This window comes from Panthera onca (genome assembly GCF_046562875.1).
Source record: "Panthera onca isolate mPanOnc1 chromosome E1 unlocalized genomic scaffold, mPanOnc1 haplotype 2 h2.Chr16_ul_3, whole genome shotgun sequence".
Taxonomy (NCBI): Eukaryota; Metazoa; Chordata; class Mammalia; order Carnivora; family Felidae; genus Panthera; species Panthera onca.
Genome location: NW_027675817.1, coordinates 1123 through 73211, shown reverse-complemented (window position 1 = coordinate 73211; position 72089 = coordinate 1123). Strand labels below are relative to the sequence as shown.

The 72089-nt window shown below is 37.4% G+C and overlaps 1 protein-coding gene across 1 annotated transcript; it reads right to left on the bottom strand.

Moving 5' to 3' along the window:
- Nucleotides 1-44053: 44053 nt before the first annotated feature.
- Nucleotides 44054-68349, bottom strand: LOC144615443 (EF-hand calcium-binding domain-containing protein 13-like). Its single transcript, XM_081794768.1, has 9 exons — nt 68217-68349; nt 64253-64325; nt 57675-57818; nt 57273-57341; nt 53759-53874; nt 49692-49806; nt 48661-48804; nt 48128-48199; nt 44054-44574 (listed from the first exon to the last, which is right to left on the bottom strand). The coding sequence occupies exons 1-9, from the start codon at nt 68229-68231 to the stop codon at nt 44288-44290; spliced, it is 1035 nt and encodes a 344-aa protein (XP_081650894.1). The 5' UTR covers nt 68232-68349; the 3' UTR covers nt 44054-44287.
- Between the last annotated feature and the right edge of the window lie 3740 nt (nt 68350-72089).

Here is a 72089-nt window from a genome sequence, read left to right as displayed (position 1 = left end):
TACATAAAGGGAGACAGATATAAAGCCTCACTCCAAGGAACCACCAAACAGACCAAATAATGACAGTTCTTTGGCAATAAGGCTTTGAAAGAGCTCCAGTTCCCCTCTGCTCCCTCCAGTGGTTTCCAGGCTACTAGTTTTCACTGCAAATAGAAAATGTTATTTTTCAAGGCTATTATGGAGCTGTGAGACAGAGGATGGGAATAGGGCAAATTAAAATATCACAAAGCTCACTATTCTTACTGAGATTCAGTCTTTTTTCTCTTAAATCCTCCCCAGATTGCAGCAAACCTTTGGTTAATTTCCAGTTCTGAAAATGTTAATTTTGACAATTTTTGCCAGTTTGCTCATTGCTCTTATGGAGGAGAGAGTTTTTCGGTGGCTCCTATTCTGCCTTTTATCTGACATCGACAAGTGAGTTTCTGAAGCTAAAAATAACCTCTGGCAATTGTTGATAGTCCCACTTCATTATTTTTTCCAGATGTCCCAGGGAAACTTAAAAGCATAAAGAAAATAAGCAAATAAAAAACTAACTACAAGTTTTTCATTGGTACACAGTAGTACTTGAAAATTAAGGAATGATTTAATAAAAATATCTTTTGGGGAAAAAAAAACTCACCCTATCAGAAGGGTATAAAACCCATGGCAAAGACATAACTAAATAGTATATGAATCAAGTGAAAAAAAATATTTTTCCAGGTAAGAGGCAGTATTCAGTAAAATGTTTCTAGGTGATATTGCTTGACCTCAGTGGATTGTGCTCAGCTAAATATATTCTTTTTTGGTTTATTTAAAGTGGGGATTACTTTGTGATACATCACACTTCAATCCTTATATTTTATTTAATACATACAATACTGACCTTGAATCGTGAAGTCTGGTCCAAGGATATGATGATCCATACCTACATAGAAGTAGCAAAAATGTCATTCATATTGGCTGAAACCAAAGCCCTTGTTCCTGTGAAAACTACTAACCTGACTGAGGCCCCAGCAACATTCTCAGCCTCTACTAGAATACTAAGAATTGTGATACACTAGACATTACGTTCCTTGGGTCAAGGACTATGTCTGTATTTCGTGGTCACTGTATTTCTGGCACTGAGCAGAATACATGATATATAGTGCTCAGTAAGTGTTTGTTAAATAAACGAATAAGTATCAACTTTAGATTAATATATTGAGAGAAAAAATAATTCTTATTTCAGCTACATAAGTCCTATAAAAAATGTCAGCTGCAAAACCCAAATTTTCATGAAGGCATAATGATATCTAAATCATTCACCATCAACTGGTACATCTGAAGCATCTGAAGCAACTGGTACATCATTAAGTTCCTCAGCTGTAAGTCTGATTGCCATGTTTTCAAGAATAGAGTCAAGGTCATGGTCATCATCTTGCAACCCAACAAAAGAGAAAGATATGAGGACATTAAAATAAAAATCAAAATATAATATAAATTCCTAATGTATGGTGGTATCAATTTCATCATAAAAAAAGAGGCTAAGGACATTTAAATTTTTAAAGAGAAATACTAATGGACTAAAATTATCTATTCATTTATACCCAAAATATCCTACACTGAAGATAAGCTTACATAACACAATACATCAGAATAAGGCTGAGACACCACTCAGGTTAATTTTAGCAGCAAAACTGCAAACATAATAGTTTTTTTTATATAAACATTTATACAAGGAGATTCAGTTTGGTCACTGTATTTCAAGATATACTATCTTAAATTTTTATAGCTGGGCCTAAATTTTATTATTTCCACATCAAAAATCTAGGTAAACCTAAATATTTAGAACACCTTTTAAAAACAAGACAAAATTATTTAATCAGTATGAACATATGTGTGTATTAAAACTAATCGTGGAAATATATATGAGAATGGCAGGGGGCAATATTTAATAAGAAAAAAAGCAAAACACAAGAGTCTCAATCTGACATCTTTATTTGAATCTCACTCACCTTTTACATCTGCACAATTCAGCAAACTAGTCTTATATATTCTTCTACTAGCTGTAGCTGCAAGAAACACATAATTTAGGTCATAGAGAAAACATCTAGACATGCTAAAACAATATCAAATATCCAAGTTCAGAAATATACAGCATAAAATAATTTGCTCCTAAAATTTACCTAGTATCTTCTAGAAATAATAAAACAAAAAATGTAAACGAAATTCTTAATATGGTAAATCAATTCTTTAGCACCTGAGACAATTATTAATATTTACCAGGCCAAAGAAAAAACACTTCCTTATGTTGTATTTTTTCTGAGTCCACATTTTACCCCCTCTACTAGTAAGTATAGTTCTACATCTCTCCTCGTCCTCCTCTCCAACCCAAGGCATCTCAATGGAAGGAAAAATAACTATCAATATTCCTTAGTCCAAATGGCAAGACTGATGATTGATGAGCCTCTTGATTTAGACATATTTTTAAATGGTAATTTATGTGTTCCTAAATATTAAAAATAATTACCTTTAGAATTATGGATATTTTTAACTCTAACTTCTAAGTGATCTAGAATAAACATGGAGATTTGGATTATAAAAAAATTGTAGGCTATAATTCTAATTCCCTCAAGATTCTACCTGATACTTGCAATGGCTGAACAACTCCCTGGATGACTATATTAACTCTCTTGAAGACTATTCTGATATTTGAAATGCCCACCATTAATTGGAAGTAATTTCTTTAGCTCCGAATGCTCTGGTGAGGACTCTATCCCCGTATTTTGCAAGACATTTTCCAGGTCACTGAGGTCAACTTCTCCTCCTGCAGAACAAAAGAAGTAGAGAAAGATGACATTTTAAAAAATAGCATAATTTCCAATTATTAAAGAGAAATAAAGCATAATGATACCTGCTAAAAAATAAGCAGTCAGTTACAGACACAAAATGAACAGTGTTTCTTTAACACTGGTAAAAGAGATGCTCCCATAATAATGGTTATAAAGTAATATTTCACAATTGAATAAGGTTCATATAATTTAAAAATTATTAGAATAATAAAGATGATCGGTACAAATAACTTAACATAGGGTATGGAAATTAAGCTAGAAATCAATAGCAAAAGCTACTAGGAAACTCCCCTAACTTTGGAAACTAAAGAATGCCTCTCTAAATAAATCATGTGTCAAAAAAATAAACCATACTGGAAGTTAGAATATTTTGAATTGAGTAAAAATAATAATATTACATATTAAAACTTGTAGGATATGGTAAGGTCGTGCTGAGGGAAATTCACAGCCTTAAATGCATGTAATAGAAAAGATGAAAAGATCAATAACCCAAGGTTCTATCTTAAAAAGTTAGGAAAGAACAGCAAATTAAACCCCTCAAAAGGAGAAGAAAAGTTCTAAGGACAAAAGCAGAAACTACTGAAATGAAAAGCAAACTTTAAATAAAATCAATACAACCAAATGTTGGGTTTTGGAAAGACCAACAAAAGTGATACATACCTGCACTAAGACTGACAAAGGAAAAAAAGAGAGAAAGCACAAAGAATAAATATTTCTAATGACAAAAAGGACATTACTAAGAATAGCCAAGAAGAGTTTAAAGAAGTAAATAAAATTGGGAGGATTTATGCTTCAGATATCAAGACATATTAAATCTACATTAAAATAGTAGGTATACTGGTGCAAGGACCAGCAAATAGAACAAAGAACAAAAAGAATAAAAAGTCCAGATATAGCAACACATTTATTATCTTTCATTTATGAAAAAGCTAGCCTTACATTAAAGTAGGGAAAGGATCACCTTGTCAATAAATGGTGAATATCCATTTAGAAGAAAAAGGGACCCTTATCCCACATCATATAGAAAAATCAATTAAGTGGATTATAGATCTAAATGTGAAAGGAAAATAATAAAGCTCCCAGAAGTTAAATAGGAGACGTTTTCATGACCGCGGTGTATGGAAGGATTTCTTCAACAGGCTCCCAAACATTCTAACTATAAAAGAAAAAAGGTTGACTAATTCAACTACGTGTCAAAGAGAAACTTTTGTTCATCAGAAGATAAAATACAAGAGGAGACACCACACGGCACTGCCAATGCCCCTGCGGAGAAGCTGAGATCGCCACCGAATTTGAAATATTTAAAGTGGATACAAAATTGTTTCAGTAATGCAGACAATTAAGTGCGTTGCTGTGGGTGACGGTGCTGTTGGTAAAACGTGTCTCCTGATATCCTACACAACAAACACATTTCTGAATATGTACCGACTCTTGGTGACAACTATGCAGTCACCATTATGATCGATAGGGGGCCATACGCTCTTGGACTTTCTGATACTGCGGGGCAAGAGGACTATGACAGATTACAACTGCCAAGTTATTCTACAAACGTATTTCAACGTATTTACGAATACATTTCTACAAATGTATTCCAGTCTGTTATTCAGTGATCTCTGCCTCCTCACTCGAAAATGTGAAGGAAATGTGGGTGCCTGAGATAACTTACCACTGTCCCAAGACTTTCTTGCTTGTTGGGACCCAAATTGATCTTAAAGATGACTCCTCTACGATTGAGAAACCAAGAACAAAGAGAAGTCTATCCCTCCGGAGACTGCTGAAATGATGTGAAAAGCTGGCCCATGACCTGAAGGTGGTCAAATATGTGGCGGGTTCTGCACTCACAGAAAGGCCTAAAGAATGTATGTGACGAGGCAATATTGGCTGGCCTGGAGCCTCCAGAACCAAAGGAGAGCTGCTGCTATGAACAACTCTCCAGAGTCCTTTCTGCACTGCTGGTGTCAGCATTGTACTAAAAGCAATGTTAAACTAAAGATGAAAAATTAAAATTCATTTCTGCAATAATGACAAGTGCCTTGCACCTACAAACATGCACTTGTGTGAGACAAGGCCCATAGGTATGATTCCCTTCCCCTTCTCAATATTAGTTAATTCAGTAATTGTGTATTGTCAGAAAGTGATTAGTACTAGGTTTTTATCTTGTTGTTTCAAAAATATTTTTTTTGTTGTTTAAAAGCAAGGCATGCTTGTGATGACTCTGTAATCGACGAATTTGGGTTGTTAAAGCTACTCCCAGGCTCCATCCACTCTCGAGTTGCAAATATTTATGTACCCAACATGAAAGCAGCCAAATACATAAAGCAACTATTAATAGATATGTAAAGGAAGAAATTGATAGCAATGAACTAACAGTAAAGGACTTTAACATCCCACTTATACCAAATATATAAAGCAACTATTATTCTGGAGAATAATCTGGGAAATCCAGGTTTTTTCTTTTACCTTTATTGGGGGGGGGGGGAGGAGAGAGTATGTGGGGCATTTGTTTTTATTTAGTCATGTTTTTTAAATTCATTAGCCACTGGACAGCTCTTAGAGGGAAGAGGATGGACTGACTCCACATTCCATTTCCTAGATCAAGTTTAGAACACTTGTCCCCCACCTGGTACTCTTAGGAAGGAGTATAGTAAACGCCTCATTTAATAACATACTCATAGTTAAAAGTTGCCTTTTCTCTCCACCCATGAGTAGGTCCAGTACTTGATGAAATTCCTGAAAGTAGGGAGAACCTGTCTGGCCCCTCCTCTTTTCTAGGATGTACTCTATACGTGACTGTGACTTTCAGGGAAATTTGATTGCCATATGCTATTTTTTTGACATTACTTTCTAACTTCTTTCACTGATAAATGAAGAAAAGTGTTTTGGGGGGTATTTTGAAATACATCCAATGGATTGAGTGTGTAATTAAAAAACATTTTTCCCTATCAAAAAAAAAGAAGATAAAATATAAGTGAAAAGTTAAACTATACAGTAAGATATTTATAATTTATATAACCTGCAAGGGACTTGTATCTAGAGTACATTAAAAAAAACAAACAGGTAAAAGATAAATGAAAAATGCAATATGAATTTCTGGGAAAGATGGCAAAGTAGGAGGATCCTAAGCTCATTTGTCTCATGGATACCCCTCGATACACCCGTATCAGTGTAACCAACCCAGAAAACAACCTGAAGACGGTCAGAACAGACCCTCCACAGTTAATTGAAGAGAAGAGGCCACAATGAAAAGAATGGGAGGAATAATGGAGATGTGGTTAGAACCAGACCCCCAGGAAAACCAACCACAAATGTGAGGGATGCCACAAGCACGGAAAAGGGAGAGGAAGAGATCTCCTGCCAGGCACCCCAGACATGGGTGACCTGCACTGTAGAGACAAACCCCCGTAATATTTGTCTTTGAAAGACAGAGGGGCTTAACTTTTTTTTTTTTTTTTTTTTAACTTTTACAATCACTGGAGCTTAACACCTAGAATTTTAAAAATCACTTGGCTTGGCTCTGGGAGAGCTGGAGGGCAAGAGGAAACAGTCTCCATCCTTAAAGAGACAGCATAACAAACAGCCCTGCAGGGATACAGCATAGAAGTGGCAGTTTGAAAAGTGGCTGGGATATTGAGAAAGGAGATTTATTTACTAATCTCAGAACTTCTCCTGGAAGGGCAGGGATTTTTAGGAGACTTCTCCAAGAATAAAAGACCTGGCAGGCACCATTTCTCTCCCCTACCCCCACCCTAATCCAGATACCCAGACAGCTGCAGGAACCAGCTGGAACACTTGCCATGTAGCTTGCTAACACCGCTTCACCCACTCCTGCATTCTCCTGCAGGCTGCCCCCTCCAACCATCCCCACTGGGCAGGAGTCCATCCAAAGCAGCACTAGATGCCTCTCATCTTGTAAGCAGCAGGCAGCTCCAACACTGTCCAGGACCACTCCCAAGTGACTCTTGCCCTGGGAGAGGGAATATAATCACACACATCAGTTTGACTATATTCCCAGCTCTGGGATGGGTACAGACCTCTGACTGCCAGCTCTACCCACCAACGATGATCTCACAGCGGGCAGCAGAAAGTGAGCACCCTGAAGTTTGGTACAACCACAGTTCTGGCAAATGGGGTGAGGCCAGGCATCTGGTCTGACCCAACTCAAGCCCAAGGTGGCCCCAGACTGGCCCTTTAACATCACAGGGACCAAACCTTGTCCACAACAGGCAAAGAAGGCCATTGCAGATGACAACTGATGGCAAACATGACTCAACAATCACAGCCCTAGGGCATGCAACACCCAGAGAAGACACCTGAAATGCTAGTTTTTGGTGAACAGGGGACATTACACAACAGGACACTACAGGGCCTCTTCTTCATAAGACCACTTTTTTCAAGATCAGGGACATAGCTGACTTTCCCAATACACAGAAACAGACACAGGGAGTTAGACAAAATGAAACTGCGGCTTATGTCCCAAATGAAAGAACAGGTCAAAAGCACAGCAAAAGAGCTAAATGAAACAGAGATAAGCAATATACCCAATAGAGAATTCAAAGTAATGGTCATGAACATACTTACTGGATGTGAGAAAAGAGTAGAGGATCATAGTGAGAAATTCAACAAAGATATTAGAAAATATAAAAAAAGAACCAGAGATGAAGAACTCATTAACTAAAATTAAAAACACACTAGAGTGAATAAATAGTGGACTAGAGGAAGCAAAAGAACAGATCATTACTGAAAGAACAGTAATGGAAAGCAACTAAGCTGAAAAGGAAAGAGTAAAAGAACAATATAAAATGAGAAGAGAGAACTCAGTGACACCATCAAATGTAATAACATTAGCATTATAGGGATCCCAGAAGGAGAAGAGAGAGAAAAGCAGCCAGAAAAATTTGTTAGAAGAAATAATAGCTGAAAAATTCCCTAATGTGGAGAAGGAGACAAATCAAGATTCAGAAGACTCTGAGTCCCCAACAAAATAAACCCAAGGAAGTCTACACCAAGACACATAATAATTAAAATGGCAAAAAATAGTGGTAAAGAGAGAACTTTAAAAGCAGCAAGAGAAAAAAGTTATATGCAAGGGAAACTCCTTAAGTCTATCCGCTGATTTTTCAGAAGAAACTCTGCAGTCCAGAAGGGAGTGGTATGATATATTCAAAGTGCTGAAAGAAAAAAACCTGCAACCAAGAATACTCTATCCAGCAAGGCTATCGTTCAGAATAGAAGGAGAGATAGACAAACAAAAGTAAAAGGCATTCCTCACCATTAAACCAGTCTTACAAGAAATGTTAAGAGGAATTCTTTGGAAAGGAAAGGCCATAATCAGGAGCAAGCAAATTAGGAAAGGAAAAAAATTCACGGGGGCATACAAACATAACCAAAGTGGTAGATCAATCACTTATAAAACCAGTATGGAAGCTAAAGCATAAAAGCAGTAAAATCAATTATAGCTATAGAAATCAGTCAAGGAATTCACAAAATAAAAGGAAGTAAAATATGAAATCATACATATAAAATGTGTGTGTGTGTGGGGGGGGGTGAAATTTAGTGCTTTTAAAATGGGTTCAAACTTAAGCAACCAGTACCTAATATAGGCTGCTATACGCATAGGATATTATATATAAACCTGATGGCAACCACAAATAAAAAAACGTGTAATAGATATGCAAAAAACAAAAGAAAAAGATATTGAAGCATATCACTAAAGGCCATCAAACCACAACGGAAGAAAGCAAGAGAAGAAAGGAACAAAGAAGAACTACAAAAGCCACCAAAAGCTACTAGAACCGATAAATGAAATCAGCCAAGTTACAGGGTACAAAATCAATATACAGAAATCTGTTGCATTTCTACACGTTAATAATGAAGTAGCAGAAAGAGAAATTAAGAAAACAATCCCATTTTCAATTGCACTAAAAATAATAAAATATTTAGGAGTAAATTCAACCACAGAGGTGAAAGACCCACTCATTGAAAACTATAAAATATTGATGAAAACATTTGAAGATGACATAAACAAATGGAAAGATATTCCATGCTCATGAAGTAGAAGAACAAATATTGTTAAAATGTCCATAGTATGCAAAGCAATCTACAGATTTAATGAATTCTCTATCAAAATACCAGTAACAACTATAACAAAGAGTCCTAAAATTTATACGGAACCTCAGAAACCCCAAACAGCCAAAACAATCTTGAAAAAGAAGAACAAAGCAGGTGGTATCACAATTCCAGATTTCAAGTTATACTACAAAGCGGTACAAATCAAAACAATATAGTACTGGTATAAAAGTAGACATATAGATCAATAGAAAAGGGTAGAAAGCATGTAAAGCATATTTAGGCATATAATCCACAATTATATGGTCAATCAATCTTTGACAAAAGATTATACAATGGGAAAAAAAGACAATCTCTTCAACAAATGGTGCCGGGAAAACTGGACAGCTACATATAACAGAATGAAACTGGACCACTTTACACCCCACACCAAGGTATACTAAAACGGATTAAAGACCTAAATAGGAGACTTAATACTATAAAAATCTAGAAAAGAGCACAGGCAGTAATTTCTCTGACATCGGCTGTAGCAACATTTTTTCTAGATATGTCTCCTGAGGCAAGGGGAATAAAAGCAAAAATAAACTATTGGGATGCCATCAAAATAAAAACTTCTGCATAGCAAAGGAAATAATCAACAAAATTAGAAGACAACCTATTGAATGGGAGAAGGTATTTGCAAATGATGTATCTGATAAAGAGTTAGTATCAAAATGTATAAAGAACTTACACCAAGTCAACATCAACAAAACCCCAAATAAACCAATTAAAAAATGGGCAGAAGACACAAGCAGACATTTCTCCAAAGAAGACATACAGATGACCAACAGACATGTGAAAACAAGCTCAATATCACCTATCATCAGGGATACACAAATCAAAACTACAATGAGATATCACCTCACACCGGTCAGGATAGCTAAAATCAAAAACACAAGAAACAACAAGTGTTGGTGAGGATGTGGAAAAAAAGGAACTCTCGTGCACTGTTGGTGGGAATGCAAAGTGGTGCAGCCACTGTGGAAGACATTATGGAGAGTCCTCAAAAAAACTAAAAATAGACTATCCTATGATCCAGTAATCACATTACTGGGTATTTATCCAAAGAATACAAAAACACTAATTCAGAAGGATATGTGCACCTCTATGTTTATTGCAGCATTATTTACAATAACCATACTATAGAAGCAGCCCAAGTGTCCATCAGCTGATGAATGGATAAAGAAGATGTAGTGTGTGTGTGTGTGTGTGTGTGTGTGTGTGTGTATATGTATGTGTGTGTGTGTGTGTGTGTGTGTGTATATATATGTACACATACACACACACATACATATATATATATACACATACATACACATACATATGTGTATATATATATATATATATAATGGATATATGGTATATATATATACATATACATATATATATAATGGACTATATATATAATGGAATATATATATAATGGAATATATATGTAATGGAATATATATAATGGAATATATATATAATGGAATATATATGTAATGGAATATTATTCAGCCATAAAAAGAATGAAATCTTGCCATTTGCAACAACATGGATGGAGCTAGAGACTATAATGCTAAGTGAAATAAGTCAATCAGAGAAAGCCAAATATCAAAGGATTTCACTCATATGTGGAATTTAAGAAAAAAACAAACAAAGAGAAAAAAAAAGAGTGAGAGAAACTAAGGAACAGACTCTGAAGTACAGAGAACACACCGATGGTTACCAGGAGGCAGATGGGTGGGTGGGTTGGGGGATGAGTGAAGTAGGTAATGAGGATTGAAGAGTACACTTAGCTGATGAGGACTGAGTAATGTATAGAGCTGTTGAATAATGTATAGCTGTCACTAGAATGTACACCTGAAACTAATATAACACCTTATGATAAATATACTTGAATTTAAAAAACAAATAAAAAATGTTTTAAAAATTCAGTATGTAGAACACAGACATCCAAGCAAATAGGCAACAGACATGAAAGGAGCTTTATCGTAGAGGTATCCAAATAACCAGTAAACATGGATGCTCAACATCATTAATCATTAGGGAAATCCAAAAATAACAGTGGTATACCACAGCATGCTCACCAGAATGGCTACAACGGAGAAGAGAGATAATACCAAGTATTAGCAAGGATGTAAAGCAATGGTTGATGTGTCAAATGGTACAACTGCTTTAGAAAATGGATTGACAACATCTAATCAAGTACACACAATCCCATCTAACAACAAAGAAATTTCATTTCTAGGTGGATGGCCTAGAATTGTGCACATATGTTCACCAAAAGGCATATACAAGAATATTCATAGCAATATGTTCTTCATAACTGCTCCAAACTAGAAATGTCCTGTGACGGTAGACTGGATACATATCTTGTGGTATACTGATGCAGTGGAATATCGCACGGCAATTCAGGTACAACGAGCTAGTCAGAAATCATTTTACCTACTACCGCACATTCTCTAAAGATCTCCTTGACTGTAATTTGGTAGACTGTACAATATGCAGCAATGAAAACTAACAAACTGCCGCTACATGCAACAATGTGGACAAATCTCAGAGAATAAGATGTAATACAATGTTACGTGAAAGAAGTCAGACATCATGGAACACAGATCAGATGACTGCATTTATACAAATTCCAAAAGCGGGTGAAACTAATCTGTGGTCCTAGAATACAGGATGCAGTTACCTCCAGAGAGTCCAGAGGACATGACTGTGAAGTGGTACAGTGGATCTTCTGTATTACTGATAATGTATTTCTTCATCCAGGTGATAGATAAATATGTATGTCCACTTTGTAATAATTCTTAAGCTGGACACACTATACAATGTAGTAATTACGTGTTTCATACTTCAGTAAAATATTTATCACAGGAAAAAATATAATTTAGTGTAGACTTGGGATCTCATATTTATAGTAATTTCTCACTGACCTGTAATAACTTGTACTGAATCTATCAATGTTTTTAGATCAGTCTTCCCTTTAGCTAAAAAATAAGACATAATGGAGATACAAAGCAGGTTCTTTAAAAAATTATAAAATAAGAAACCAGAAATAAGCTGAATTTCATTATTCCACATCACCATTTGGGCTCACTTGAATTGCTTAATTCTTAGTTTTATGACATTGATTCTATGTTACTTTTTAAAATTTTTTTAATGTCTTAATTTATTTTTCTTTGAGACAGAGAGAGACAGAGTGTGAGCAGGGGAGGGGTAGAGAGAGAGAGGGAGACACAGAATCCGAAGCAGGCTCCAGGTTCTGAGCTGTCAGCACAGAGCCTGACGCAGGGCTTGAACTCACGGACTGTGAGATCATGACCTGAGCTGAAGTCGGACGCTTAACCGACTGAGCCACCCAGGTGCCCCAAGACATTGATTCTATTTTAGTAAGCTGGCCTTTGACCCTTGAACCATAAAGTCTGGCCCATGGAAAAATATGCTTTTACTCAGCTATTTTAGTCCTTATAAACAGGATAGAAAATACCATCCATGCAAGTTAATTCTCTAAAGGCCCTCGATTCTGGTAATGCTATGACTCTTAAGTATGAGTCTCTAGTGAAGAAAAGTCTATTTTCATCTCTGGTTTACTGCTAATATACTCTGATTCTCCCTGTTGCTCAGAATTGCTGCAAATGATTACAATGTACAATGTATTAGAAGTAAGTATTAGTGGCCCGACCAAAGGCAGTTTTTGTTTTCCTTAGGAATCATTCACTTTTTCGCTCATTTACTCTATCATCTCTCACTCAACATTTATAGGGTGCTTACTTATAGGCCAGACACTCTGCTAGGTACTAGATACAGAATACCCTTTTCTATTCTAAGGTCACATTAAAGTGACAAGACAGGCAAAGAAGCATACATTTACACAATGTGGCAATTATAATGAAAAATGTATGCAGTTATTGTGGAAACACAGAGAAGAGACATCTAATGGAGCCTGGGTATTTAAAGAACTTACTAGAAAAAGTGCCCTCAACTCTAATAAGCAATGGTGAGGAGTAGGTCAAACAAAGGGGAAGGGGAAACTCTCTGAATAGCGGGGAAAGTATAAGCAAAACAAAGATGCGACAAAAAGCATGATATACGTATGCTTGGAATAAAAGTTCAATGTTAGTGAGGGTAAAATACTAGATTGGACAGATAAGGCCAACCCAGATAATGAAAGAACTTGTTTGCCATAAAAAGGACTTGAGACATTCCCAAGTACCAAACTGAAAGCCATTAAAGGATTTTAAATTGGTGCAGAATGTCATCAGATTTGCATCTTATATGGATCACTCTAATGTCTAATATTTTGTGGAAGCCCTTGTAGTAGCTGAAGTCAGGAATGAAAGGACCTAAAATAGGGCAGTGGTAGCAGGGAGTGAGAGAAACTGATGGATTTACATATGGGATTTTTTCCAATGGTTTATTATGAAAATTTGTCAACATATAGCAAAGTTGAAGGAACTGTGCAATAAACACCCATATGCCCACCATCTGATTCTACTATTTAACATTTTACTATACTTGGCTTGTCACATATCCATCCATCTACCCATCTGTGTGCAGCAATTTTTAAATTTAGGTTTATATAAAGGTAAAACTTACAAAATTAGGTGGCAGATAATCCAGATCGTGGTTGACAGGAATTGGGGGAATCAAAAATGAATTCCATATATCTAGCTTAGGTGAATAGATGGATAGGGAGAGCACAAATGAGATTGAGAATACAGGACTAGGAGACTGGACAGGAAAATACTGAATTCAGTTCTAAATTCTAAATTCAGTTCAGTTGAGAAAAAGAAGCGTCCCACGGAATATCCAAGTAGAAATGTGTAGCAGGCATTTGGATACACCAGTTTGAAGCTGTATAGAAACACAGATTTACAGTCATAAGCATGTAGATGATAGGTTGAACAAAAGACAGTGATGAGATTACCCAGGTAGAGTATGCAAAATGAAAATCAAAAAATGAGAAGATCCAGGTTAGGAGGAAAAAAACACAGAAGCCAAAGGAGAATAATTTCAAGAAGGTGAGAATTATCACCGATACAAAAGACAGTAGAAAGCTCCAATAAAAAGTCAATAATGTCTAATGCAACTAGCAAATGGCAGGTTACTGGTGCCCAGAGAGAACTTTCAGTAGTATTATGGGGCTGTGTCAGAAGAGAGGAATGATGGGGAATGTGAGAAGGGTACACAGTGGGCTTGCATTTATTTCCTTTTCCGTCGTTTAACTGTGCTTCCTCAACATTCCCAGATGTGAAAGATGGTCTTGGAATCAGTCTAGTCAAGTGCTTTGTATTCTATATACATTCAGAAAATGGAAGACAGGATTAGTTCTTGTTCTAGAACTACATTTTTCCCTAAGATTTTACATCACAAAATTAATCTGGTTTCAGAATAACTCTTACATAGACCCTCGAGACCAAATTTTCCTGAAAGACTTTTTATATCTAAAATGAGTCACCATAAAGTGGAAGTTTTCTTTTCATCTCTCCAGAATCTTCTTTGGTGAGTTCAAAGCCCATGTTCCCTAGTATCTTGTCCAGGTCTCTGACAGCTACTGTCTCTCCTTAGGGAAAGAGAAAAAAATATGAAAATGCCTACTAATGCTGAAATGTTCCATATATTTTACCCATTCATTATAGACTTGGCAGAAATATGCAAGATCCATGGAACATGTTTCAGTTTAAGGCAGAGCTTCAATATGGTTAGAATTAAGCTCACTTCTCTTAAACCTTTTTGGAAAAATAACCATATACCCCATAAACTTCTAAAGGAACAGAATTACTTTCCAGTGTATAATTTTTATGATAGAAACAGGCAGGGGGCGCCTGGGTGGCTCCGTCAGTTGTGTCCGACTTCAGCTCAGGTCATGATCCCACAGTTCCTGGGTTCAAGCCCCACATCTAGTTCTGTGCTGACGGCTCAGAGCCTGGAGCCTGCTTCAGATTCTGTCTGTCTGTATGTCTCTCTCTCTCTCTCTCTCTCTCTCTCTCTCTCTCTCTCTCTGTCCCTCCCCCACTCATGCTCTGTCTCTGTCTCTCAAAAGAAACTAAATGTTAAAAATTTTTAAGAAAAATAAATAGGCAGTTCCAGTGAAATGAGAAAATCACCATGGTTGGAGTAAGAACACAAGGGTTGAATATTGTTCTCTACTATATATTATCTACTGGAACTTAGGTAAATAACCTAACTTTGAGTCCTAGTTTTCTGTTGTATGAAACAAAGATGAGACTATCTCTCAGAGCTTCTGTGAAGATAAAATAACACTTATGAAAAGATCTAGAACTCTGTCAGGTATGTAGCAGACGTTTGATACGTTTTGTTTTAATTTTTTTTTTTTACATATATTTATTTTTTAGAGACAGAGCGAGACAGAGCAAAGTGGGGGAGGGGCAGAGAGCGAAGGAGACACAGAATCTGAAGCAGGCAAGCATTCAGCACAGAGCCCAACGTGGGGCTCGAACCCACGAACAGGGAGATCATGACCTGAGCTGAAGTCGGTCACCTAACCAACTGAGCCACCCAGGCGCCCCACGTGATACATTTTAATAACTACATCTAAGCCAAAGTAGCATTGGCTTCCTTTTTTTTTTTTTTTTTTTTTTTTAGCTCTAACTAGATCATTGCCTGTGCTAACCAAAATCACAGAATAATTACATTCTTATTCTGCGTTTCACAATTAACCTGCAATAATAAATTCTGTCTCTTGGAAAATTTGTTAAAATTCATATCAATAAGATCAATATAAAAGCCCCAAAGAAAACAACCTACCAAGATAAAATAATTTCAATTATATTGAATCCATATGTTGGAGAGTATCAGGATTCTTTATCACATGATTAGGAAATAAGACAATAAGTGATACATTGCGAGTGGTTTGTTGATTCATCATCAGTCTCACCTTGGAAAGGTAAGATTTCATAATGATACAGCTTCTTGTTAGCTAAAGACAAGGCAAAATTCAAATCACAGAGAAAGAGAAATGGAATTCATGAAACTGCTTAAGTTTCATAAAGAAGCACTTTTCTGATTTGGCTTATACATCTCGAATACCTATCTCCATAATAATATAAAAGCTAGGTCAAAATCTTTTCCCCTTGAAGCAGCTGTGAGTGACATCCTGCCATGTTGAAACATGTGGTACAGGTATGACATCGTAAATTGTACTCATGTATTTTTCTTTTTCATATTCCTTTTCTTCCATAAAACTTTTCTATTCAGCCATAGAATTTATATAACTCAGAGGAAAGAGGGTTTTTTTTTTTTTAATTTTCAAAAGCTACTTTTTATAAAGCAAACCTGAAAATCTAACATTTCATTTTACTGTGAACCAGAGGGTTGAAAGGGAAAAAAAAAATGACACAAGGAAGCTCCCTTTCCTCCTTCTTCCCATAGCCTGTTTGGTAAGAAGAGGAGGGGAAAAGTCCGTTAACTACCTGAAGGGAGTGGGTGAGGGGAGGAGAAACAGGTGATGGAGGAGAAACAGTTTCACATCTGAAACTGGTATCACACTGTATGTTAACTAACTGGAATTTAAACAAAAACTTAAAAAATAGAGTTAACCTAGTTTCTTCCGGTTTAAAATAAAAAGTTCCTTTTTGGTTGACCTAGTTTATTTTGGGAAATTCTCAGTTTTTCAAACCTTTCCGCACTTCCGCTCTGAGAGGCCTCCTCGTAGTATCAGGGAAAGCTTGGGGGTCCTGCTGCCCGTGAAGGAGGGCGGCCAGACCTTGGGTTGCCCTCTGGATTCTCGATAGCCTCTTCAACAAAATCCACATTTCATGAGTCCTGACATCTCCTGCTGAAGCTGATGGCCTGAGAAACTTGTGGTCTGTGTCGTTGTGGTCTGTGTCATTGTTGTTTTGTTTTTTAGCAAAGTCAAGGTTCTTTGGTCCTTCCTTCACTAACTTGGTTGGCTAAGCCCTAGCATTCACTGGTGATGAGGTCCTCTGTGTCTCAGTCAAGTATTCTGTTAGTCCCCAGACCATACTGTCTACTCCATAGCCTCTGGAGGGATCACCTCTCCCTTTGACTTGGTGTCCCATGGCAGACCCACTGACCCCCATCTCTGAGAAACCTTCTACATTGCTTACTGGGAGTACGTGGGAAAACTGGATATCCTTCATACCACACAAAGCCAAAGGGGGCAAAGCGGTGGCCTGTTTCCAGCCCTCCCTCTGCCTAAGAACACCATACCGCAATATCTATTCTGGTGAAAATGGCATCCTGTCTGGACACTCAGTGAGGTGGTGACATCCCAGAGTTCCAAATAGGAAGCACGACAAAAGGTCTCCTTGGTTTTTTCTATACCCTCACTCCCATCCCATCAACACATCTAGAGTTTTTCTTCTATCTTACCTCCTATCAGGGTTTGATTAGAAAGAAGGGTTGAGGGTAGAGATGATGGGGGTGTGCAGCAGGCAGCAAGAACACTTGAACCTTCTTTTGAGAGAGAGAGAGAGAGAGAGAGAGAGAGAGAGAGAGATCTTTATCTCTATTTCTCCCCCCAGTTGCACTTTCTTAAACCATAGATTCATAAATACAGAGAACAAACTGTTGGTTGTCAGAGGAAAGGGGAGTGGGGGGGATACATGAAATAGGTGAACAGAGTCACAAAGATGAAAAGTACAGCATAGGGAATATAGTCAGTAATATCATAATAACGTTGCATGATGACAGATGGTAATGACATTTACCATGGTGAGCAGTTAGTTAAGTAGATAATTATTGAACCACTACATTGCACACCTGAAACTAGTATAACGTTGTATGTCAACTATACTTCAATACTTTAAAAAATATTGCTGAGAATACTCTTGCAAAAATATGTTTTAAAAGCATTACTATCTCAGGTGCGCCTGGGTGGCTCAGTTGGTTAAGTGTCTGACTTCAGCTAAGGTCATGATCTCATGGTTCGTGGGTGTGAGCCCTGCATCTGGCTCTGTGCTAACAGCTCAGAGCTTGGAGCCTGCTTCTGATTCTGTGTCTCCCCATCTCTCTGCCCCTCCCCCCCTCGCAAATCAATAAAACATTAAAAAAAGTTTAAAGCATCGCTCTCTCAGTTTTATATCAACTTCTTACCTGTAACAGCTTCAGCTTTATTCATTAGTTTATTAGGTTCAAGTCTTCCATCAGCTGTAAAATGAGGTACAAATTACAGAGATCATAATGAGGTTCAAACACATGAAATTCTTAACTGTGAAACAGCATAAGAAATCAACAATTTCCCATGATTTTTACTACAACTGTATTTCTCTCCCCCCCACCCCCGCCCATGCCTTCATATTCTTTTCTGTGCTCCACCCCACCAGGTACATAACCCCACACACCAGTATTTCCATTCAGAATGCTTTTATTACCTGCCCTGGTCTATAAAGTCCATGTTAGGACTACTTCACCTCTATTCCCACTTCTCTGCAAACTAGGGGGTCTAGGACATGAGCAGTCATCTTCCCTGTATAATTCTATTTTTACAGACTGATTCATTTAGTCCTGTTTCCTTCACATCCAGTTCCCTGTCGATATCAGTTAGGCCCTTCCTCTTTCATGCTCCCCTTGCCTGTGGAGCCCTGTCTGGTCCTAGCTGTGGTTCCCATTGCTCGCTCATCACCCTCCTTGGCCAATCTTATGACTGTCCCAGGTATGATCATATCACCAAAAGGGGGGAGGCAAGATAAGGGCTTTTTATCACATTTTGATTTTTTTTAACATTTATTCATTTTTGAGAGACAGAGAGACAGAGCGTGAGAGGGGGAGGGGCAGAGAGAGAGGGAGACACAGAATCTGAAGCAGGCTCCAGGCTCTGAGCTGTCAGCACAGAGCCTGAAGCGGGGCTCAAACTCACCGACCGCCAGGTCATGAACTGAGCTGAAGTCAGACACTAAACCGGCTGAGCCACGCAGGTGCCCCTCACATTTTGTAATCATATAAAAATAGTAGATAAATTGCTTAATGGGTAGGTTGTTCCACAACTTTCAACATTTTGATATTTTTTAATCAGATTTGCAAGTTAAAGGATTTGTCAGTGTTTCCTTAAATAACAGTAATGCACGTTACCCTATGCATAAAATGTTCTTAGATTTATAAAGTTGAAACTCCTGCCTTTTAATATTGTAAAAAACACAAACAAACTTGTATCTTGTAAATTTTTTCCTGCATTGAGCTATTTAATAGCAGTGTAATACAGCTGTATTTATTCTATAGTAATCCTTTTCTTCAGAAGCTGATTCTTCATCATGTCTTGATTCTGTTTTCAAAGTGCAGAATAGCATTTTAAAAGGAGAAAGGAGGAAAAATTGAAAAAAAAAAGTTTAAAGAACAGAATGTTGTGTGCCAGGCCTTTCTTGGTGGATTGGACTGGGTATACATGGTAACGGTGGCAGTTTAGGGTGCTACCCCGCTCCCAAAGTTCGAGCCCTTCGTCGGGCTCGGTGCTGACAGCTCAGAGCCTGGAGCCTGCTTTGGATTCTGTGTCTCCCTCTCTTTCTGCTCCTTCCCTGTTCATGCTCTGTCTCTCTGTCTCTCAAAAATAGAAAACATTAACATTTTTTTTAAATAATAAAAAGAATATTGTGGGATCTTAATGATGCTTTTTGAATCAGTGATACAGAGGAAAGGTTGCCAAAGTATTCCTAGAAACGTAAGTTTGGATCTAAAGTACTAACAAAACAAATACATTTCCATCTTTCTTCCACACCTCCCAAATGGAACTTTTGGAAACCATAAAATTTATTCTCAAGGAAGAGAGCCTAAAGCATAACACTTAAGGTAATTTTTTATTATTTTTTATCATTTTCTATGGTTCTTTCTATAAGAATTTTATATCTAAGAAGTTTACATTAATAAAAAGACTTCTCACAACATAGAACCATGTGAACGATGTCTATGTAAATGTCACCTTCAACTGACAGGTGCTTCAGAATCTTACAAAATTCTTTACCTGACATCTCCATCTTCATGTTTCCTAGAAAAGTGTCTAAGTTGCTGTCATCAACCTTACTTCCTAGGAGAAAAATAGAAGCGGTAAAAGCTACGAGAATGGGAAATGCTAATAATTTTCAGTTTCAGAAAAATACTTCCTATTATCTTCACATCGCTATATTCCATTTCAGTGTGAAAAGAAGAGTCTTTTGACATGTATTCAGATGCACACTTTCAGTTCTTCTACCAGAAATAGAAACATGTTCTTTTGATCATTTTAAAGAGAATATGGCTATAAGCACAGGAACATTTAACCCAGTACAGCCCATATGATATTAGACAAGAAGTGTTACTGGCTGATGTTGAGGGAACAGTTAGGAGCCACTATGTAAACTGTGGTAGGGGCACCTGGGTGGCTCAGTCGGTTGAGGGTCCGACTTCGGCTCAGGCCATGATCTCACAGTCTGTAAGTTCGAGCCCTGTGTCGGGCTCTGTGCTGACAGCTCAGAGCCTGGAGCACGCTTCGGATTCTGTGTCTCCCTGTCTCTCTGACCCTCCCCCGTTCATGCTCTGTCTCTCTCTGTCTCAAAAAAATAAATAAACATTAAAAAAATGTGGTAAATAAGGAGTCATGTAGCCATAGAATGGGGAATCAATTTTCAGCTTGTACTCAGAGGAAAAAGTGATTTCTCTTCCAAAATGATACATTCGGTATTCTCTGCCAGCCAATTCATCAGGAAGATATAACAATCATAAATGCAGATGAGCAAAATTAGAGAGTCTAAAAAGTATATAACAGAACTGACAAAATTTCATGGAGAAATAGAAAATATAACAATCATAATTAGAAATGTGAGCATCAAAAACACATGAGAAAAAGGTAGTAAATAACAAACAAGGCCAACATGGTTAATAGTGCTTAAATATTAAGTTTAGATCTGAAACTTTTTGGAAGCTAAGGCATAAAGGGGAACTCGGGTTATTACCTACACAAAGAAGCACACTGGTCTTTGGAAGAGAGATTTTTTTTTTTCTGATATTAAATTTCAAGGAGTGCCTGGGTGTCTCAGTCAGTTAAGCATCCAGCTCTTGATTTCAGCTCAGCTCAGGATCTCATGGTAAATTGTGGGATGGAGAGCCACATCAGGCTTCACGATGGAGCCTACTTAAGATTCTTTCTCCCTCTCCCTCAGCCCCTCCCCTGCTGGTGAGCACACCTGCCCTGTCTCTCTCTAAAAAATCAATCAATCATCTAAATTTCAAGACACTTTTCATCACTAAATAATCTAATGGGCAACATCTTCTGAAGATATAGTGACACTCTTGATATGGCCATTTTTTTTTTAATTTTTTTTTTTCAACGTTTTTTATTTATTTTTGGGACAGAGTGAGACAGAGCATGAACGGGGGAGGGGCAGAGAGAGAGGGAGACACAGAATCGGAAACAGGCTCCAGGCTCCGAGCCATCAGCCCAGAGCCTGACGTGGGGCTCGAACTCACGGACCGCGAGATCGTGACCTGGCTGAAGTCGGACGCTCAACCGACTGCGCCACCCAGGCGCCCCTTGATATGGCCATTTTTAACACCAGTTCCCAAAAGCAGTTGATATATACTATTAGGAAGTTGTCTCAAAAAAGGCATTTCTAGGGACGCCAGAGTGGCTCAATCAATTAAGCATCCGACTCTTGATCTCAGCTCAGGTCTGGATCCCAGGCATCTCTACAAAACATCTCTTCATAAATATTTTTTTGCTTATCAAAGCTACATATATGTGCTTATCCAAAAGTAGGTGGACATGGTCAAAGAAGTAAACCTTGAATTTCTGCAACCATAGAGGGCACTTAAAAATGGACGATATGAAGTGGTTTGAATGTGTGTATAATTTTGGCTTGGTGTCAGAGATATTCTTCTCACTTACACGTGCAAAATGTAAATCATTCCTTCCTTTTCAGCACCATCGTGGCAAGAAAGGGCAGCTTATCAGAGAATTCAGAGGCCTAAGGTTACAGAAATACTATGCAAACCCAAAGAAGAAAAGGGTCCTTAACATTATAATTGACAAACATTGTGCTAAAATTAAACTTTGAATTAGTGTATAAAGAGAAACTAGGGGCAAAAACATGGAGCCCATACAAAGAAATAACCAAAGAAAACAACGTTGAAATAACAAAAGATGGGGCGCCTGGGTGGCTCAGTCGGTTAAGCGGCTGACTTCAGCTCAGGTCATGATCTCGCGGTCTGTGAGCTCGAGCCCCGCATCGGGCTCTGTGCTGACCGCTCAGAGCCTGGAGCCTGTTTCAGATTCTGTGTCTCCCTCTCTCTCTGATCCTCCCCCGTTCATGCTCTGTCTCTCTCTGTCTCAAAAATAAATAAACGTTAAAAAAAAAAAAAAGAAATAACAAAAGAAAAAAAACAAACCTGAAGAAAAATTTTCCTAACAGTAACAAAGATTTTCACTCATTTCTTAAAGAAGAATTATTGTAAATCAATATCAGGAACCCACTATTTATCATTTTAATATGTCTCACACAATTACACTTGAGTTAAAGTAGAGTAACTTGCAAACAGTGTAATTCTAAGTGCTGGTTTAGTCATTTTAATTAATGTGATTTTTTTCTTCACAAGGTCCTCAGTGGAAAGATAACTGCAGTTAAGACTCTGGTCTCAGACTAGGCAGAAGAGGTAACTAGAGCTCTCTAAAGGGCATGTTCTCATGTGCTACATACACATTTGACATGTGTGGAGTAAACATACTAGACAATTATGCCAGTGGTAAATCAGTTTAAGACCATCTCAAAATCTAGCTAGGGTTTTCCCAAGAGATCTATAACCTACATATCATTAGCTATCTCCATTCAACTGAAAATTCTTACTTTCAGGTAGAAATGAAAATCCTGAATTGACTAAATTGCCAATGAACCCTTCTAAATTCACTTTCCCATCTTCTGAAAGAAAAAATGCATGTCAGAGAACAAGGAATATGAACAGAGATTGGCAACTGTAATTGCTATACTGAAAAACGTTTGATATTTTGTAGATTCCATCAAAAAGACAGACTCATGCGTATCATTCAGACACATACCCTCCTACCGTGTAGATCCTCCTCTGTATGATGCTACTTAAAATAAGTAGAACCCAAGTGGGTAGTTGGTAGAAAAGAGCTCGGATAATCCATGAAGTGGATAAACCCTTTAAGGATTCTTGAAAAGTTCAAACACATGCATGTCAGCTAAGATAAAGGATACCTAGAAATGTTAAATGCTCACCCGTGATAGCCACATTCTTCAGGGATCTTTGAATCGCATCTTGGGATAATGGAACTCCTATATTTTTCATCATGGAGTCTAGATCATCAGGAGTGACCTCATTTTTCCTAATGGCGGCCAAAGTTTTCAAGGGGCCTTCTTTTTCTATATTCAAAAAAATATGCAATATACGAAGTTAAAAAATATGTAATATTCAGTGGGTCCTGAGTGACAATAATTACTACTAGTAGTACTACTACTGCTACTTCTACCACTTATTAAGTATTCAGCTTAGTGCTTGCTAAGCACTATGCTAAAGTGCTTTATACACACCATCCCATTTTATCATTTAAAAAAAATTTTAGAATGTTTATTTACTTTTGAGAGAGACAGAGACAGAGTGAGAGTGGGGGAGGGGCTGAGAAAGAAGGAGACGCAGAATCTAAAGCAGGCCCCAGGCCCTGAGCTGTCAGCACAGAGCCCTAGGCGGGGCTTGAACCCACAGACCGCGAGATCATGACCTGAGCTGAAGTCGGATGCTTAACTGACTGAGCCACCCAGGCACCCCTCCACCATCCCATTTTAATACAAAGATTCTGTGAGGTTGTTACCAATATTTCCCTTATTTAACAGATAAGGAAACCTAGCCTTAGAGAGGCTAGTCTGTCTAAGCATACACAGTTATTAAATGTAAAGCCAAGTGTGAAGTGCAGGCTATCTGATTTCATAGAACGTTTAGGCGCTAGGCTAAACAGGGCATTGTAAATATTTAATTTGTGATTGAGGAATGATTACATATAAAGGAATCTCAGGACATCCGCTTATACTCATCTCTGGCATATCAGAGGCTGGGAATTCCATTAAAGCTAGGATAACTAAGCATAAAAGTAATTCTAGCAATTCTCTTGCCAAAAATTAGATAACCAGCCATAGTTTGATGTGACTATTCTTAATTTTTTTCATTCAATGGATACTTGGATATATCCAACACATACATACAAAAAGTCCCCCAAATAATGGAAGGATCAGCACTGCTATCAATACCAAAAAAAAGGTAACATTCATTTCTGAAAGTATCATGGTTCAATTGTTCAAGTAAGAAAACAAATTTTAAATGTATTATGATAAACACTATCATATCATAAACATTAATCCTGTAAGAGATTTGCTGATAAACAACATACCTAGGAGAGTTTTATAGATCCCATTCAGAAAACCAGAGATTAAGGACAAAATATTTTGTCAGTTGAAAAAACATACCATTTTGGTTACATCCTAAACACCTACAATCTAGGGAATAATTTCATTTTTGTAGCTACCTAAATTAGGCCTTCTGAATTTTGTTCAGTTTCAATCTCGGGAATTAAAATTTAGAGGAAATTAAGCCATTTCAATTAATCTCAAGAACAAAGGCTCCAAGGAGACCCAGAAGTTCCACAGATATCACAGATATCTCACAGTTGGAGATGTCAATTAAATGAACACATTAAAACCAGATTACATTCAATGCCTCATGGCTAAGGCAGTGGAATAATGAGAAGAATACCTCTTACAAAATATGGAGGAAGCTTGTATGTTTCAACATATTCCTACATGTTTCAATAGTTAATCTTCTCATGATAAAATCCCATTTTTATGAACATATAATAGGATAAAAAAAGAAAAGGTAACATTGATTTTTTTTTTTTTTTTTTTTTAGTATAGCTGACACACAATGTTACATTAGTTCCAGGTATACAACTTAGTAATTTGACAAGTTTATACGTTACGCTCTGTTCACCACAAGGGTAACCACCATCTGTCCCATTACATCACTATTACAATATCATTGACTGTATTCTTTATGCTGTGCCTTTTATTCCTGTGACTTATTCATTTCATAACTGGAGGCCTGTATCTCCCTCTCACCTTCACCCTTTTTGTCCAACCCTCAAGACCCTCCCTTCTGGCAACCACGAAGTTGTTTCTGTATTTATAGGTCTGATTCTGCTATTTGCTTATTTATTTATTTGTTGTTTGTTTGGCTTTATTTATTTATTTATTTATTTATTTATTTATTTATAATTCTTCTTTGTATTTTTAAGTGAACTCTACACCCAATTTGGGTCTTTTTTTTTTTTTTTTAACATTTATTTATTTTTGAGACAGAGAGAGAGCATGAACAGGGGAGGGTCAGAGAAAGAGGGAGACACAGAATCTGAAACAGGCTCCAGGCTCTGAGCTGTCAGCACAGAGCCCGACGCGGGGCTCGAACCCACGGACCGTGAGATCATGACCTGAGCCGAAGTCGGACGCTTAACCGACTGAGCCACCCAGGCGCCCCCCCAATTTGGGTCTTGAACTTAAAAGCTTGAGATCAAGAGTCACATGCTCCACCAACTAAGCCAGCTAGGTGCCCCTGTTTGGCTTTTTTTAGATTCCACTTATAATTTGAATCATATGGCATTCATCTTTCTCTGTCTGATTTATTCCACTTAGCATAATACCCTCTAGGTCCATCTATGTTGTCTCCAATGGCATGATCTCATCCTTTTTATGGTTTCCTTATTCATTCAGCTATTAACACTTAGTTAATCCCTTTTGAGTGATGGAAAAATACTATAAGTTCATAAAATTTAAGTCAAGAAAAGGTCAGGACTAGGATCCCTTACTGATTCATCATCCAGAGTACATTTGTTATATACATGATGTGCTTCAGCATTAGAAAACTGCACAAATGCATATAATCAAAACTAAAGGATTCCACTCAAAATTTTTATTGTTAAAAAATTCTCACTTACTTTGAACTTTTGTAAAATATGGCATTTTCATTAACTGAGTCAGGAAATCTTTTAAGTTCACTTTCCCCTCATCTGAAAATGAAACATCAAGAAATGAATGGTCTTTAACCCAAAGATACAAAGGGATGAGCTCAAAAGATATGCATGCTTACCAAATCTTCAGAACCAAGTTAGTCCTGTTTTCTAACTCTGATTCTGCTAAACACACCTCAGACTATAAAAAGGAACATGATTATGATAACTCTTGCAGTCTTTTTTGTTGTAGAGCCAATGAGTGTTTTATGAATTTTACATATATTTTAACCACTTGGGACCAGTGTTTTTTGGTATGTGACATTCTCTGAATTTTTCAGCATTACAAGTCCTACTACCACTATCTATGTTACGAAGGAAGAAGATATTCCCTACAAGTACCATAAACCAAACCCCAACCGAAATACCTAATGGAGACTATATATATACTTATAAGCAAAGATATATTAGTAAAGGAAGTGTGCATCTTTTGTTTTTTATTGGCCATGTATTTGGAACTGAAGAAGAAGAAAAGTACCCCTTTGCTTTGCATGTAAGTTAAACCTCCCACTGGCAGGATTCCAAAAACACCACTGTAGCCCTTTGAGGACTGTGGGGAAACCAAACTGGTAAGTGTGTGTCACCACACTAAGGCTTGGCCCTGCATTTCAGGGGCTTGAGAGAGCTGCACAGCTCCTGTCCAATAAAAACGTATGATTCAAACCTCAGGAGGCAAAGCAATGGGATGAAGACAGGATCCCTAGGATAATTCAACATCCCTAGGATATCCAACATCCCTAGGATAATTCAATATGAGAATAATCCAAAGCAAATTCTCACCCAAGCCTAATAGGGAAAATCTAATGTTGTTGAACTCACTGCATTTGATTCCTAATCAATCAGCTCTGTGGGTTTATGAGTGAAAGTAAACACAAGTGTGATATGTAATAAATGACTCAGAAAAGAAATACTTACTATCAAGAGAAATGGATGTAAGCATCTCCTGCAATTCTTCCTCTGGCAAATAAATCCCCAAGCCTTTCAGTATAGGTTTTATATCATCAACAACAACTTTTTCATTGGTGACTTTGTTTAAGGCCTTTGCAAGTTCATTAACCTCTATCAAGAGAAAATACTTTCAGTTTAGATGCAAATTCTAAACAATTAGCTTAAACTATGATTCAAAAAACTAATATAGATACCTAGCATTTTTTTAAGCATTCACCTTAAATATTCTCTTGAGGTACATACACATCTAACTCTCATTTTATACCTACAAAATAGATCACTTATAGGGCAAACTCGTAGTAGAAATTAAGCCTTGCTATCTGTCTCCTTCTGTCCATCTATCTTTGCCTCTCAAGTTTCTTACATCCTTTCGGTATGTGTCCAGGGATCTCTCTGCTGCCCCTAGTCACTGCCACCTCAAATCTACCTCTTTCCCGTTCCTTTATTAAACTTAATTTGTCTTATACTGATTCTCTTGTACTTAGATCTGAGAACCTTGGTATACACAAGTAACAGCTAATTAATCTGCTGATAGAATTGTTATTGTTTTTAATATATGAAATTTATTGTCAAATTGGTTTCCATACAACACCCAGTGCTCATCCCAAAAGATGCCCTCTTCAATACCCATCACCCACCCTCCCCTCCCTCCCACCCCCCATCAACCTAGAATTGTTATTTTTTAAATAATTTTTTAAATAATTTATTTAAAAAATTTTAATATTTTTTAATAATTTTTTAATAATTTAACAATAATAATTGTTAACAGAAGAGAGAGCTTTGCTTCCCCCTCCATGTCAGTTTCCTTCTTATTTAATAACAATACTTTAATAGTGGCCTAAGATAGGTAATACAAGAGAATGTCTTAATGATAGTAATTTCTGATGCTGTGAAAGATCCTACAGAGCTTTTTTTTTAGAGGTTAACTATCCTTCCTATCACTTTAAGTAGTTATGTATTCTGTCTAGGAAAAACCCGTATTTATTCTCTAATAGTATATAATCAATCTGAATTTAGCACTTTGGAATATGGATTTATAACTTCTGACTGTGATGACTGTACTTCCTAGGTACAAAATTTGCTGACACTGCCTTTGTATTCAGGTAAAACTTTTCTGCCTAGAAATAGACACCTAAAAATATGATAGCTATAAGGTAGTTAGTAATTCCATTATGTATTTGGGGAAAGACAAACTCAGCCATATTATAATTTGCAATGTTATAAAGTAGGTATTTTATCATTCAGATTTTGTGCATTCCCAAATCTATCCCACATCTTTCTACTTTATTCCTCATAGACATCTAAGTCATTCTCACATGTTTTGTTTGGGCAGGCTAGTCTCCTCATCTAGAATATACATCTAAATTCTCTCCCCAGTCCAGCAACCAGTTCAAGCTCTATCTGCTCCTTTAGGCTTCCCCAGATTATCATAGTTCGTTCTGATATACCATTATATATAATAATGGCATAATATCAGTATATATAAGATGTATTCTTCTCATTATACTTAAATTCTTGTAGCTCTTATGGCTGGTGCCACATGATCTAGTATACAATCTTCTAAATGTCTTTTTTTCTCTAATCTCACCATAATCTCCCTTGTGAGCACAAGACCCTTGTGCTATAATACTTCTACGATCTCTACTATGCATACCAAATAGACTCACTAATTGTTACTTGATTATTGACTATTTAATGTATTTTCTCCTCTGCTCCCTTAATGTTTCCATTCCTCTATCCTATTGTCATGCCTACCTACTATTCTACTTCCCTCCATTCTGTATTACTGAGCTTCTCAAATGAGTAATTTAGTATTTCTTGCCCCTATTTCATCACCCAATCCCTATTTTAAGCTCCCATAGCTCTCTTGGAACAATACTACTTTACATTTGACACTTTTTATAACTTATGGGGTACTTCTATATTAGTTCTTTTGACAGCCACAAAAAAATCTTATGAAATATATAGGACATGTACTATTATCTATAGTTCAGCACATATACCTGTATTTTATATTTAGATGAAGTGATTTGTCCAAGATCATGAGGAAGAAAACATTAGACTACAGGTCAAACATTCTGATGCAGAGCACAATGCTTCTGCTATTACAAAGAACAGCAAATAACCTCTCAATCCCCTTCTTTGTCAGATCTAATAATCTTAGCCTTCACTGTCCTCTGTACAATTTGGGTAGCTGACTACCTGCTCTCACGTCTTAATTAGCTTCCTTCCTTCCAATTACAGAATTAGTACACGCCGTGCCACGTGCTTAATGATTTACATTTTAACGGTGTTTGGTCTTAATACTCTTTAATATCAAGTTTCGTTTCATTTAGCAATGTATTTTCAACATTTTCCCTTGTCAGCATATTATTCTAGGAGTATTATTTTTAAATGACCACATAGTATTCCACTGCATCCTATCTTCCTAAACCAAAATTCAGTGGAATCTTAATAATGAACCCTCTTAGAATTTTCTTTCAGAAGAATTGGCCCAATTTACACAAATACGTAGGTAGTGAAAAAAAAAAAAAAAAAAAGCCATTCATTTCACCACATCCTTTCCAACTCCTATTTCTCCTTATTCTCTTCTTATTCTTCTGGAAGAACTTTAAGATCATGCTGTCAATCATTTCCTCCAACACCTTCCCACAAAAACATCTCTTCAGGAATTATATTACATTTATCAATTAAAGAGAAGTGACTTATGTATGATATGCGACATCTATCCATAAAATGGTAAAATCTTTCACATTTTACCTACCACAATCTTTCTCATTTTACCTTAAGGGGATTAGCATTAACTCAAAGATTGATAAAACAATCAAAGTAATGAAATTGACTAAACAGATTAAGAATCTAGGCTAGAAGGTCTTGGTCATTGCTTTTTCTTCTCTATATCATCTCTGAGATTTATTTCTCCTGATTGTTATCCAGCTGTTACCTCCATGAGGCAATTACATGGCCAAATTGCATCTCCAGCTTTTCTCATGTGCCTATTTCTCTGGATAGTCTCTGAGGTACCATCATTGCTACTAACTTGAAATAAATATACTTTCAACTAGATTCATTCCTTCATTAACCTAAGTTGGAACCCATGGTTCTGTTTTCATTTGTTTCTCTCTAAACCCAGACACCACAGTTTTTTCCCCTTTTAGCATATCTCTTTCATTCATTTTTCCTTACTAGTCCATACTGAGGACCCTATTCAGGTCCTCACCTCCCCAGGCCTGTATTATTTCCAAATTTTTCTAAATACCATTAAATACTTTCCCTCTCTCAATCCAATCTCCACACTGCAATGGGAGTGACTAAATTGATCATATCACTCTGTTGTTTAAAATCATTTCATTGGGGGCATCTGGGTGGCTCAGTCAGTTAAGCCTCTGACTTCGGTTCAGGTTATAATCTCGTGGTCCGCGAGTTCGAGCCCCACATTGGCCTCTGTACTGACAGCTCAGAGCCTGGAGCCTGTTCAGATTGTGCCTTCCTCTCTCTCTGCCCCTCCCCTTCTCACTCTCTCTCTCTCAAAAATAAACATTAAAAAAAAATAAAATAAAAACACTTCATTGGTTTCCATTATATTTTGAATTTGATTCAAATTCCTTACATTTTTTTTTCAATATATGAAATTTATTGTCAAATTGGTTTGCATACAACACCCAGTGCTCATCCCAAAAGGTGCCCTCCTCAATACCCATCACCCACCCTCCCCTCCCTCCCACCCCCCATCAACCCTCAGTTTGTTCTCAGTTTTTAACAGTCTCTTATGCTTTCACTAGACTTCAGCCAGAAAGGCCTTTCAGTTTCTTAAACATATGTGTTATTTCCTACCCTAGAACCATTCACAGCTTCTTCCTCTTGTCTGAAAGACGCTTCTGCCAACTCTTCCAGCAGCTGATTCCTTCTAATCCTGTAGGTTTCAGCCTAAATGTCACATGTCAGAACATGCTTCCCTGGCCATCCTATTTAAATTAAGTCCCTGCACCTTAACGCTCTACCTCCTCCTTGTACATTTTCTCCTTAACATTTAGCACAATTTGTAGTTATTTATTTGCTCATCTGTCTTTCTTCAGTGAATTCTCTGGGGTCAGAGACCAGTATTTACCTATCTTGGTTACCGGCATAGTGTCACTCATTTGCTGACTGAATGGATTAAATAAACGATCTTCCTGCTTCTAGTGGCTCCTTAGTCCAATCCACTGTTAAATCAATTTTTAGACACAGCTTAGTACCTGACACTCTCTTGCCCAAAGACTATAGTGAGACCTGTTTTGAGCAAAACATTTAATATCTCCTCCAATGTAGACCTACCAACTATCTCTCATTCCTTATCTTTCAAATCCTACTTACGCCTCTGATCTTTTCTTCCCTTTTAAATCTCTAGGTGTCAATGTTTTCTGGTTTTCCCTCTACCTATCAAGCAAGATGCTACCCTTCCTTCACAGTTCCTCCATTTTTTTCATAGGAATCTAATCTTCACCTAAACTCTTAAAATAATATGCATCACTAATTTGCCCTTACAGAATACTAGTTATATTTTTATGTAAATGACCTATCTTTTCATCTAGATTTTAAGATTTCTCACGGCCTACTTTATGCATATTTTTGTGTTCAATATATGTGTGCTGATCATGATAATATTAATCTGTAAGTTATAGCATTAAATGAATTTTGAAACCGAACCATTAACCTATAATACAGTAAAAAAAAATAGCTGCACATGGAGTCCAACACTTGCTGTGGGGTCTTAGGTAAGGTACAATTTCCTCGAACTTTACTTTTCTCTTTCTTTATTGTAAGATTTCTACTTAACAGGATAGTCATAAAGAATAGTTAAAAAATAAATTATGTGAGGGGCGTCTGGGTGGCTCAGTCGGTTAAGCGTCCAACCTCGGCTGAGGTTATGATCTCACGACGATTTGTGAATTTGTGATTTCAAGCTCTGCATCAGGCTCTGTGCTGATAGCTCAGAGCCTGGAGACTGCTTCGGATTCTGTGTCCCTCTCTCTGTCCCTCCTCTGCTCATAGTCTCTGTCCCTCTCAATATAAATATATATTTTTAAAAAAAGAATAATTATTAAAAAATAAATTATGTGAAAGTGCTTGGTAAAACATCAAACACTATGCAAAAATATTATTTGCCAACCATTAATGATATTATTTGAAACCAAAGAAAATAAAGTATACCTTTAGAGACTATGAAATAAAACTATGTACTTTTGACCCTAAGATACTTTTAATACTGAAAATAAGAGTTAAAGAAGAGTTTTGGTAAGTTCATAAAACATTAGGCAATTAACTCTTTTTTTTTTCAATATATGATTTTTTGTCGAATTGGTTTCCATACAACACCCAGTGCTCATCCCAAAAGGTGCCCTCCTCAATACCCATCACCCACCCTCCTCTCCCTCCCACCCCGCATCAACCCTCAGTTTGTTCTCAGTTTTTAAGAGTCTCTTATGCTTTGGCTCTCTCCCACTCTAACCTCTTTTTTTTTTTTTTTTTCCTTCCCCTCCCCCATGGGTTTCTGTTACGTTTCTCAGGATCCACGTAAGAATGAAAACATATGGTATCTGTCTTTCTCTGTATGGCTTATTTCACTTAGCATCACACTCTCCAGTTCCATCCACGTTGCTACAAAGGGCCATATTTCGTTCTTTCTCATTGTCACGTAGTATTCCATTGTGTATATAAACCACAATTTCTTTCTCCATTCATCAGTTGATGGACATTTAGGCTCTTTCCATAATTTGGCTATTGTTGAGAGTGCTGCTACAAACATTGGGGTACAAGTGCCCCTATGCATCAGTACTCCCGTATCCCTTGGGTAAATTCCTAGCAGTGCTAATGCTGGGTCATAGGGTAGGTCTATTTTTAATTTTCTGAGGAACCTCCACACTGCTTTCCAGAGTGGCTGCACCAATTTGCATTCCCACCAACAGTGCAAGAGGGTTCCCGTTTCTCCACATCCTCTCCAGCATCTATAGTCTCCTGATTTGTTCATTTTGGCCACTCTGACTGGCATGAAGTTATATCTGAGTGTGGTTTTGATTTGTATTCCCTGATAAGGAGCGACGTTGAGCATCTTTTCATGTGCTTGTTGGCCATCTGGATGTCTTCTTTAGAGAAGTGTCTATTCATGTTTTCTGCCCATTTCTTCACTGGGTTACTTGTTTTTCGGATGTGGAGTTTGGTGAGCTCTTTATAGATTTTGGATACTAGCCCTTTGTCCGATATGTCATTTGCAAATATCTTTTCCCATTCCGTTGGTTGCCTTTTAGTTTTGTTGGTTGTTTCCTTTGCTGTGCAGAAGCTTTTTATCTTCATAAGGTCCCAGTAGTTCATTTTTGCTTTTAATTCCCTTGCCGTTGGGGATGTGTCGAGTAAGAGATTGCTACGGCTGAGGTCAGAGAGGTCTTTTTCTGCTTTCTCCTCTAGGGTTTTGATGGTTTCCTGTCTCACATTCAGGTCCTTTATCCATTTTGAGTTTATTTTTGTGAATGGTGTGAGAAAGTGGTCTTGTTTCATTCTTCTACATGTTTCCGTCCAGTTCTCCCAGCACCATTTGTTAAAGAGACTGTCTTTTTTCCATTGGATGTTCTTTCCTGCTTTGTCAAAGATCAGTTGGCCATACGTTTGTGGGTCTAGCTTCTGGGGTTTCTATTCTATTCCATTGGTCTATGTGTCTGTCTTTGCGCCAATACCATGCTGTCTTGATGATTACAGCTTTGTAGTAGAGGTTAAAGTCTGGGATTGTGATGCCTCCTGCTTTGGTCTTCTTCAAAATTACTTTGGCTATTCAGGGCCTTTTGTGGTTCCATATGAATGTTAGAACTGCTTGTTCTAGTTTCGAGAAGAATGCTGGTGCAATTTTGATTGGGATTGCATTGGATGTGTAGATAGCTTTGGGTAGTATTGACATTTTGACAATATTTATTCTTCCAATCCATGAGCAGGGAATGTCTTTCCATTTCTTTATATCTTCTTCAATTACCTGCATAAGCTTTCTATAGTTTTCAGCATACAGATCTTTTACATCTTTGGTTAGATTTATTCCTAGGTATGATGCATAGGGGCACTTGTACCCCAATGTTGATAGCAGCACTCTCAACAATAGCCAAATTATGGAAAGAGCCTAAATGTCCATCAACTGATGAATGGAGAAAGAAATTGTGGTTTATATACACAATGGAATACTACGTGACAATGAGGAAAAATGAAATATGGCCTTTTGTAGCAACGTGGATGGAACTGGAGAGTGTGATGCTAAGTGAAATAAGCCATACAGAGAAAGACAGATACCATATGGTTTCACTCTTATGTGGATCCTGAGAAACGTAACAGAAACCCATGGGGGAGGGGAAGGAAAAAAAAAAGAGTGGGAGAGAGCCAAAGCATAAGAGACTGTTAAAAACTGAGAACAAACTGAGGGTTGATGGGGGGTGGGAGGGAGGGCAGGGTGGGTGATGGGTATTGAGGAGGGCACCTTTTGGGATGAGCACTGGGTGTTGTATGGAAACCAATTTGACAGTAAATTTCATATATTAAAAAAATAAATTAAAAAAAAAAAAAAGATTTATTCCTAGGTATTTTATGCTTCTTGGTGCAATTCAATTAACTCATTTTTAAAGTGAGTTAGATATTTTCAAAATTATACTCAAAAGTTAGATAATTCACACAGGGCATCCATCATGTGACGCTGCAAAATGTTTCTTGGTACCACAATCGAAAAGACAAAGATTCAAGTTGGAAGGATCACTGATCCCAATAAGTTAAATATATGAAGTTCCAAAGGGTGTCTGGGTGGCACAGTCAGTTGAGCGTCTGACTTTGGTTCAGGTCATGATCTCACGGTTCGTGAGTTCAAGCCCCATGTCGGGCTCTGTGCTGCCAGCTCAGAGCCTGGAGCCTGCTTCGGATTCTGGGTCTCCCTCTCTCTCTCTGCCCCTCCCCTGCTCACACTCTGCCTCTCTCTCTTTCCAAAATAAATAAACAAAAAATTTTTTTAAAAATAAATTAAAAGAATAAATTTCCATCAGAATGAGAATTCACATGTTCTCTATGCAACTATAAAAGGGAATGAGAAAGGCCTTTATATTCTGATAGGAACAAATATCCAAAATATATTACTGTATTAAAAAATCAAGGATACAGAACAATGTACATATCATGCTCTCACGTAAAAAGTGAGGGAGGGATATATATATATCATATATATATATATTCATACATATATATACATACATATATTCATATTTTCTTGAATGATCTAAGTACTTCCTGCCTCAAAAATAAATAAAACATTAACAAAAAATTAAAAAAAAAAAAGAAACTAGTTACTTATTAGTTAGTTACTGGGGAAAAGGAATAGGAACTGAATAGACCAGGCAAGAAGATTTTCATTGTGTATCTTTTTTTTTTTTTTTTTAACGTTTATTTATTTTTGAGACAGAGAGAGACAGAGCATGAACGGGGGAGGGTCACAGAGAGAGGGAGACACAGAATCTGAAACAGGCTCCAGGCTCTGAGCTGTCAGCACAGAGCCCAACGCGGGGCTCGAACTCACGGACCGCGAGATCGTGACCTGAGCCAAAGTCGGACGCTTAACCGACCGGGCCACCCAGGCGCCCCGCATTGTGTATCTTTAAATACTTTTTTACTTATTTTTACTTAAAAAAATTTTTTTAATGTTTTATTTTTATTTTTGAGACGGAGAGAGACAGAGCATGAGCAGGGGAGGGGCAGAGAGAGAGGGAGACACAGAATCCAAAGCAGGCTCCAGGCTCTGAGCTGTCAGCACAGAGCCTGATGCTGGGCTTGAACCCATGAATTGTGAGATCATGACCTGAGCCAAAGTCGGACGCTTAACCGACTGAGCCACCCAGGCACCCCAATACTTTTTTATTTATGATCTGTGTGAATGTATTACCTAATCAAAACCCTTAAATTTATTAAAATATTTTTAGGGTCATGTATTTTTGGCAACCTTGTTAGAAGATATATTATTTGCTTCAATTACAAACTTGCAATGTTTCAAACTAGACTTACATGAACACAGGAAGCTCACCTTCATCTGAATACCCAAAATACTGAGCGTATACCATTCATTTAATCTTGTAGCATATTAGTTATATGTTGATGTAAGTAGTCCATCACTTTTCAACAACTAGCTAAAAGTTTCCTATATTCTAACTGTGTTCAAAACTTCCTAATTATTCTCACCTCTAAAATCTCGAAAACGCTTAATGCTCTTCAGTGCTAAAAGGGCAGTCTTTAGAGAAGTATCTCCCTTTTCTGTGAAGACAAAAACAGAAGAAAAATTAGTAGATTCAAGAAACATAAAGTACTTCCACAGTGAGCTAAATCGGTTCTCTTGCTGCCCCTTAAAGCATCTTATGGTTTTCTAGCTACGTAAACTTTTGTCCTGAATGCAATCTACAGTCTGCCTATTTAAATCCTATTCATATGTCAAAACCAGCTCCTAAGTCTAGATTTCTAAAAAGCCTTCTGTTGAACCTAGATGATACCCTCTAACCACTACTCTTTCCTTTTTCTTTCCTTCCCAAACTATTTTCTGGAAAGAAATGTTCTTATTCATCATAATCATATTGTCATTCACACATCAAACTGGTCTTATCTAGCTTCCACCCTCTCAAAACTGCTTTTACCAAGTTCACCCATTAACTATTTACTGCCAAATCAATGAATACTTTTTTTTTGGTCTTATTTAATACTTTCCTCTTTCATTCCCAAATTAATGAATACTTCTTAATTTGTTGGTCTTATCTAATACTTTCCTCCTTCAAACTCTTTTTTCTCTTTGTTTTGTTGCTATAGCTTTCTTTTGGTTTCTCTCCTACCGTTCGTTCTAGTTACTTCCTGTTACGTCCTTTATAAACTATTCTTTCTCCACCGTTACTTAAATGTTAGCATTTCAATGTCCTTGGCCCTCTTCTTGTTGCACTCTATAAACCATTCCTGAATTCTCTTGTAACTACAAACTGTATGTTGCTGACTCTCAAGTTTCTATTTCTAGGCTAGACCATTGTCTACTGCACATCTTCAACTCCGTGTCCACTCCATGCCCTCAAACACAATATTTCCTTTTTGTGTGATATATTGAATGTGGTTCAATGAATCCAATGTGCGATATATTGAATGTGATTCAATGAATTCAGTGAATTCAAATGAACTGATGATTTTATTTCCATGCAAATAACAACTCTTTGGGACAGATCAGATACATTTTTTTACTTCCATATTGCCAAATTTTAATTTGATCAGTTCTATATTTATCCCCCTGTGGCAGCTGGAGCACTGACAGTAGACGGAAACTTTCCTCATTCCAGTCTATCAAGGAAAATCTGCAGTTAAAAACTTTGATCAGCAGGCATTCAGAGAATGGTAGGTGGCAAATAAAGATCCTAGTGGATTATTCTAATTACATTTTGTTTTACCTTCATAACTTAAGAAGCTGTAAGAAAAGAGAGAGGACAACTTTCTGTGTGTGTGTGTTTTTAATATAATTTATTGTCAAGTTAGCTAACATTCAATGTATACAGTGTACTCTTGGCTTCAGGAGTAGAATCCATGATTCATTGCTTACATACAACAATATACAGTGCTCATCCCAATAAGTGCCCTCCTCAATGCCCATCACCCACTTTCCCCTGATCCCCACCCCCCCATAAATCCTTAGTTTGTTCTGTGTATTTAAGAGTCTCTTATGGTTTGCCTCCCTCTCTGTTTGAAACTATTTTTTCCCTTTCCCTTCCCCTATGATCTCTTGTTAAGTTTCTCAAATTCCACATGAGTGTACACATAGATCTCTCTTTCCTTGACTGACTTATTTCACTTAGCATAATACCCTCCAGTTCCATCCATGTTGTTGCAAATGGCCAGATTTCATTCGTTTTCATTGCCGAGTAGTATTCCACTGTATATATAAACTACATCTTCTTTATCCATTCATCAGTTGATGGACATTTGGGCTATTTCCATAATTTGGTTATTGTTGATAGTGCTGCTATAAACATTGTGGTACATTTGCCCCTATGAATCAGCACTCCTGTATCCTTTGGATAAATTCCTAGTAGTGCTATTGCTGGGTCGTAGGGTATTCTGCTTTTAATTTTTTGAGGAACCTCCACACTGTTTTCCAGAGAGGCTGCACCAGTTTTCATTCCCACCAACAAGTGCAAGAGAGTTCCCATTTCTCCACATCCTCACCCACATCTGTTGTTTCCTGAGTTGTTAATTTTAGCCACTCTGACCTGTGTGAGGTGGTATCTCAGTGTGGTTTTGATTTATATTTCCCTGATAATGAGTGATGTTGAGCATCTTTTCATGTGTCTGTTGGCCATCTGGATGTCTTCTTTGGAAAAGTGTCTGTTTGTGTCTTCTGCCTGTTTCTTCACAGGATTATTTGTTTTTCATGTGTTGAGTTTGGTAACATCTTTATAGATTTTGGATACTAGCCCTTTATCCAGTATGTCATTTGCAAATATCTTCTCCCATTCCATCAGTTGCCTTTCAGTTTTGTTGACTGTTTCCTTTGCTGTACAGAAGCTTTTTATTTTGATGAGGTCCCAATAGTTCATTTTTGCTTTTATTTCCCTCGCTTTTGGAACTCTCATCACTGTTATTTAACAGAGTGTTGGAAGTCCTAGCTTAAGCAATCAGACAACAAAATGAAATAAAAGGCACCCACATTGGCTAAGAAGAAGTCAAACTTTCACTTTTTGCAGATGACATGATACTCTACGTGGAAAACCCGAAAAACTCCACCAAAAAGCTGCTAGAACTGATACATGAATTCAGTAAAGTCACAGGATATAAAATCAATGTACAGAAATTGGTTGCATTTCTATACACCAATAATGAAACAATAGAAAGAGAAAACAAGAAATCAACCCCATTTACAATTGCACCAAGAACCATAAAATACCTAGTAATAAACCTAACCAAAGATGTAAAAGATCTATATGCTGAAAACTATAGAAAACTTGCGAAAGAACTTGAAGAAGACACAAAGAAGCGGAAAAACATTCCACGCTCATGGATTGGAAAAACAAATATTGTTAAAATGTCGATACTACCCAAAGCAATCTACACATTCAAGGCAATCCCAATCAAAATTGCACCAGCATTCTTCTCAGCGCTAGAGCAAACAATGTTTTAATTTGTAGGGAACCACACAAGACCCTGAATAGCCAAAGTAATGTTGAACAGGAAAACCAAAGCAGGAGGCATCACAATCCCAGACTTCAGGCTCTACTACAAAGCTGTAAACATCAAGACAGTATGGTACTGGCACAAAAACAGACACATAGACCAATGGAATAGAATACAGAACCTAGAATTCGGCCCCCAAGTGTATGGCCAACGAATCTTTGACGAAGCAGGAAAGAGTATCCAATGGAAAAAAGACAGTCTCTTTAGCAAATGGTGCTGGGAGAACTGGACAGTAACATGCGGAAGAATGAAACTGGACCACTCTCTCACACCATACACGAAAATAAACCCAAAGCGGGTGAAAGACCTAAATGTGAGCCAGGAAACCATCAAAACCATAGAGGAGAAAACAGGCAACAACCTGTTTAACCTCAGCCGCAGCAACTTCTTACTCGACATGGCTCTGAACTTTCTGTGCTTTTGACAGTTGTATTAACATCCTTCTTTAATGAACACTGTACGAAGTTTTCACAGACTCTAAGTATGAGTCTAGTTTGAAGTGTCTAGTGTCAATTGGCACAATGGATGCAGAGAAAAAAGAACTAGGATAATTGGATGCGCTAGATATATAAAAGTATTGACTAATGTTATTACAAATTATTTTTATGATATTCTCTTACTTATTTTCACCACTTTCTTTCCTGGTGTATTACTTTATATTGAAGACAGAAGAGGTAAACACAAAATTTAAATAAAAGAATGAAAAATTAAGATGAGGCAAAATTAGGTCTAAAGCAAGCAATAACTGGATTAATTTGCATCTTCTTTTTAAAACAAAATCATTTTATTATAAATCAACCCTCCCATCTCAGTTTAAACTGTTATTTTGGGTTTTATAACATATATCTGAAAGGAATTAGTTTTCACATATTAATTGGTTAAAAGAATGAGCATTTCCGAGAAGTCAGTTTTAATGTAAACCAATGACTATTTGTCTAACAATTTCTTACTTTTTAAACAATTGAAAACAAGAAACTTGAAGATTCATCTAGGGGGCAAACTTTAAAAATGACCACCTACCCAGTGGTAGTGTAGTTCCTATTAATTTTTTTATGTTTTTATTTTATTTCTGAGAGAGAGAGAGAGAGAGAGAGAGAGAGAGAGAGAGAGGAAGGGGCAGAGAGATAGGGAGACACAGAATTCAAAGCAGGCTCCAGGCTCTGAGCTGTCAGCACAGAGCCCGACACGGGGCTCGAACTCACAAATGGTGAGATCATGGTCTGAGCTGAAGTCTGATGCTGAGCCTCCCAGGCACCCCTCCTGTTAAATTTTTTTTTTTTTTTCAACGTTTATTTATTTTTGGGACAGAGAGAGACAAAGCATGAACGGGGGAAGGGGCAGAGAGAGAGGGAGACACAGAATCGGAAACAGGCTCCAGGCTCCGAGCCATCAGCCCAGAGCCCAACGCGGGGCTCGAACTCACGGACCGCGAGATCGTGACCTGGCTGAAGTCGGACGCTTAACCAACTGCGCCACCCAGGCGCCCCCCTCCTGTTAAATTTTTTAAAGCAATATGTACATATTGTATATTCAGAAATATGCAAGTACTTATATTTTTCCCGTTAGCTGGAAGAACCTGCAAAATAAATGAGATACTGTGATGTAGGTCAAAGTAAGAAGTGGAAACCCAAACAAAAACATATGTTTCTCATTTGATCTTTCTACCTACCTCACATTGTATTATGGCTGTAAATATTTAACCTGTTCTCCCCACAGAATACTTTTAATTTGCTTACAGTTTAAGTATTCATTTTTCATCAGTAACCAAATGCTCAAAATGTATCCTCTCCTCATAATTCTCATGGAAATTTCTCCAAAATAATATCACTTTTCTCAAACAGTTATAAAGCAAAATTGTCTCAATGATGCTAAACATGGCATGTTATTGAAATGTAAAAGGCTTCCACATCTAACTGAATGAATTAAGAAAAGCTTCAAGGAGGTTACATTTTTACTGACTTGGCGGCATATTTGAAGGTTGACAGAAAGACTCATACGGAAAATGTATATAAGTGAGTATGATGCGTTCTGGAAACTATAAGTAGTTTTTTAATTTTGGATTTAGTTTAAATTATTCTATTTGTGTCTAGTAAGTGTCTTGAAACCTTACAAAAATGTGTCAGAAAGTTTGTGGGCAAAGGTTAATCTTAACAGGTCCAGTAACGGGAACTAGATTTAAAAAGGCCTTGTGCATTTTGTGAAGGAATTTAGATTTATCTATTCTCATTTCAATCTCTTCCCTCCATCATGCCCTTCATCAAACACAATATATCCTAAGCTGAATTCATCTTTGCACTAAAGCCTCCTCCTATATTCCCCAGCTTATTAAAATGCATCACTTGGGTGCCTGGATGACTCGGTTAAGTGACCGACTCTTGATCTTGGCTCAGGTCATGATCTAGTGGTTCGTAAGTTTGAGCCCCACATCAGCTCTGCGCTGAGAGGATGGAGCCTGCTTGGGATTCTCTCTTTCCTTCTCTTTCTGCCCCTAGCCAGCTCACACTCTTTCTCTCAAAAATAAATCAATACACTTAAAAAAAAAAAAAAAAAAAAAGACATCACCATGAAATGTCTCCCAAACCAGAAGTCTGTTAATCATTCTCAATTCCTCTCTCTTTTCCTTCCCTAACTTAACCAAACAATGAAGAATTTCTGCCTCCTAGAACTCATATCTGTTCCCTTCTTCCCATCCCTGGAGCCAATGCCTTACATCAACACTCATTACTTTTAACCCGAATTCTTGCATGCCTTCTAAAATGTGTCCTTGCTTCCAATCTTGCCCCCCTCTGCTCTTTCTTAACACTGCTATCATAATGCCCATTACAAAGTGCAAAATTAGTCAGGTCACTTTTCAAATTTGACTTCTTCAATGACTCCCTAGAGTCTTCAAGATAAAATTCAAACTCTGTTGCTCAGAGAACAACAAAGATAAAAACAAAGCCCTTCTGGATCTGCTCTTGACTATATGGCCACTTCATTTCTTTCTTTTCCCACTCCTTCCACCACTATGCACCATCAAGTTGATAGTCAAACATCAACCTGAACTGTAAAGCTTGTTAAACACACACACACACACGCACGCACGCACGCACGCACGCACACATACACCTTGGCCATGATTCAGATATTCTGGGTTTTTAACAAATTCCTAGGTAGTTCTGATGTAAATCAGTCTGAGATCCAATGCTGTAAGTCCTACTGGACTACTTAGAGTTCCTTGGCTTCTCCATGAGCTTTGTTCTTCTGTACTTTGTACATACTGAACATTCCTTCCTAACTCCTTTCAGCCCCTTTCCCTGCACCTGCAATTCTTGGCTAGTTCCTACTCATATTTCAAAACTCAACTCCAACAGCATCTCCTCCAAACAGCCTCTCTGACTACCTTATCCAACCCTGTGTGGGTTAGGTACCTATTGTATACGTTCCCGTAACACTCTGTTTACCTCTGTCGTGGTATTTAACAATTGGAATTCGCGTTGTTTGTCATCTTGACAGACTGTAAGCTCTTTTATCTTTATATACTTAGTGTCTAGCAAGCAACAGTGCTTAATAAACTTTCATTGAATGAATGAAATAGCTCACCTCTGAACTCTCATACAACTCACTATCATCACTTGTGGAGGAAAAAACTCAGTCCTCCTCCTGTGTTTCTTCTTTACTCTCACTCTATGGCCACGCTTACAGCACTCTGACACTAGATATGTGGGGGGTTTTCTCCCACCAAGCAATTCTCTGCAACACCAACTGAGTGTCATACAATTTAACGCAATTCTGACACTATCTACCTGGAGATGGCATCAGGTCTCACAGGTTAAGGGTTCAGTCCCATGAGACTGCTCCCCCTCCACTGCAGATGCCAATCACAAGTAGTAGGTCCCCAGGTTACCTACAACTTCTGTCCAACTTGGCTACAAATTGGAGGTTCCCATGACTTTCTCTCCCTTGGACTCAATTATTTCCTAAAATAGTTCACAGAACTCAGGGAAATACTTAACATTCATCAGTTTATTAAAGGATATGATAAAATATACAAATGAACAGCCAGATGAAGAGATACATAGGGTCTGGGAGGTCTGGGAGCATCCCAAGCACGGCAGCTCTGTCCCTGTGGAGTTGGGTCAGTTATCTTTCTGGTATGTAGATGTGTTCACCAACGTGGAAACTCCCCAAACCCCATACTATTAGGATTTTATGGAGACCTCCTCACATAGGCATAATCAATGATTCACTCCATTTCCAGACCCTCTCCGTTTTCTGAAGAATGCGGGTGGGGGATAGAGCTGAAAATTCCAAAGTTCCAATCATGGCTTATCCTTATGGTGACAAGTCCCCACCTAGAAACCAGAAGCCTTCCCAGAATCACCTATTAGAACAACAGATGCCCCTAGAGTTCTCATCACTTAGGGATTTGCCAGTGTTTTAGGAGCTCCGTGCCAGGAATGGGGTTGAAGGGCAAATATATATTTCTTATTATAAATCACAACACATCACATCACTATGTCCCTGGCTATTACTCAAGTACTGCCATATACCATTGTAAATTCACTAAACTTTTATCTCTTATATTGTTATATACCCTTTTGTTGTTTACAGCTTGCCTCACCAACTAGACTGAAAGCTTCCTATGAATATTTTATATTTACTCGATTATCTGACACATTACATGACCCCTTACATATCAAAGACACTCAGGATCAGGTCTGTCCCATAGTCATACAGGCCAGGCACTGCCTAACGCTGAAGGGTGCTGTTTACAAGCACCCATAAGTTGTGCTGTACAGCGGCTCCAGTCAATATGATTAATGAAACAATGCTTAAACCCATTTAATAATGGAATAAAGAAACTACTTTTAGGAACTGAATTTAAATGAATAAAAGAACCACATAATAATTGGCAAAATTTGAAAATTATACCTTGTTTTCTCTGAAACCTCTTAGGATTCAATCAGTCTCCTCCCACAAATGTCTCCTGCAGAGGGGAGAAAGTCCTCCCTCAGTCTCTTCCTGGCTCAGAGCAGTTTCCCTTCAGCACAGCTTTCACAGAGAATGACCTTGCCTTCCCTGAAGATGCTAAAAACATACACACAGATACACTCTGATGGAATCAACACAGGATACTTCATGGGTCATAAAAAATCTTATTAATCTTATTCAAAGATTTTTCTGTCAAGATAAATCTATGATCTCAGTAGACACGCTCTCTTAGAGTACTTTTTCCATTAGGATAATAAAGAAAAAAATTATTGGGGAGTGATGAATGGAGGATAGGGAAGGGGAATGGAAAATTTGCTATCACTTTATTTGGAAAGTCAACGTAGTTATATATACCATCAACATCAAGCGTTTTCACTAACATCTGGTGTTCTTCAGGCTTTACAGAAACACTGAGGTCATCAAAAGCATCTTTCAAGTCACCAATCTGAATTCTGTTGCAGTTCATCAAGTTGACAGTTTGGAGGGCAGTACATAAACCTGAAAACACAGGGGGATTCTATAGGTCATATATTTCAATTAATATTATCATTATGATTCCAAAATTAATAAGCCAAACATCCCTTTATTCCAAGCATATTTCCCTGAGATGTTCAGTTATTTTTGTCTCAAACTAAAAAAACTAAGATGACTCAGTTTTGTTTTTGTTTTTTAACTTAACTGCCTTACCAATGAGTTACACAAATCATCATACACTCAAGGTATCAGCTTCTCAAAAGTTAAAATAGGCCATTGCATCTTTTAGGGAAATGTTTCATTGTATATGCATGAGACAGAATTTGGGGCTTACTTCTGTCTATATGAAATAGCCCAAATTTCAGAGTATAAAAATATTAGTCCTGAATTTTCTTCTGCTTATTTTGCTACTGCTTTCATTTTTTGCATATTCTTCATAACTTTCACTCTATTATTAGAAGTCCGCCAAGGAGTGTGGGAGTATTAAGGTGCCCCATTCCCAGCTCTTATCTAAAACCTCTAGGGATTTTCCCTTCTAAATGGGGTCCTTAGGATTAGAGCCAAGCCTCTGTCTGCCTTTTCAATGACTCCCACAAATCATGGTACACTCAAGGTCACTGTTTGGATTATAATCTCTAGTTTATCTAAGAGAATATTTAAAAGGAGGCAAAGTACTGGTACTCAAAAGAATTGCAGGAAAGAGTTGTACTATTTAGTAAGACATTATTAGATAAGACATTTTCCAACAAATCCTAATTCATGAGTGCCTTATTTCTCCAATAAATCCCAGCAGGTTTTTTTTGTAGACATTACAAACTGATTCTAAAATCCACATGGCAGTGTAAAAGTCCTAGAATAGTCAAAACAACTTTTTTTTTTACATTTTTTTAATGTTTATTTTTGAGAGAGAGAGAGCGCGAGAGAGCGAGCGAGCAAGCAGGGGAGGGGCAGGGAGAGAGGGAGACACAGAATCCGAAGCAGGCTCCAGGCTCTGAGCTGTCAGCACAGAGCCTGACATGGGGCTCAAACCCACGAACCATGAGATCATGACCTGAGCTGAAGTCGGACGTTCAACTGACTGAACCACCCAGGTGCCCCAGTCAAAACAACTTTTTAAAAGTAGAACAAAGTTAGAGGGCCAATACTACCTGAATGGTTTCAATGTTTATTGCAAAGCAACAGCAGTCAGACAATGTGGTTTGTGTAAAAACTGACAAAGAGGGGCGCCTGGGTGGCGCAGTCGGTTAAGCGTCCGACTTCAGCCAGGTCACGATCTCACGGTCCGTGAGTTCCAGCCCCGCGTCAGGCTCTGGGCTGATGGCTCAGAGCCTGGAGCCTGTTTCCGATTCTGTGTCTCCCTCTCTCTCTGCCCCTCCCCCATTCATGCTCTGTCTCTCTCTGTCCCAAAAATAAATAAAAAACGTTGAAAAAAAAAAAAAAAACTGACAAAGATTAATAGAACAGAAGAGAGAATCCAGGAAATAAATATATATGTATATTTATATGATTTGTTACAAAACTACAAAGGAATTTCCGTATAGAAAGTATAGAGAAAATACAATCTTTTCAACAGTGGTGCTGGAACAAATGAAGGTCCATATGCAAAAACAAAACAAAACAAAAAGGAACTCTGATCCATACTTTATTCCACATATAAAGATTAACTCAAAATAGATCACAGAGCTAAAATACAAAACCAGAGGTGCCAGGGTGGCTCAGTAAGTTAAGCATCCGACTTCAGCTCAGGTCATGATCTCCCCGTGAGTTTGAGCCCGCCTCAGGCTCTGTGCTGATAGCTCAGAGCCTGGAGTCTTGCTTTGGATTCTGTCGCCCTCTCTCTCTGCCCCTCCCCCACTTGTGCTTTTTCTCTCTCTCTCTCTCTCTCTCTCTCTCTCTCTCTCTCTCTCAAAAATAAATAAAAATATTAAAAAAATATTTTTTAATGCAAAACCAAAACCCATAATACTTTTAGAAGAAAATATAATAAAACATTTGTAACCTTGGGTGAGGCAAAGATTTCATACATGTGACACCAAAAGCACAATATATAAAAGAAAAAAAAAACTAATTAACTGGACTTCATCAAAATTAAAACTAATGCTCTTGACACTTAAGAAAATGAAGACACTCAGAGAAAAATGTGCTCAGTAGAAGACTCGGAGAAAATATTTGCTAAGTATATATCTCATAAAGGACATGTATCCAGAATACAAACAGAAATACAAAAAAACCCATCCAACTTTATTTTTTTTTATTTTTTTTTAACGTTTATTTATTTTTGAGACAGAGAGAGACAGAGCATGAACAGGGAAGGGTCAGAGAGAGAGAGGGAGACACAGAATCCGAAACAGGCTCCAGGTTCTGAGCTGTCAGCACAGAGCCTGACGCAGGGCTTGAACTCACGAACCGTGAGATCATGACCTGAGCCGAGTCGGACGCTTAACCGACTGAGCCACCCAAGCGCCCCAAAACCCATCCAACTTTTTAATTTTTTTTTAACGTTTATTTATTTTTGAGACAGAGAGAGACAGAGCATGAACGGGGGAGGGGCAGAGAGAGAGGGAGACACAGAACTGGAAGCAGGCTCCAGGCTCCGAGCCATCAGCCCAGAGCCCAACGCAGGGCTCGAACTCACGGACCGTGAGATCATGACCTGAGCTGAAGTCAGACGCTTAATTGACTGAGCCACCCAGGCGCCCCCCCATCCAACATTAAAAAAGATCTGTACAGACACTTTATAAAGATACACAGATGACAAATAAGCACATGAGAAGATGCTCAACATCATTAATCAGTGAGGAAACACAAATTAAAACCACAATGAGATACTACTACACACTTATTAGAATGATTAAAATTAAAAAGACTGACTCCACCAAGCACTCCCAAGGATATGGAGGAATTGGACCTCTTCATACACTGCTGGTGGAAATGTAAAATGGTGTGGCCACTCTGGAAACCAGTTGGCAGTTTCTTAAAAAGTGAAACATACACCTACCATGTGAACCAGCCAATCTTTGGTAACTACTCAAGAGAAAGGAAAGCATATATTCATACGATGAATATTGTTGTACACAACTGTTCATAACAGCTTTATTTATAAGAGCCCCAAACTGGAAATAGCCTAACGAGCCGCACCAGGTAAGTAGACAAACTTCAGTGTATCAGCAAAATGGAGTGCTATGCCAGTAATAAATGACAATGAACTGCTGATACATCCTACGTGGATGAATCTCAAAATAATTATGCTGAATGAAAGCATCTAGCAAAAAAGAATATACCCATTTTATAAAAGTCTGGTAAATGCCAATGGATCTATACTGGCAAAAAGCAGATCAGTCGTTGCCTACGGATGAGGAAGAGGATGGGAAAAAGGCAGGAGAGATTACAAAGGAGCATGAGGCAGTTTTGCAGGTCAGGGATGTGTTCATTACCTTGATTGTGATGACAGATTTATAGGTGTGTGCATATGTCAAACTGTGTACTTTTAATTATAAAAATATACAGCTTTTGAATATCATTTATAGCTCACAATACTGTTTAATAATAACAAAAGGCAATGGGAAATATGACCCACCTTCAAATTCAGGAGCTGGCTTATTTGTGTTCAAAGCCTCCAAAATTTGTTTGAGACTTACTTCACTATTTTCTAAAAAGTAAAGTATAAGGATTATAAAATGGCAAGGTGTCAATAATCATCATTAAAATAACCATGACAGGGAATGGTGTGTGTGTGTGGGGGGGGGTGGGGGGGGGGGGAGGGGACAAATTTTGTTAATGTCTGAAAATTAGCCAGATAAAAACTAATCAATTTAAAATAATTTTACCACGAATCTATTCCCTTAAAACAAGAAAAAATTCTAACGGTATTATTTGTCTTAATTAAATATTGATGTATACATTTTACAAATGTGATGCCAGACAGAGGGTGACTCTTAAAAATATTTCCAAGAGTAAAAAAATATTAATTTTAATTTGTTCTCAGTATGCCTACATTCTCATTATGTTTCTAAGACCTAGTTTATCTAAAACATACATATATAAAACATATCCCAAGCACACAGTAAAACTAGGACTTCAACAGAGATTGTTCTTTTAAAAAGGACTCACCATCAATAGATGCTTGACCCAGAATTTCCTGGAACGTCTTGTTGCTTAATAGAATTCTAGCCTTCCGGAGTTGGGACCTCAGCTCATTTATAGGCATCTTATCATTTCTGATCTTATCAAGAGTTGTAATCTCTTTAAATAAATCTGTAAACATGTCAAGAATAGAGAAGTGATGAGGAAGTTGAGGCAAAGCCCTTTTTTAGACTTAACACCCTAACCTGCACAGAGTAGATGCATTACAAAAGGAATTCTGAGTTAGAGGGCTTTCAAAACATGTCAGTGGGCTCTGTTTTCAGAAGTCACTTAAACAATAAGCAAAATTTAACATACCCCTAGCCAGCTAAAAGTTGAGTTTCTGCAACATTTTGTAGAAGTTTGCTTTTATTTATTAACTATTTCTCCTCAAAGGTTTTTCTACTACATGCTCCAGTCTTTCATAGACTGTAAAGCATTTCAAGAACAGCTTGATAATAAATAGCTCTTAGAATGAAGTCAAATATCAAAAATAGAACCCAGCTAGTTGGCAAAAGGAAAACTGAAAAATATAAATCTGTTATACTCTGAAAAACAGTCACACCCTCTCCTAGGCATTAGAAAGCCTCTCTTTCTTGCTAGCCTACCTACTAGTATTACATGCAGTAAATCCTTTTTTTTTTTTTTTTTTGTACTTTTTTTTAACGTTTCACTATAGGTGAGAAAAAGAAGCATATGGAAATTATCGGAGGTGAGAGAAAATTGTATTAGATTCACCAGGGGAGAAAATGTGTACCTTATACTGGAGCATATACTGAGACAAACTATTTTGCTTTAAGAAAGCATATTCTAGGAATGTAATTCTAAATAATTCATTACAGTCAAAGCACAGATTAAATATGATAAGGAATAAGAAAGCAGATTATAACATCTTGATACAGCAAAGAAAACTTAAGGAATTAAAAATACAGGGGAAAACAAACTATATTTTAGAAAAAGAATACCATTGAATGATCTTAGAAATTTACTTTTAATTTTCATTCTTTTACTATACTTACTATTGAATGGTGTTGATGGTTTAGGTGAATTAATGAAAACATCAATTACATCTTTTAAGATCTTTTTACTTTCTGCAAAGTTAAGAAATAAAATGGAATTTAAATAGATTTTAAGCTCATTAAAGCAGGGATCTGGTATTGTTTCAATTTCATTCAGCTTTCAAACTTCTGTGACCATAATGCATGGTAAGAAATACACTTAGATTATGAGCATGTGCGTGTGCACACACACACACACACACACACACGTACACACACACAAAAAGGGAATGCAAGGAAACACAATCTGGGAATTGCAAGGTACAGTTAGGATTCAGACCTTCCCATCCCCTGCCCCGAGGCAGGTCATAAGACACTCATGTGAGAGATGCCCTTGCTATACCCAGAGGGAGGGTGCATCCTTATCTCTGAAGACTGAGGGTTGGAGGGACACCAAGAGGAATCTGAACGAACAGACCTTACTAAGTTTCCCCTGGTTTACCACGCTCAGCTCATCTCATTTTGTCCTATCACAGTTTTCTACCACTTTCCACACTTCATCAAAGCTAACACCAAAACATTCAGCTTTAACAACTCCTTATGAATATTCCCCTTTCATGTAAAATTTATATTAACTTTGAATGCTTTTCTCTTGTTGATCTGTCTCTTGTTACAGAGCTCCAGCTGGGAACCTAGAAGGGCAGAAGGAAAAGATTGTTTTCCCACTCCTACAGAAGCCTGCTTCAGGGGTCATAGGCTGGTAGCCCACAGACTGAATATAGCTGAGAGTCAGTCATGTTCATTGTCCTAGGGAGTGGTGGGGTTTTCTTTCCATTTGAATTTAACTATCTTCATCTAGGACACATGCTCTCAAGTTACCTTACAGTCCACACCCCTTCCTTTTGTCTTACAGCCAACTCATTTTATTAATTTTGCATTACGTGCCTGGCTACCGCAGGCATTTGAGTTAGCGGACTCTGCAGAGCCTGATTCAAAAGTTACCCTTCTCTATTGAAGTCTATTGTAATTTATCTAAATGGCAAATATTGGAGCTATGGCACTATACCTTTTGAAGTGGCAGGATAATTTGACCCATCTTTCCTATTCGAAGCAGTTAGCTTGGCCTTAAATATTTCCTCACTCCTGAGATTTTTGTAGACTGAGAGTTTTGGTAGGGACTATGTTTGCAAAAACCTAGAATCATTGAAGAAAATATGCCAAATGCCTAAATAGAGAGGAAGAGTTTGTCTGGAGACAGAGACAGAAGGAAAGAGAGGGACAGGGAGGGGTTGAGAGACTAGAGGTTTGATGGGAAAGAGTGAGAATTACCCTGTGGGAGCTTCCCTTCACACAGATGCAGGATTACCACAGGCTCCAACAACAAAGCATCAGTAGAAACACAATGCAAGGAAGTTTTAAAAGCTCTTCCTCTGTCTCCCACATTATGGTGTGACTTTGGAATGGGAGAGGGTGCCAGTAATCAACCACCCTGCCCCCAGGGTCTGATTTAATTTAATTGAAAGAAAAAAATGATTTCAATTTCTGGTATTTAGTAGCCAGATATCTGGATCAGCCCTCCTACTAAAAACAACTAAAAATTCTAAATAAAATTATTGCTATAAAAAAAAAAAATCTTGGGGCGCCTGGGTGGCTCAGTCGGTTAAGCGTCCGACTCCAGCTCAGGTCATGATCTCACAGTCCGTGAGTTCGAGCCCCGCGTCGGGCTCTGTGCCGACAGCTTGGAGTCTGGAGCCTGTTTCAGATTCTGTGTCTCCCTCTCTCTTTCTGACCCTCCCCGACTCATGCTCTGTCTCTCTCTGTCTCAAAAATAAATGTTAAAAAAAAAAATTTTTTAAAAATCTTGAATTCATCAATGTGTTGCCAAGAAAGTAAGAAATTCCCAGACCAAACAACTGATGAAAGGCTGTAATCCAGAAACACGGCGACTGTTTTTACCCAAAGAGTGTTTGCCAAAGACAAAACAAAACAAAATTGGATGAATTTTAGTTTGTAGTTTCAAAGGCTCAGACAAAGCCTAAGTTCCTCCCAAAGTGGAGGGGAACGTGGGGTGGTTATCCTCAATTTACAAAAATGTTTCTCTAGATTTCAAGACCCAGAAAAAAATATCAAGAATAAGAAAACGTTCCTCCTTTATAGATAATTTGACTTTTCTCTCTAGCTACCTTTAAGATTTTTCTTTCTCTTTGGTATGTCACAGTTTCATCATGATAACCCTATGTATGGATTTCCTTTCATCCTATGTGGGATTCACTGGAATTCTTGTATTGGTAGGTTTAGGTCTTTCTCATTCTGGAAAATTCTCAGCTATAGTTCTCCAAATATTTTCTCTGCAACCACTCTGTCTCTTCTCTCCTGTGTGGCTATATATCACATCTTTTCATTCTTTCTTTTTCTAGCTTTACTGAGATATAACTGACATGTAACATTATATTAGTTGTAACTAATATATAACGTAATCAGATACACATATATATTTCAAACTGATTGCCACAATAAGTAGACCTCTTCATTCTGCCTTCCTTTTAGCTTCTTCTTCTTCTTTTTTTTAATGTTTATTTATTTGGGGGAGAGAGAGAGAGTAGGAGATGTGCAGAGAGGGAGACAGAGGATCTGAAGAGGGCTCCATGTTTACAGCAGTGAGCCCAATGCAGGGCTCTAACTCACAAACCACAAGATCATGACCTGAGCAGAAATCTGATACTCAATCAACTGAGCCACCCCAGCGCCACTAACCTCTTTCCTATATTCCAACTCTGTCTTTCTATGCTGCATTCTGTATAATTTCTTCAAACTCCTTTGCACTTCATATTTCTCTCTTCACCTATGTTTAATCTGCTAATATTGTTGTCTGCTAATTAATTTTAATTATTATATTTTTAATTTCTTTAAGTCCTGTTTCTTTCTTTTCAAATTTTAGTTTCCCTTACATGTTTTCAAATTTATCTTTTTTTAGAAGAGTACAGAAAGAGTGAAATTAAAAGAATAGAAAATACATATATATCCAAAAATATACTGTATTGCATATTCGCAGGTTGCTCAGAGAGTAAATCTTAAAATTTCTCAACATAAGAAAAAAACCCCTTTTTAACTATGCATGGTGACGTGTTAACTAGATCTATCGTTGTGATCATTTCATTCTATATGTGAAATATATATACAAAATGTCACAAAATCAATGGTAGAGAAGAAAATGATACAGATGAAAACATAAATTGAGGAAACAATAAACACGATAGAGAGGATCAGAAAGCCAGGAATTAGTTAAGAGTTATTAAAATTGACAAACCGCTAGCATAAATGACCTAAAAAGAAAAAAGATGGGGCGCCTGGGTGGCTCAGTAGTCAAGCGTCTGACTTCGGCTCAGGTCATAATCTCGTGGTCCATGAGTTTGAGCCCCGTGTCAGGCTCTGTGCTGACACCTTAGAGCCTGGAGCCTGCTTCAGACTCTGTGTTCCCTCTCTCTGACCCTCCTCCACTCTCTCTCCCTCAAAAATAAATAAAAACATTTTTAAAAATCTTTAAAAAAGAAGTATCTGATTTTATTTATTTTTTAAAATGTTTGAAACATCTTTTTAAACATTTTTAATGGTTATTTATTTATGTTTGGAGGAAGAGAGAGAGGGAGAGAACAGGGGAAGGGCAGAGAGCAGAGAGAGAGAGAATCCCAGGCAGGCTCCGTCCGTCAGTGCAGAGCACTGTGAGATCGTGATCTCAAACCGTGAGATCATGACCTGAGCCAAAATCATGAGTTGGACGCTTAACTGACTGAGCTACCCAGGCACCCCAAGAAGTATCTGATTTTAAAACCTGGATAAAAACAGTACTTGTTTCTACTAGTCTTCTCCAAATAAAGAAGAGTATCCACACACTTTCCAAAAGGGTTACAACAATTCTCAGTAACCAGTTTATAAACATAGCAGTCCCATAACAATCTTCCTAAACCTATGGTATTAGTATTCTTAAAAAAAAAAAAAAAAAAATGAGCCAGCATGAACACGTATAGTCTAAACAGGAAAACTGAGAGGTAACTCAAGAACTCACCATCTGTTTCAGAGTTCAGTAACACCCCAGGTTTTTCTTCATTTAAAGGTTTCTCCAGGCCCTCCAACGCAGATAAAAGGTCTGTAACTTCAACTTTCCTATCAAAGACACTATTAACAACGTTACATGCATCTTCTATTCCTAAACAGAGACATGACAAAATACAAAGATATCTAGTTGGTCAGTCTATCCAGAGAAGCACATAACAACTTGATTTGGGTGAGATGTATTCATTTTCTAGAATACCCAGTCTTGAGAGATTTTGCCTCTCTGAAATATTCTCCAAACTGAAAGCTCTACAACATTTATAGGTTTACAATGCTTATATCAGAAAACAAGACACACTGAAATAGTTTACCTTACTAGTTCAACACAGGAAGGTAAACAAAACAACAAAATACCAAAATTATCTCTAAGAAAATAGTGCCATGATGGGGAAACAAAAGGGGGCACTTGGGTGGCTCAGTCAGTTAAGTGTCTGACTTTGGCTCAGGTCTTGATCTCACGGTTTGTGAGCTCGAGCCCCACATCAGGCTCCGTGCTGTCAGCGCAGAGCCAGCTTCAGATCTTCTGGCACTCTCTCTCTCTGCCCCTTCCCTACTCATGCTCGCTCACTCTCTCTCTCTCAAAAATAAATAAACAAACATTTAAAAAAAGGCAGCCCTTTCTGTCTTTATCTAAACATTTGGAAAGAATGACAGTGTTGTTGATGACATGCCAATAATTTGTTGCTTTACTAACTCAAGTGTTATTCATTTATATCTTTTAATCTCCCTTGTATCCAAGTTACAACTGTCTTCTTTATTATGTCCTCCCTATTTTTTCCCCTTCATCATACTTCCTAAAGAGTTCTTTATTAGTCTTTTGAAAGAACCAACTTTTGGTTATATGGATAAGTGCGTGTGTGTGTGTGTGTGTGTGTGTTCTATTTCACTAACTTCAACTTTCCACTTTGTTAGCTCCTGACTAGCACTTTTCAGGGGGATTGTACTGCTCTTTTGTTGTTTATGCTGCTGGTTAGCTCTGTAAACTGAACGTTTAAGATAAATTGTTCTGGAGGCGCCTGGGTGTCTCAGTCGGTTAAGCGTCCCACTCTTCATTTTGGCCCAGGTCATGATCATGTCAGCTGCGCTGACAGCAAGGAGCCTGCTTGGGATTCTGTCCTTCTCTCTCTCTGCTCTTCCCCCCCGTCATATGCACTCTCTCTCCGAAAATAAATAAACTTAAAAAAAGATAAATTATTTTTGATATTTCTTGTTTTCTAATAAAAGCATTTAATGCTATAAAATATCCTGTAAGATTGTTTTGGTCACACTCTACACGATTTGATACATAGTGCTTTCACTGTCATCATTTCTAAAATCTTTCAGGTTTCTTTTATTCTTCCACCAAGGAATTACTTACAAGGCAATTTGTTTTTCATCTTAAAAGCAACACTTTTCCTTTCTGTCACAAATAATTTTAATGTCACAACATCATGGTCAGACTATGTGGTCTGAATGACTTCTGATTTTCAGAATTCACTGAAATTTTTATTTGTGGCTTAAATACATCATCTATTTTTGTGGATATTCCATAAGTATTTGAAAAGAATGTGTATGTTTTTAGCATACAGAGTACTCTAATCTGTTTCTGAAGTCAACTTTGTTAATATTGTCACTTCAATCTCAATCTCTTTCTCAATTTCTTTCAATCCGTCTATTTCAATCTTATCTATTTAGAATTCAGTGTTTACCTGGAAATAGATATAAATATGGTTGTGTTTTATGGGCATTAGTAGAAATCCAACTTATATAAAGCATTCTTTGTTATACACGTATTCCATTTTTTCCTTTCTTCATGGAACCGTATTATTACTGAGGTCTCTCTCTGGTGCAAATGTAAATCTAGTTTACTGTTATGACGTGTATGTATGGACCATATTTTATTCAACCATTTCCCAAATCATGGACTCATAGATTGTTTTCATTTCTTCCCTCCCATAATGTTGCAGGGAGCATCCCTGTACATGTCTCTACAAGAAACTTCTCTGGGCTATTTATCTGACAATAGAATTATTGGATCATAAGAAATATGCATACTGAATTTGACAAGTACTGCTAGATTGCAATCTGGAATGCTGTACCATTTTACCTACTCACTAGCAATTTGTGAGTATTGCCAACTCTCTTCATACACATATTTAGCTATGTGGGTTTCTCCTCCTGTATACTAAGTCTTATATCCTTACTTATTTTTCCAATTGATTTCTTTCTTTCTACTGTTGATTTGCAGAATTCCCTTATATTTGAGATATTAATTTTTTGTTAGTTATCTTGTAATTATCTTCTTCCAGTCTGTTACATGTTTTAGAGTCCTTCATTTACCAGAAATCCTTAATTTTGATGTGATCAAATCCTTTTTTACCCCATGGTTGTGCTTTTGGGGAGTAACATCTTTAAGAAGGCATCCATAACCACAAGGCACAATAGTTTTTCTTGCATTTTCTTCCAACAGCTTTATAGTTTAATCTTTGAGATCCATTTTAACATTCATTTGATTCTTTGAAGGTTATTTTTGTATATGGTATGACATAGGGATTCTACTTCATTTTCTCTGCATTGTAAGGCAATTTTCTCAAATCAGAAGCTAAATAATACATCTTTTCCCCCACTAACTGATGATGTCATTTCTATCACATTCCGAGTTCCCATTAATAGAAGTCTCTACTGGGTTCCATATTGTGATGCACTGGTCTATTTTCACAGGTCTATATTAAAACAGCATTATGCTATGTACTAACATGTGACAAAGCAAGATCTTTATCTTTTTTTTTCCCAAAAGGGTCTTAGCTATTCATAGATCTATAATCTTCTATAATGAATATAGCATTAATTTGTCAAGGTTCCCACCAAACTTATCCTGAGATAGTGAGTGGAACTGCATTCCAAGTACAGATTATTTAGAGAGAATCCACTTATTTCAATACTTCTTTTAAAACCCCAGTTTTAGGACTACAGTTCTCAATCTCAATGTCTGTGGTCCAAGGCTGTTTTAGTGTCCCCATGATAGAACTGTGCTGAAATTTCAAAACAAACCGAAAAAAGTTAAGCATTTAGCCAATGTTTTTCACAAGGAGATAGAGAGCAAATGTAAAAAAATATATATATGAAGAAATAAACAAGAAAGATAAGAATACAGAGGGGAAAAGTCATTAGATGTGATTTAAAAAAGCAAACCTGTTACTTTGATTATAAGATGGATAACCCCATCAGCATTAGTGAGGACAAAAGAAAGAATATAGCAATAAAACACATGACAAGGAAGAAAGAGAGACAACAGAAATTTTTTTAAATAATTCAAGAATATTACAGTATGGAAAATATGCATCTATGTGTGAAAACCTAGAGTTTACAACATGAACTGAGTTTAAATGAGAAAATGCATAAAAGGGGGGTTTGGTAGAGTATATATAAAGTCTATATACACACATACCTATACATACACCAACCCCCAAAAATGAAGTTTCTGTTCATATGCATTTTGAATTTCATACTTACTGTGGCACTCGATAAATTCATCACTGTTGTTCAATTCTCTGATGAAATCCTTAAAACTCACCACTTCATCTTTTTTTAAAAAAGAAAAAAAGAAAGAATTTAGGTATTATTGTAAAAAGGACCATTTGATGTTATAACACCAGAGCTATAAACACAAAAATAATGGAGAGGACTGGTAATCCTATTGTGACACATGTGATATGCAGAATAGACCTAAAATAAAGCTGTCAGAGATGCACTTTGAACATCAATTCCTCTGATAAAAACCCGTAAATTGATAGACAAGAAACAACTTTTAATTTCTCTTTTAAAAGATATATGGCAGTATATTTCCTTTGGCATTTAGAGTGAAACTTCTGAAATATGCAAAATTTGTTATTTTAAATTGAAATAATTACTCACCGTTAGGATTAGTGTTATCCAAAGTCTCCTTTATTTTATCATCTGTTAGATAGATTCCAATGGCATTTAAATTTTGCTGAAGTACAGGAATGTCTTTAAGTTCATTTTTGTAAATGTTGATGTTGTAAAATTGATTTTTATTTCCTGGGAAGAGATAATCACCTTCAGTTAGAAAGGAATTTTCATGTTTCTCCTTTATATTTTAATTTTTTTTAATGTTTATTTATTTTTGACAGAGAGAGAGAGAAAGACAGAGCATGAGCTGGAGAGGGGCAGAGACAGAGGGAGACACAGAATCTGAAGCAGGCTCCAGGCTCTGAGCTGTCAGCACAGAGCCTGACACGGGGCTCGAACTCACAGACCGCGAGATCATGACCTGAGTTGAAGTCAGACGCTCAACCGACTGAGCCACCCAGACACCCGTCTCCTTTATATTTAAAAAAAAGTGGGGAAAAAAATCTCCCAAGATATAAAATTATACTTAAGAGAAAAGGCAGTATTTGTATTTATTTATGTACCTACAATAATTTAAAATAGGTGACAATAGGTACACAGAAATGTATAAATATAAGTAAGGAAACTGGGGGAAAGAAACAGAAGAGCAGCAAAAATAAGACAAAAGAGAGCAACAGACAAAGTACATTTCATAAGGTCATATACATTAAATTTTGCAACAATATCAAATGTGCATGCATCTAACAAGAGCCTTCCAAATATAGCAAAAACTTGCAGAATTAAAGGGAGGAATGCATGAACCCATAATCAGAACTGCAGATTTGAAAATCTTGCACTTAGTAATTAATAGAACAACTAGAATAAACATCAGGAAGAATTAAGGGCGCCTGGGTGGCTCAGTCAGTTAAGTGTCTGACTTTGGCTTAGGTCACGATCTCACAGTTCATGAGTTAGAGCCCTGTGTTGGGCTCTGTGCTGACAGCTCAGAGCCTGGAGCCTGCTTTGGATTCTGTGTTTCCCTCTCTCTCTGCCCTTCCCCTGCTCGTTCTCTCTCTCTCTCTCTCTCTATCTCTCTCTCTCTCTCTCTCTCTCTCCCTCCCTCCCTCCCTCTCTCTCTCAAAAATAAATATTAAAACAAAAAAAATTTTAATGTTTAAAAAAAATCAGAAATTAGAATATCCAACAAAACTAGCAAACAATCTAACCAAATGATATTTATAGAACACTACCCAACAACTACAGAATATACATTCTTTCAAGTGCACATGGAATATTCACCTAGGTAGACCACATGCTAGTCTTTGAACCAAATCTTAATGAATTTAAAAGAATTTAAATTGTACGAAATAAATTCTCTGACCAAGGTGTATTACATTAGAAATCAGTAACAAGATCCCTAGCACATGTCCAAATATTTGGAAATTAAATAATATAGTTCTTTAATTTTTTTAATGTTGATTTATTTTTGAGAGACAGAGAGAGGCAGAGCGTGGGTGGGAGAGGGGCAGACAGAGAGGGAGACACAGAATCCGAAGCAGCTCCAGGCTCTGAGCTGTCAGCACAGAGCCCGACACGAGGCTCCGACCCAGGAACCATGAGATCATGACCTGAGCCGAAGTTGGACACTTAACCAACTGAGCCACCCAGGTGCCCCTAAATAGTACATTTCTAAATAACTCATGTTTCAAATGAGATATCACAAGGTAAATTAGAAAATATTTTAGGGCGCCTGGGTGGCGCAGTCGGTTAAGCGTCCGACTTCAGCCAGGTCACGATCTCGCGGTCCGTGAGTTCGAGCCCCGCGTCAGGCTCTGGGCTGATGGCTCGGAGCCTGGAGCCTGTTTCCGATTCTGTGTCTCCCTCTCTCTCTGCCCCTCCCCCGTTCATGCTCTGTCTCTCTCTGTCCCAAAAATAAATAAAAAACGTTGAAAAAAAAATTTAAAAAAAAAAGAAAATATTTTAAATAAGTGATTATCAAATCACAACATATAAAATTTTGTGAGATGCTGTGAAAGTGCTCAGAGGGAAATTTGTAGTTTTAAATGCTGGAAAGGTATAAAATCAGTAGTACAAAAAGTAGTGGTATGAAATTCTTTTTTCTTAATGTTTATTTTTGAAAGAGAGAGAGCGCGCCTGCGAGCATGAGTAGGGGAGGGGCAGAGAGAGATGGAGACACAGAATCCAAGGCAGACTCCAGGCTGGCACGGGGCTTGAACTCACGAGCCGTGAGATCATGACCTGAGCCAAAGTCGGACGCCTAACCGACTAAGTCATGCAGGCACCCCTGAAACTCCTTTTTAAAAAATTCTTTTTTAGAGTTGTATAATACTCTACTGTACATAGAAACTAAAGTTTATTCAACTAACCTCCAATGTTTACACATTAAGTATTTTCATTCTTTTGCCATCTCAAATAATTCTGTAATGAATAATCTTATGTATCTATATTTTCACATTGTTGGAAGGTATCTTCAGGGAAAATTCCTAGAAGCAGGATTGCTGGGTCCAAAGGTAAAGGCATATGTAGTTTTGTTAGACATTGCCAAATTCCCTCCATTAGACTGGTAGCATGTTAAACGCCCACCAGCTATAGGTAAACGTCTTTTTCTCTACAACCTAACAGTTGTGAAGGTTTTCAATTTTTGCCAATCTAATGGGTGAGAAATTGTATGTCCATTTCAATTTGCATATTTCTTATTATGAGTAAAATCAAACATCTCTTAATATGTTCATAAGCCATTTAAGATCTTTTTTATGATTTATATATCCATGACTTTTGCCCATTTTTCTATTTTTCTTCTGTGATATACATTATAGTTTCTACCATATTGTTATTTGTTCTTTGACTTTACCTATGATATTGTATTAATAGATAAAATTGTTTTTTTTTTTAATTTTTTCCAAGATGGATGTCAGAGAGCTTACTGCCTATGTTTTTTCCTAGATTTTTTTTAAACGTTAAAAAAATTTTTTTAACATTTTTCATTTGTTTTTGTGGGACAGAGAGAGAGAGAGAGAGAGAGAGAGAGAGAGCGAGCATGAGCCGGGGAGGGGAGGAGAGAGAGGGAGACACAGAATCCGAAGCAGGCTCCAGGCTCCGAGCTGTCAGCACAGAGCCCGACGCCCACAGACCGCGAGATCATGACCTGAGCCAAGCCAGACACTTACCTGAGTCACCCAGGCGCTCCTCTTCCAGGAGTTTTATGGTTTCAGGTCTTACAAGAGCAAGTATTTAATCATAGTCTAAGATAGGAATCCAGTTTCATTCTTTTGCATGTGGTTGTCTAGTTTTCCCAACACCACTTATTGAAGAATCTGTCCTTTCCCCACTATATATTCTTGCCTCGTTTGTCATAAATGAATTGACCGTATATGCAAGGGTTTATTTCTGAGCTCTCTGTTCTGTTCCACTGATGTCTGTTTTTATGCCAATACCATAGAGTTTTGATTACTATACTTTTGTAATAAAGTTTGGAATCAGAAAGTATGATGGCTCCAGCTTTGTTCTTTCTCAAGATTGCTTTGGCTATCAGGGTTTTCTATGGCTCCATACAAATTTTAGGATTGTTTGTTCTAGGTGTGAAAAATGCCATTGGAATTTTGATAGGGATTGCATTGAGCCCGTATATCGCTTTGGGTAGTATGGACATTTTAACATTATTAATTCTTTGACTCCACAAGCATGGAATATCTTTCCATTCATTTGCATCATCTTCAATTTCTTTCTTCAATGTCTTATAGTTTTCAGTGTACAGGTCTTTCACCTCCTTGGTTAAATTTATTCTTAGGTATTTTATTCTTTTCAATGCAATTGTAATGGGATAGTTTTCTTAATTTCTTTCTGATAGTTTATTAGCAAATAGAAATGCAACCGGTTTTTCTATTTGATTTCATATGGTGCAACTTTACTGAATTTGTTTATTAGTTCTAACAGTTTTTTTTTAATAGGGCCTTTAGGGTTTTCTACATATAATATTGTGTTATCTGCAAATAGTAACAGTTTTATTTCTTTCTTTCCAATTTGGATGACTTTGTTTCCTTTTCTTGCCTAATTGTTCTCGGTAGGACTTCCAATACTATGAACACAAGTTGAGTAAAAGTAGTGAGAAAAATTACGGCATAGGGAATATAGTCAATAACACTGTAATAACATTTTATTGTGACAGATGATAACTACACTTATCATGGTGAGACGTGAGCAATACATAGAATTATTGAATCACTATGTTGTATGCCTGAAACTAATATAACATTTTATGTAAACTATATTTTAGTAAACAAAACAAAACAAAAAAACTGGCAAGAATAGGCATCCTTGTCTTGTTCCTGATCTTAGAAGAAAAGCTTTCAGTTTTTCCCCATTGAGCATATATGTGGCCTTTCGTATATGGCCTTCATTAAGCTGAGGTATGTTTCTTCTGTACACACTTTGTTGAGAGGTTTTTTTTAATCATAAATGGATGTTATCTATCATAAATTGATGTTTGGCAGTTTCTATCAATTTAAATATATATCCCAGCAATCCCATTTCTAGGTATTCAACTAGGAGAAATGAAAATATATGTCCACACAAATACCTGTACATAAATATTTATAGCAGCTTCACTCATAATCACCAAAACCCAGGAAACTTCAATAGTTTATCAATTGGTAAATATACAAACATTACATTCATGTAATGGAATAATACTCATCAATAAAAATAAACACACTGCATGCAAAAAGTTGATGAATGTAAAGTATAATATGCTATGTGAAAGAAGCCAGACTCAAATGAGCTTCATATGTTATGATTCCATTTACATGACAACCTAGAAAAGGCAAAACTTTAGAGTCAAAGAATAGATCAGGGGTCACCAGGAATGAGGGTTAGCGAAATGGATGGACTACAAAAGGACACAAAGAAACTTCTGTGGTGATACAGTCTATGTGCTGTTTAGTAATGGTTACATGACATTATTTTTAAGAATTCAAAAAACAATATACCTAAAAAAAGGTGAATTTTACTACACGCAAGTTATACTGCAATAAATATAAATTTGCTCCTCAAAAATATAGTCAAGAGAGTAGTTGAGAATACATAAAAACAGAAAAGATAGGTATAAAATCCACTTTGCTAGGTTGGTCAAAAGTTTTAAAGTTGTCTTCTTTTTATTTTTCAAATTTTTATTCAAATTCTAGTTAGTCAACATATAGTGTACTATTGGTTTCAGTAGAATTTAGTGATTCATCACTTACATATGACACCCAGTGTTCAACGTAACAAATGCCCTCAATACCCATCATCCTTTTAGCCCATCCCCCGCCCACCTCCTTCCACCAACCCTCAGTTTGTTCACTATAGTTAAGACTCTTCATATGGTTTGCTTCTCTCTTTCCCCCACCTTCCCCTATGTTCATTCGTTTTGTTTCTTAAATTCCACATGTGTGAAATCATAGGTATTTGTCTTTCTCTGCCTGACTTATCTCACTTAGCATAATCCAGTCTGGTTCCATCCACATTGTTGCAAATGGCAAGATTTCATTCTTTTGATGGCTGAGTAATATTCCATTACATATACATATACATACACCATAACTTCTTTATTCATTCATCAATCCATGGACATTTGGGTTTTTCCCATAATTTGGCAATTGTTGACAATGCTGCTATAAACATCAGGGTGCATGTGGCCCTTCAAATTAGTATTTGTATACCTTTTGTGTAAATACCTAGTAGTGAAATTGCTGGGTCATAGGGTAGTTCCATTTTTAACTTTTTGAGGAAACTCCATATTGTCTTCCACAGTGGCTGCACCAATTTGCATTCTAAAAATTATTTTCTCATTGTTTATAATATTCTAATAAATTCAGGTCAGATATACCTAGTGAATAATCTCAGAGAACAGTATATAATCTAATATTTTTCTAGCACTATCAAAGTAAAACCACCCATAACTTTGAGTTTGGGGTAAATTTAGCAGTCTTTGCCATATAATTCAAACACAAGTTATATAAACTAATACTGTATTGTTTTATCTTTAAAAAAATTTAATGTTTGTTTATTTTTGAGAAAGAGAGAGACAGGGAAACCAAGAGCGAGTGGGGGAGGAGCAGTGAGGGAGGGAGACACAGAATCCGAAGCAGGCTCCAGGCTCTGAGCTGTCAGCACAGACCCTGATGGGGGGCTCCAACTCACAGACCACAAGATCATGACCTGAGCCGAAGTCTGACGCTTAAACAACTGAGCCACCAAGGTGCCCCTATATTGTTTTATCTTTATATTGTTTCTTACTTACCTGTGCTTTATCTAATCCTGTGTGTTTTTTAAAAGATGTTTTAAAAAACATCTTTTTTTTGAAAACATCTTTGTTTGTTTGTTTGTTTACTATTTTAGGGAGAGAGAGAGCACAAGCTGGGGAGAAGGATGAAGGGAGAGAGGAAATCTTAAGCAGGCTTCATACTCAGCGCGAATGGATGCAGGTTGAGCCCATGACCCTGGAATCATGACCTGAGCCGAAGTCAAGAGTCAGTTGCTCAACCAACTGAGTGACACAGACGCCCCAATCCTGTGTTGTTTTAACATGAAAACCACTGCCTGTCCTTCCACACAGAGCCAGTAGATACATATTAAGTGGAACTCACCTGAGGCTTTAGGCATGTTCAATGTATCACAGAACTTAATAAAAAAATTCTTCAAAGGTAATCTTGCCATTTTCTGTAATGCAAAGTAAAATGTAGATGAAGGAATTACTGCTTCTGAATTAATCTGTCAGCAGTTAATAGTCAAGTTATAACAAAGGTGAAAAGCCCGGGGGTCAGCCTGTACTGTTCCTTCTTCCTTAACTTCTGCATACATATGATTATCAATTTCTATTCAATTATTTCCAAATACTGCTTGAATATATCACTATATTAGTTAATGCCTATGCTATTACAATAGCATTGCTAAAAATCTATCGCATCAGTCTCATTTCTCTCCATTTATTTTAAACAATGCAGCAAGAGAGGTCTTTCTCTTTAAAAAAAAAATCTGGTTACTCCTCTGAATAAAACCCTTCAGTAGCTCCTACTTGTCCAAAAACTACAAAAGCAAAACAAAACAAACACACGGTGGGCAGGCAAAGAGGCTATAGGCCAATATTCCTTACAAATGTGTTAACATCTAAGTGAAATTCTAGAAAATAGGGTTAAGCAGTATAAGCAGAAACTAAAGTTCTAGATACCTTTAGGACATGCATTTTCACTGAGGGTGATAGGCTTTCAGGAAGGAAAACAGGTTCTTGGAGGGGAAAAAATCTTAGCCATTACAATGGTTTGTGGCCACAGTACATAAGCAAATATTTATTTTTGGCATTAAACATTCATAGCGTGTGGGATGGTGAAAAAGACAAAAATGTCTAAAAAGTCTCCTTAGGGGAGTGATATTTTTTTTTAAAGGTTAAGAAACACTACTTTTAGGATAATGGTAACCACCTAAATTTACTCTGGAGAAATCTAAGAAAAAGGCTTAGAAATCCATAGGACCAAAGATGGCATCTTGATGTGGAACTCAGTGCATAGAATTTGGTGGTGAAGGAAAAGAAAGAAGCAGTTAAAGATGAAGTCCCTACTAAACAGTATCAAAATGTCAGAAGGCTCACTACCCCCACCTCCCACCCTCTGCCCCAAAGGTGCCATTAAAGTAAACGGACTTCATTTACTTCAGTAGAAACTGAAGACAGAGCTCCACACTGAATGTGCCACCCAACACCCTCAACTCTTTCAACAAATCAGGATAGAAATGGATAAAGGAAGATCTGAGATGGGAGCCAACAACTCAGAAAATAGACTGTGTAGAAAGACCAAGTCAGCTCCAAAATAAAGACTCAAGTAAAGTAAAGGTACACAAGGTAGAATGGATATGACAAACTATAGTAAGGGACATAAAGGATAGACATGAAAAGAACCAAAAGGAAAAAAAAAAAAAAAAAGGAGGGGGAGAGAGAAAAGGAAGAAAAAAAAAAAAACCCAATGCAAAAAAAAAAAAAAAAAAAAAGTAGAAAAGTTTACAGCAGAAGTGACAGAGCCCAGAAATAAACCCCACATATGCTCAACTAATATTTGACGAGGCAGCCAAGAACATTCAATGGAGAAAGGATGGTCTCTTCAACAAATGGTGTTGGGAAACTGAATAACCACTTGGGATACTCCCCAAAATTACCTCAAAATGAATTAAAGATTTAATTGTAAGATCTGATACTGTAAAGAAAACATAAGGAAACAGCTTTCAGACATTGGTCTTGGCAATGATTTTTTGGACATGACACCAAAAGCACAAACAACAAAAGCAGAAATCAACAAGTAGAACTAGATGCAATTTAAGATTTTTCTTTTTTTTAATGTTTATTTATTTGTGAGAGAGAAAGACACAGAGCATGAGCAGGGAGGGGCAGAGAGAGAGGGAGACACAGAAACTGAAGCAAGCTCCAAGCTGTCAGCACAGAGCCCGACATGGTGCTTGAACTCAAGAATCATGAGATCAAGACCTGATGTCGAAAGCTTAACTGGCTGTAGTCGGACGCTTAACCGACTGAGCCACCCAGGCACCCCAGAACTACATTCAACTTAAAAACTTTTGTACAGCAAAAGAAACAATCGGCAAAATGAAAAGGCAACCTACAGAATGAGAGAAAATATTTGCAAACCATATATCTGATAAAGGATTATTATCCAAAATATATAACAAAGAATTCACACAGCTCAATAACAAACAAGCAAATGAACTATTTTAAAAATGGGCAGAGCAATAGAATAGGCATTTTCCCAAAGAAGACATCCAAATGACCAACAGGTGCATGAAAAGGTGTTCAACATCACTAACCATCAGGGAAATGCAAATCATAACCACAATGAGATATTGCTCAAACCCGTTAGAATGGCTATCATCAAGAAGACCGGAGATAAGGATTTGTGATGATGTGGAGAATGGGAACCCTCATACACTGTTGGTGGCAATGTAGATTGGTGCAGCCACTATGGACAATAGTATAGAAATTCCCCTCAAAATTAAAAATAGAACTACGATATGAACCATCAATTCCCCTTACAAGTGTATATTCAAAGGAAACGAAAACAGGATCTTGAAGACATACTCCTGTGTCTATTTCAGCATTATTCACAATAGCTAAAATATGGAAACAATCTAAGTGCTCATCAACAGATGAATAAACAGAGGTAGTGTGAAAATAGACAACAGAGTATTTTTCAGCCATGAGAAAGAGAGAAATCCTGTCATTTGCGACAAGATGGTAGGATCTTGAAGTCCTTATGCTTAGAGGAGATAAGCCAAAGACAAATGTTGTATATATCGCTAATATGTGGAATCTAAAAAAGCCGATCTCACAGAAAGAGAGCAGAATGGTGGTTACCAAGGACTTAGGGGGTGGGGTGATTGGGGAGATACTGTTAAAAAGTACAAATTTGCAGTTAAAATGAATAAATTCTGGAAATCTAATGCTGTGCTGATCTAATACTGTATTACATAATTGAAAGTTGCTAAGAGACTAGATCTTAAATGTTCTCACCACAAAAAAAGAAATTGTGATAATTACGTGATGTGATAGAGGTGTTAGATAACATTACAGTGATAATTATATTGCAATATATAAATGTATCAAATCAACACATTGGACACTCTAAACTTACATAATGTTATTATATGCCCATTATATCTCAATTTTACAAAAAGGAAAAGAAAAACTCTGTGGAGGTGGAGTGGGGGGAAAAAAAAGCTCTAAGTCACTAATATTGAGGATGAAAATGAAGGTATCATTACAGATGAAGCAGAAATCAAAAAAGATAAAAAGCAGATGTCAAGGACAACTTTATCCAATACATTTGAAAAGTCAGATGAAGTGGACAAATTCCTATAAAGACACAGCCTGCCAAAATTGACAGGAAAATAGAATATTTTCTTGGTAATACCATACAATTTCAGAAATTAAATCAATAATCCAGAATTTTTCCATAAATAAAACTCTAGGCCCATAAGGCTTCACCTGTGAGTTCTGCTTAACATTTGAGGAAGAAAAAAAATCTCTTACAGAGAATAGGAAAGTAAAGAATATTCCCCAACTCTTTTGAAAACGTAACAAAAATGATATTCAACAATACCAGTCATTAAAATAACGCAGTTATTTTGTACATTTATAAACATCTGCTTCCTTGAGCCAATGCCGCAGGCAACACCCCCTGAGGTATTCCTGGATATCAGCATAGTTTACCTTCCAAAGGGTTAACACGTGGCGAAGGGCCTCACGGACTCTGTTGTACTCTGTGCATGGCATTCTGACTGAATACTGCCCGTGCCAGTCAGTTCACAAAGTGACCTCATCTCCCAAGTACCACCACCCACAGGGATAAAGTAGGCCCAGACTCACCCATCTGTTCAGTTTCACAGAGCTCAGGCTTGGCACACTATGGTGGCACTGGTGCTCACCAGTCATCTCACTGCAGCGCCCCCCCCCCCCCCCAGGGTGCCCTCCATTGCTGTATATCCCATCCATACATCTCCCATCCCCACTGGTAGATGATGGCCTTTACAACTAGATGCATTCAGACTACTAACCATGTTCAGGTCCATGTCTTAATACTTCATCAAGTAAAACATTAGCTGCATGAAAGTCATTGTTCATCAATAATGCCTTGAGGCTAGAGACATCAATTAGATCATTCTGGAGAATTTGAATAGTAATGAAGAGTAGCTGTGTCACTGAGAAAAAAAAAAAAAGAGCAAAAACGTGCTTCAACAGCAGAAATAAGAGTACATTGTTCACTTTCACTTAATGGGCTTGAGTTGCATAAAAGAACTTTACATGAAATTACTAGTAGTTTTAAAAACCATTGTGTAGGGGCGCCTGGGTGGCGCAGTCGGTTAAGCGTCCGACTTCAGCCAGGTCACGATCTCGCGGTCCGTGAGTTCGAGCCCCGCGTCAGGCTCTGGGCTGATGGCTCGGAGCCTGGAGCCTGTTTCTGATTCTGTGTCTCCCTCTCTCTCTGCCCCTCCCCCGTTCATGCTCTGTCTCTCTCTGTCCCAAAAATAAATAAAAAATGTTGAAAAAAAAAAAAAAAAAAAAACCATTGTGTATTGTAACAGCTAGCAGTTACTGAACACTAAGTGCTGGAGACTCTTCTGAGTACTTCTACTTTACCTACTTAAGTCTATTATTACCTATAATAATTCCAAGATAGGCATTATTATCCCCATTTTTCAGATGAAGGAATTGAGGTTAGTGAGATTTAAAAAAAAAATTTAATGTTTATTTATTTTTGAGAGAGACAGACAGACAGACAGACCACGAGCGGGGAAGGGTCAGAGAGAGACAAAGATGCAGAATCTGAAGCAGGCTCCGGGTTCGGAGCTGTCAGCACAGACTCCAACGTGGGGCTCAAACTCACTAACCGCGAAATCATGACCTGAGCTGAAGTTGGGCGCTTAACCAACTGAGCCACCCAGGCGCCCCGAGGTTTGTGAGGTTAAGTGATTTACTAAAGAATACACTGGTATTAAGTGGCAGGGCCAGGATTCAAATCCAGGCACGATATTTCCAAAGCCCATGCTCTTAACTACTGTGCCTTTCAAGTAGACGTATGTAACTGGTCAACCATGATGCCTACAGCTACATAATACTTCATATGTGGACCCTGAAATAATTGTGAAGCATTACAAAGAAGTTTACATCAAAACTTTATTGCCTTATTTCACTTAAAGTTATGTTACAGAGACAAAATAAGAAGAAGAAGAAGGTGCTGTTTCTGTAAGTCGTGCTCTTTATATTTATCTTATAGCCCCACAAATCTTGACAGCCTTGGTCACTTTCCAATGCCTTCAAACAGTTGTGGTTGTTGATGCTGTTTAATTTAATCCACATTTTACTAGCTGTTCTCAGCAGGAGGGTTGGTTTCACATAAGCTACTCCATCATAGTCAGAAGTAGAACCAGGTAACTCAAGCTTTATAGGTAAATTTGATGCCCTGCTCTGGTTGAAAATTACTGTTTAGGTTATTACTTTACTACAAAGCTATAGTGATTAAGACCATGTGGCATAAGAATAAATAAAAATCAATGGAATGGAACTGGGAGTCTAGAAATAAATCCATACATTTCTGATCAATTGATTTTTTACAAGGATGGCAAAACCATTTATTTAAGGGGGAAAAGAATGATCTTGTCAACAAATGATGCTGGGGTAACTGGCTATCTGCATGCCAAAGAATTAAAGTGGACTCCCATCTCACACCACATACAAACATTAACTCAAAATGAATCAAAGATTGAAATTAAAAGGCTAAAACTATAAAATTCTTAGAAGAAAACATTAGTATAAATCTTAATGATCTTGGATTATGTTTAGACATGATATCAAAAGAAGTGACAAAAGAAAATATAAACTGGATTTCACCCAATTTAAAAACGTTTGTGCTTCAAAGGACACCACCAAGAAAGCGAAAAGACCCATAAAATTAGAGAAAAGATTTGCAAATCATCTATCTGATAAAGCTATAGTATCCAGGACATAAGAACCCTAACAACGTGACAAATAACCCAATTTTAAAATAAGCAAAGGGTACATATCTCTAAATGGCCAGTAAACACATGTAAAGATGTTCAAAGTTATTAGCCATCAGAAAAATGCAAAACAAAACCACGGTGAGATACTTGTGAGACTAGGCTAGAATAAAAAAGACAGACAATGTAACAAGTACTGACAAGGATTTAAAAACTTTTTTTTTATTTTTTAATGTTTTTATTTATTTTTGAGACAGAGACAGAGCATGAACGGGGGAGGGGCAGAGAGAGAGAGGGAGACACAGAATCGGAAGCAGGCTCCAGGCTCTGAGCCATCAGCCCAGAGCCTGACGCGGGGCTTGAACTCACGGACCGCGAGATCATGACCTGAGCCGAAGTCGGACGCTTAACAACTGAGCCACCCAGGCACCCCAGTACTGACAAGGATTTAAAGAAATGTACAATGCTGTTGGGAATGTAAAATGGGGCAGCTGCTTTGGAAAATGTTCCAGCAGCTCCTCAAGTTGAATGTAAAGTTACCACGTGACCCAGCAGTTCCATTCCTAGGTAGGTACCTGAGAGAAATGTAAATGTACGTCCACACAAAAACCTGTACTCAAAAAAATGTACACATGTTCATAACAGCATTATTCTTAGTGGCCAAAAAAGGGAAACAACCCAAATGTCTATGAACTGATAAATGGCCAAAGAAAATGTGGTATAACCACAGAATATTATTCTACCACGAAAAGGAATAAAGTACTCATTTATGTTATAATGCAGGTGAACCTTAAAAACAGTATGCTGGGGCGCCTGGGTGGCTCAGTCGGTTGAGCGGCCGACTTCAGCTCAGGTCATGATCTCATGGTTTCGTGGGTTCGAGCCCCATATCGTGCTGACAGCTCAGAGCCTGGAGCCTGCTTCAGATTCTGTGTCTCCCTCTCTCTCTGTCCCTTCCTCGCTCTCTCTCTCTCAAAAATAAACATTAAAAATTAAAAAAAAAAAAAACAACAGTATGCCAAATGAAAGAAGCCAGACACAAAAAGCCACAAATTATATGATTCTAGTTATATGATGTTCAAAAATCAACACAGATAGAAAGCAGACTAGTGGTTGTCAGTGGCTGGGGAGAGTGGGGAAATAAGCACTACAGGGTACAGGGGTTTTTTTGACGTGATGAAAATGTCTCAGAATTAGAGTGTGATGGTTGCACAACTTTGTGAATATACCAAAAACCACTGAATTGAACACCTTAAAAGGATGAGATTTGGGGCTCCTGGGTGGCTCAGTCGGTTAAGCAGCCGACTTCGGCTCAGGTCATGATCTCGCGGTCCGTGAGTTCGAGCCCTGCATCAGGCTCTGTGCTGACCGCTCAGAGCCTGGAGCCTGTTTCAGATTCTGTGTCTCCCTCTCTCTCTGACCCTCCCCCGTTCATGCTGTCTCTCCCTGTCTCAAAAATAAACATTAAAAAAAATTTTTTTTTAAAAAAAGGATGAGATTTTATGGTACGTGATTTATATCTCAGTAAAAATGTACATTTGATAAATAATGCCATTGATTATAAAGGTGTTCTAATTTTAGAGATATTCAAACGTGAAGAAAAAAAGACATTTGTTTCCCCAACGCATTTAGAAATACATTGTTGGCAGGGGTGTCTGCATTTGCGGAGAGTTCTTTGGTAGGTGTTCTCTGTAGACATGGGCGTTTAGGGAAAGATGCTGGTGTTGAAATGGTTTCCCTAATTTCAAGGAGCACGAGAGGAACTTTGGGGACAAAGACCAAGCAATTGTCTTTATGCAGCAGGGGCAAAATGATGTGGTTAGGCCACAGAAATGACATGGTAGTAAGAATGATACAGGGATTAATGGCCCAAGCATTTAAAGAAACTAGATAGATGAAGCTAAGATTTCTATAAATGAAATCAATGGCCAG

Coding starts and splice junctions, on each gene's coding strand:
- LOC144615443 (XM_081794768.1), bottom strand. Junction 57,342..57,674: donor GGATAACACTAATCCTAACG/GTGAGTAATTAT, acceptor TTTTAAAAAAAG/ATGAAGTGGTGAGTTTTAAG. Junction 49,807..53,758: donor TAAATGAAGAAAAACCTGGG/GTGTTACTGAAC, acceptor TGCTTTAATGAG/CTTAAAATCTATTTAAATTC.